The sequence below is a fragment of the Podarcis muralis genome, chromosome Z (genome assembly GCF_964188315.1).
Source record: "Podarcis muralis chromosome Z, rPodMur119.hap1.1, whole genome shotgun sequence".
In the NCBI taxonomy this organism is placed as follows: domain Eukaryota; kingdom Metazoa; phylum Chordata; class Lepidosauria; order Squamata; family Lacertidae; genus Podarcis; species Podarcis muralis.
Window position 1 is genome coordinate 32,389,844 of NC_135673.1, and position 70,339 is coordinate 32,460,182.

General features: G+C 46.4%; 3 protein-coding genes across 5 annotated transcripts; 2 read left to right on the top strand and 1 right to left on the bottom strand.

Moving 5' to 3' along the window:
- The first annotated feature begins 8,173 nt into the window (after positions 1-8,173).
- OCRL (OCRL inositol polyphosphate-5-phosphatase) lies at positions 8,174-35,692 on the top strand. Of its 3 annotated transcripts, XM_028714811.2 has the most exons (24): positions 8,175-8,452; positions 9,676-9,746; positions 11,476-11,552; positions 11,976-12,014; positions 15,788-15,898; positions 15,988-16,080; positions 16,356-16,476; positions 16,559-16,726; positions 18,000-18,101; positions 18,410-18,524; positions 19,231-19,347; positions 19,482-19,669; positions 21,285-21,396; positions 23,788-23,897; positions 25,653-25,788; positions 26,280-26,390; positions 26,929-27,094; positions 27,930-28,165; positions 28,542-28,565; positions 31,412-31,531; positions 32,296-32,380; positions 33,229-33,356; positions 34,504-34,615; positions 34,699-35,692. In XM_028714811.2, exons 1-24 carry the CDS (start codon positions 8,393-8,395, stop codon positions 34,821-34,823), a joined length of 2,727 nt encoding a protein of 908 aa, XP_028570644.2. In that variant the 5' UTR covers positions 8,175-8,392; the 3' UTR covers positions 34,824-35,692. The 3 variants fall into 3 exon arrangements, with proteins under 3 accessions (XP_028570646.2, XP_028570644.2, XP_028570645.2); XM_028714813.2 differs by lacking the exon at positions 15,988-16,080 and having other exon boundaries at positions 8,174-8,452; XM_028714812.2 differs by lacking the exon at positions 28,542-28,565.
- An 11,379-nt stretch (positions 35,693-47,071) lies between these two features.
- Positions 47,072-55,778, top strand: LOC114589343 (uncharacterized). The gene is made up of 10 exons (XM_028715686.2): positions 47,072-47,546; positions 51,212-51,285; positions 51,416-51,453; positions 51,604-51,720; positions 51,941-52,020; positions 52,536-52,632; positions 52,795-52,878; positions 53,219-53,323; positions 53,723-53,768; positions 54,072-55,778. Exons 1-10 carry the CDS (start codon positions 47,527-47,529, stop codon positions 54,122-54,124), a joined length of 714 nt encoding a protein of 237 aa, XP_028571519.1. The 5' UTR covers positions 47,072-47,526; the 3' UTR covers positions 54,125-55,778.
- A 7,293-nt stretch (positions 55,779-63,071) lies between these two features.
- LOC144326122 (uncharacterized) lies at positions 63,072-63,997 on the bottom strand. The gene has a single exon (XM_077922238.1). The coding sequence runs from the start codon at positions 63,867-63,869 to the stop codon at positions 63,072-63,074; it is 798 nt and encodes a 265-aa protein (XP_077778364.1). The 5' UTR covers positions 63,870-63,997.
- Between the last annotated feature and the right edge of the window lie 6,342 nt (positions 63,998-70,339).

Here is a 70,339-nt window from a genome sequence, read left to right on the forward strand (position 1 = left end):
GGGCTGTTTACAAAAGAGCTTTCAAACAGCCCCACACTGATTTTTGAACCTCCAGTTTTCAGAGTTTCAAGGTAGTGAGAGTGTGCCTTGCTTCAGCAAAGCAACCAACAGGAGCTCATTTTAACCTCTAGATTGTTCCTTTGAAGCTGCACCATTTTCTGCCCCACAGTTGACATCATGTATTATGTCAGATGTAGAATAGATGGGTGTGGCTTGCTGAAAATGGCCTTGCGAGCAAAATGCGAGCAAGTTTGGCCCATAGGCCAGTGATTCCCCATCCCTACATGAGTTCAAGTTGGACGAAAGAGTGGTTTCTTGGTTTATACAGATCAACTCTTGTGCACACAGAATGCACACATGTTGAATGTGACGTGTGAATAACTACAAGTGTACATTTCTGTGTACACAGGTACACAGACTGTACACTCACTGAATGCAGTATGTGAAAACCCAATACATTTCTTAAATAGCTGAGAACAAGGTGACCTTTATTCAGTCTCCTGCCTTTCTTTCAACACTGAATTCACATGGGGGGGGGGGAGAAATCCTTACAGTCCTGTAGCATTACGGTGTTAGAATAGAACATATATTTCTAATCAATGTTCCACAAGTGCTGGTCCAAAATATCAGATTGCTTCTTCTCCAAAGAAGCCTCTTGAGGGTGTGTGGGGGTTTTTTGCCACTTGTCAAGTACTATCCTCCCTTTACAGGATGAATTCCTCTCACTCTCTGGAGTACCCAGCAATTCCCAGCATACAGTCTTATGCATAAATATTGGTTTTCCTCTTTCCATTTTCACGATGCTCCAAAGTATTCCACCCAAAGCGCCATATTTACTTATCTGTTCATATCCTAACATGAAAGGCTGTGACCTTGAGTTGTTATTTCGGATATACTGCAGCCTTCAGCTTCTCCACATTGGATGGTGCATCTCATTTCGTAGCAGCCCAAATGAAGCTGTGTGAGGAAAGGGCGGCAGTTTGCTTGTGGCAGGGAAGAGATACTTGGTGTTTCCAAAGTGCTTTTGTTCAACTCTTGCATGGGTGGTTCCATAATGGTATTTTTTTGTGTGCAATCAGCAAATCACACAATGCCCCCCATGTTCCTCTCCATCCCCATCTAATATGGATTTACTATTTCAAGGGAGAATCCAGTAAGGTTTTTTTTATTATTATTATTATTTAAAAAAACCTGCTGCCAACAACCTGTTTGCAATATATCAATAAGCTTTTTTACAGCACCCTATGAGACTCATACTTTACAGGCATGCAACATAAATTCAGGTTCTGGAACAATTAATAGAAGTGGAATACAAAAAGGGAGGTGTGAGGAGGTCGTGGAAATTAGTGAAAGAAGGATAAAAATATTGAAATTGGACTGTGTTTTAAATGGTTTTTGTTTTGTTTTGTTAGTTGTTTTGCAGTGTTTTTTGTTTTTTTTTTAGTATTGTATTGTATTATTGTATGTTTTTTTTCTTTTTTGGCTTTTTGTAGTGTTGTGTTCAATTTGTTGGAAAACTAATAAATATTATTATAAAAAAAAAAATTCAGGTTCTGGATTTATGGCCCCTTCCCAAAAACTGAATTTTGGACTTTGAGTGAATTGTGAAAGTTAAGCCAATTTGGTTCAGGAGGAACCAAACTGAAGCTCTTTCCCCTGAGCACCAAAAGTACTTCTCTTAGTTCCTTTCTGGCCTCTGGCCCATGTATTAACGTATTAAGCTTAATAGTAACTAAAAAGGCTAGAACACTGTTGTTTTTATTTTTGAGGAAATCTAAAACTATTTGGATTTAAAGTCTGCACAGTGGGATTATAAAACTCCCAGCTTTTTGCTGGTGGAGTCCCAGCAGGCATTCTGAGATGCTTCCCATTCCTTAATTCTGTTGACTGTACCGCCATGGGACTACTATAGTGTAACCTCATTTTCTGTATGCTTTAATGACGGGGCATCTGTTCTGGAGCTTCTTGCCAGATGCTTCCACAATACACACTAGCAGAGGTGTTTACGAACAGAGGCCTTGTCTAGACACTTGCCATAAAAGTTCATGAGCCCATCCTCTCACGAGTCAACTCCCCGTCCAGCCTGAGCCATCAACTGACAAATTAAAGAAGAAGAAAAAAGCTGTGTTAAAGCTCCATAAAGTTAATTGGATCCCACCTCTTTTTAAGTACCTGAAGCAGGCGTTTGAGTGAGATTTAATTAATAGACAAAAAGATGCGCTGGATGGGAAAGTAAGAGTAAAGCAGTGAGGAGCCAAATTCTGGAAAGAAGCCTTGATTTCCTGTAGGGAAGGAGCCAGACAGAACTAAGGACAAGGCACATAAAAGTCACTAAGGGATCTTGCAGAAAAAGGGAGAGAAAGCAGCAATCTCCAACATGGGCACAGTGGCACCCACAAAGCTTCCGGTCTTCCCCTCACACCCAGCAACTCATTGCCCCTTTGGTCATAAAGCGCTATGTACGTTTTCCCCTCACAAAGTACATAGAACTAGGAGTTAAATATGTGAAATTATATAATACTATGAATAGAAGTCAAAATGAAAAGAAAGAAAGGTATTAGGACGAAAGAAGGGATGTTAGAAGAAAGAAGGGTGGCGCTGTGGTCTAAACCACTGAGCCTCTTGGGTTTGCCGATCGGAAGGTAGGAGGTTCGAATCCCTGCGACGGGGTGAGCTCCCGTTGTTCGGTCCCTGCTCCTGCCAACCTAGCAGTTCGAAAGCACAAAGTGCAAGTAGATAAATAGGTACCGCTCCAACGGGAAGGTAAACGGCATTTCCGTGCGCTGCTCTGGTTCACCAGAAGCGGCTTAGTCATGCTGGCCACATGACCCGGAAGCTGTACGCTGGCTCCCTCGGCCTGTAAAGCGAGATGAGCGCTGCAACCCCAGAGTTGGCCACGACTGGACCTAATGGTGGGGGGTCCCTTTACCTTTACCTTTATGAATAGAAGTCAAAATGAAAAGAAAGAAAGATGTTAATTGAAACAAGTAAATCTTATATGAAAATAGCATTGGAAAACTGCTACAATGAGCCATATGGAATCTCAGCTAGGGGGATTCAAGGAAGTCATTCAATAATGATAACTAAACGGGGATTATAACAGTTAGAATAAATGTTTGTTTGTTTTTTGATATTGTAATGTTTTTCTTTGTTGTTATGTTTGCTACAAATTTGGAAAATCAATTTAAAAAAGGGGGGGAGAGAAAAGTACATAGAACTGAAGGAGGAAGTTGAAACAGTGGTGCCCTTAACAACTTCCTATTTTACTTATACTGTGTTTTTTTCAAGGTTCAGATGAATTCTACCAGATATGACTTTAACACAGATTCCTTGGAAAGGAGAAATGAATATGAATTCTCTCAGTCTCTCAGGGAGGGGATGGGTGATCCAGAAAAATGACTCTTCCCCATGACATTATCCATTTCCTGGATCACCATGGTCTCATGTTGTTGTTTACCATGCTTGGGAAAGACAAAGGCATGATACAGGGCCCAATATGCTCACAGAACAATCGAATTGCAGAGTTGGAAGGGACCCCGGAGGCCATCTAGCTCAACCCCCTGCAATGCAGGAACCTGAAGGTAACCCGTAAGGGAATCGAACCTGTGCTCTTGCCGTTATCAGCACCATGCTGTAACCAACTGAACTAGCTACAAGGATAATAGAGATTTGGGGTTGTGAAAAAGGCATGAGGGGAATTTCGCCAGCAACTCCCCCCAGTTCTGTTGCCTGGACAAAAGTTGCAGCCCAAGGTGGCTGACATAAAAAATATATTATGACAATTACTGTTAAGTTGTGGGTGAACATATCAGACAACACGACAATTCTTCAAACAGCTCTTGTTTATTCACAGGCCAGAACAGAACTGAACTGAAGGGTCCAGCCAGCCTGCTTATATAGAGCTCCAGTACAACGTAACTGTAACAATTTTCTAAAACTATCCAATCACTGAACATCACTTTCGATCCCTTATTTGCATAACTATCTACAGTATCCCCCTGCTGGCCCAGGGTGAGAACTTCAGTACATAACTATTACGTCTACAGATCTCATCGCAGATTGCTGGCTTCGCATCTGTTTCAGCCCCTGATCGGCATCCTGATGGGCAGGACAGAAAACGGACGAAGCCTTGTGGAATTAAGGGAATCAACTACACTGCCCAAATGCATCCCCCCTCCTTAAGCAGTTGCTGCAGAGTTATGCCTGGCAGTTGGGTTTATACTATGCATTTTGATTTCAATGTGTATGGAAATGTCGCCACCTTCTGCATGCTAACTGTAATGACTGGCAAAATGGGGAAGAGAAAACAGGGCAGGGTGGTAAATGACAGAGCTACAGATGTGCTGGAGAGAGCTTTTTTCCTCCCAGTGGGCCAGATCCTTATCTGCTCTACCCCTCACGTGGCCAAATTCGGCAGGCGGGCAGTGCTGCCCATGACAACAAGTGACAAGCCTCTTTGAAAGTGCATTTCCAGCACACCTTCAAAAAAGCTTGCTCCAGGGTTGTAAAGGTGTTTACATTGAAGCTGCTCTTTAAAACAGTTTTCTTTCCCCTTCAGGGAAAAATGCAGTGGCTGCTCCAGGATCCTTTGTGATCTAGGCTCCCATGGCCCATCAGCTGACAGACAGGGGGAGAAGAACTAACTGCAGCAAATGAACAACTGGGAGCTCACTTTTAAGCTCCTGATAGCTCCTTCAAAGCCACATGAGGCAGGTAGGCTTGCCAGAAATGGCACATGGGCCAATTTGGACAGCTAGTGGGCCCCAGTTGGCCCATGGTCCAGAGGCTCCCCATCTTTTCTATACATGAAAGTGTTGTTGGCATCTGTCTGTCTCAAGACACAATGGAGTGTGCCTCCAGAGGTGAAGCCAAACTGCTGTGCTAGCAGCAGCTAAGTGACTTCCCTGGGGTGCAAGACTGGGCAGTGTGCATGGAGGTGCTGGACTGCCCAGACGACATGACCCCCCCTCTTGGTCTCACTGATGTGGTCCAAAGGAAAGGAAAACAATTCATTTGGCACCAGCTTGGCTGCAGGTGTTGCTGGAAGGAGGTATACAAGGCGCTATCCAACCGCCTTAGGGACTCCACTCCAGATTTGTGTAGCCTTTTCTTCTCCTGAAGATATCCTGCAAGACAGCAGAGGTTTGGGATCAGAGTTCTCCTTCTCCTAGATGGGCTACCTTTCCAGGTTGACGAGCCCCACCTGCCCCTCAATTCTCTCTACGGCATATGTAGAAACTGCCTTCTTGACCACTGAACCCACTATTGGTCTCGTCCTCTCAATTCACCAGAGCCTATCTTTGCATGCAAGGGAAGCCCCTAATTCACCTTACGAGGCTACAGCAATTGGGACTTTTGGTTTACACAAAAGGTGAACAAGAGGCGACATAATAGATGTTTATACAATTCTGCATGGCATGGAGAAAACAGATAGGTAAAAGTTTTTGTCCCTCTCCCATAACACTAGAACAACCAATGAAAACTGAATGCAGGAAGATTCAGGAAAGATAAGTGCAAGTACTTCTTCACGTAGTGCATACTTAAACTATGGAACTCACCCCCACAAGAGGCCGTGATAGCAACCAAGTTGGATTGCTTTAAACAGGCATTGGACAAATTAATGGGGCTACTAGCCACAATGTCTATATTCTACCTCTACTGCCAGAAGCAACACACCACTGAATACAAGCTGCTGAGAATCCGAGTGGAGTAGTGGGCTGTTGTGCTTATGTACTGTTTGCAAGCATCTGGTTGACCACTGTGAGAACAGGATGCTAGACTAGAAGGGCCATCGGTCTGATCTAGCAGGCTCTCCTTACATTCTTGCCTTGGGAAGTGTAGAATGGATTAGGTTAGAGATTGCCTTTAAATGCGAACTGGATCCAATTTCTCCCCATTCCTATTCATAAGGCAATGGTGAAGATTAACTGACTGAATAATGTCCTGTGTGCACGCTCTGCAGAACATTCGAAGTCACCTGCAACATGCAGGAATTCCATAACCAGCCAGCTTATGGGCCAAAGAAGCAATCCCTTACAGCAGCAAGCTGAGAACGCCACACAGTGGATATCGTTTCTGTGCTTGATGAAACACAGAGGAACTTCATTCATATTCATGGAGCCCTAATCTCCAGGGTCGCTCAAGCGAGCAGATGAAACTGAAATTTACAGCACGGGCTGCCACCAGTGATAGAGCGCCTGGGTTAGCCATCACCAGCTCTAATTAAACAGGAAATTAAAAATGTTAACTCTGGCAGTAGCCTCGGGAGGGTTCTTCAGGCATAAATTGTACCTCCTACAAGTTAAAGGATGCAAAAGAGGAAGCCATTAGGTGCAGAATATCAGATGTGTCCCTGCACATAGCCCAGCATGTGGTTCAAGTGGAATTTAACACATTTTAGTGATCCTCTGAGATTTGCTTGCCCTCCCGCCCCCCTTTCCTGGCAACTGTGTATGTGACAGACAGGCAGGCTCAAATGCCACATAGCAGATCTATTATTCGTTTAAAGCCACCCACACCAATACCTCACAATAATTTTAAAAGTAAACCATAAGTATGGGGTGGGCAATCCAGATCAGGGCGCTAGAGGTAGGGTTGTTGTTGTTTAGTCGTTTAGTCGTTTAGTCGTGTCCGACTCTTCGTGACCCCATGGACCAGAGCACGCCAGGCACTCCTGTCTTCCACTGCCTCCCGCAGTTTGGTCAAACTCATGCTGGTAGCTTCAAGAACACTGTCCAACAATCTCGTCCTCTGTCGTCCCCTTCTCCTTGTGCCTTCAACCTTTAAGGCCAGAGGGAGCTTCTCCATAAAGGAGTCATATAGGGAAGTTTTTAATGTTTAATGCTCTATAATGTTTTTGTATATACTGGAAGCCGCCAAGAGCAGCTGAAGCAACTGTCAGATGGGTGGGGTACAAATAATAGAATCATCAACATCAGTGGGGACCCCTGTTAAGATCACTGCTTCTGGTGTCTCTGTGCAGCCTCTTAGTGGTGCAGGATTTGCAAGACCTGTCTTTTATTTCACATAATCATAGAATTGTAGAGTTGAAAGGGACCACAAGGGTCATCTAGTGCAACGTCCTGCAATGCAGGAATCTTTTTGCCCAGAGTGGGGCTCAAACCCACAACCCTAAGATTAAGAATCTCATGCTCTGTCAACTGAACTATTCCAGAAAGGGGGGGGGGGGTTTAAACAGGTGCTTATTGGTTGTGTCTGTTGTAATCTGTTTTAGTGTTTACATTGTGTTTCTAAGGTGCTTTGGGTCACATCTGTGAGAAAAGCAATTAAGAAATAAAACTGATAAAACATCCTAACTGCACCACTGAACTATGTAGCTGTCCATTTGGATAAGTAAAGTGGCTGAAGCTTCTCCCTAGTTCCCACTTCCTTTTTTATTACTTGATTGTTAAAAAAACAAAACAAAACAAAACCTCAAAGCAGTATACAAAAAGATCAAACGATAAAATTGAGAAAACTTCACAACCCTACTTTAAAACATACAAAAGTTGAAATACTGAAACAGATTTACCTCGTCTTTCTAAGCAGCTAGGTAGATTTGTCCAAACAATATTGTTTTTTAGCAGGCACCATAAAGAGTACAGCGAAGGCGCCTGCTTGATCTCAAAAGGCAGGGTCTTCCAAAGTGCCACATTGAGAGCACGTGCTTCCCCCGAAGTTTCCTGGGAGCAGCAATGCGGTTCTCAACCTGTGGGTCCCCAGATGTTGTTGGACTACAACTCCCATCATCCCTGAGCTCTGGCCTTGCTAGCTAGTGATGATGGGAGTTGTAGTTCAACAACATCTGGGGACCCACAGGTTGAGAACCGCTGCGTTAAGGGCAGCTGGGACCTGCACCTCTGCAAGGGGTGAACTACAGTCCCCAGAATTCCTCGGGAAGAGCCAACGAGCTCCTGGCCATTGTAGTTCAGCAAAGTCTGCTTGTGAACAAAACAAGGTGCGGAGAGAGGAAATGCTTTATGAATCGCGTGTACTATTTAGTAACAGGAAAACAATATATCTTTATTCTTTTTTTAAAAAAAAGGCGCGTGGGGAGTGGGCGGGAAGAAAGGGTGGCGCAGCGAACCCCCTCCGGCCACCAGGGGGCAGCGGCGGCGGGATCGGTTGCAGAAGCGAACCGGAAGCGCCGCCACCGCCGCCACTCTTGCCCGCCCTCTGGCGCTGCGCTTGTCTCCTCCTTCTTCTCCGCGGTGCGCGCGGCCGAAGGTCGCCGGGAGTCGGGAGCGCGCGGGCGGGAGCGCGCGGTCGGTCGGTCGGACCCGGTTAGTACGGCCTTGAGGGGACCGAGCGGCCGAGCAAAGGGCCCCTCCCTTTCCTTCTCCCCTGTCCATCTTCCCCTTTAAATCCCCACCACGGGGGCCTAGACGGGAGCATGGAGCCTCCTCCGCTGCCCACGCCTGGCAGGAAGGAGCAGCAGCTGAAGAGCCTTCGCGTATCCTTCTCCAGCTGGGTTGGAGGCGTCGGGCAAGGCCGAATGTCACAAGGGGTGGGGTCGCTTTGGAGGGGGTTGGACTAGATGACCCCCTGGGGTCCCCTTCTAACTCTACTGTGATTCTGTGTGGGGACTTGCAGATTAAGATTTGGGGGCTGGTTCTGGGGGGTTGCAAGGGATGGGGGCCTGGGAGGGGCTTTGAAACGGGGGTGGGTGGGTGGGAGGGATTTGGCACGTAGGGGGAGCCACAATGTTAGAGCCCAGAGCTTCCCGAGACGGCCCCCTCCCCCTTGTTGCCCGGCAGCCTTTTCGCTCCGCTGCGTTTCTCCTTGGAGATAGGAGACCTCCTTCGGTGGGGGCGGGGGGTGTTGTTCCCTCGGACGTTTGTTTTTAGCATGTTAGCCCGAGATGGCTTTAAAGGGCAGCTTCGTGGAGAAGCGAGTCTTAAATTGACCGCCCTCGGCTGAATTAGAGCCTGCACGTTGCAAGGCAGTGTATGGGTAGGATGCTTCCAAAGTGTTTTCTTTTCCTTCTCACCGTCATGGTTGGAAACAGGATGCCAGGCTGGGTTGCTCTGACCCAGAAACACACTTTTTTTTGCACTTGCTGCTTTCTCCATGTCAAACCTTGATTAATCATGGAATTGTAAAGTTGGAAGGGACCACCTAGGGTCATCTAGTCCAACCCCCTGCAATGCAGGAAACTCAGCTAGATCATACATGACAGGCCCAGAGAAGCAGGCCAGACTGGTTTGTTGTTTGTTTTCTGGCTCAGCCCTGGGAGTTGTTTTCAGAATTGGATGATGTTATTAAAGTCATAAATGAGATAAGGGACATGTGTGGAGTGTTTTATCTCAGCCATTGAATGACCATCACCTGCTATCTGCAGTAGGATACAAATTATGGGCATGGCATCCTTTCCAGCCAGCACAGGTTTGGTCTCTGAGACAAGCTTTAGGCTACACTCCTTTCTTGTGCCTCTTTTTCATAGCAATTGAACTTCATTGATGAAGGATGAAACTGGCACAGAGCAGTGCGGAGGGCTACCAACATCACAGCTTCAGAAAGAGGGATTCATTTGGTTGTGTAATGGGGTTGAATATGAATTGAATATGATTATGGGAAAATGTGTGGCTGGCAGCACACTGAATTGTTTGGGACGATAGGATTTTACACGGGCTTTTTTCTGTACCACCTTCCCTCTTTTCCTTAGCTTGTTCTCAGGGTGTGGAGGTAAAAGGAGGCCAGAAAGTGCCATGTGAACTGAGCCTGTCACAGTGCGGTGAAGAATATGTGTAAGTTGCCACTGGAGTTTGAAGATTTCTACCCCACACATTCATTTGTACTCTGTGGACTGGGGCAGGAGGCAACTCCTTCCATGGCTCCCCTGGTAATCTTCTGGGACTGGCCTTGGATATTTTAAGAACAAGGTTCTGAGCAGGGCTTGGACATCTCCCTGTGTGTCCAGATGTACAGTGGTGCCTCGCAAGACTAAATTAATTCGTTCCGCGAGTTTTGTCATCTTGCGATTTTTTTCGTCTTGCGAAGCACGGTGTCGGAAAAGTTTTGGAAAAGCTTCAAAAATCACCAAAGTCTTCAAAAACCTCAAAAAAGGCTACCACACCGCGTGCTATGAGTTGCTCCTCGAAGTCAAGTTGCAACTGTATTAACGGTGTTAAGAAAAAGGAAACAAACTTGCAAGACGTTTCTGTCTTGCGAAGCAAGCCCATAGGGAAAATCGTCTTGCGAAGCAGCTCAAAAAACAAAAAACCCTTTCGTCTAGCGAGTTTTTTGTCTTGCGAGGTACCACTGTACATTGCCCCCTGACCTTTGCTAAAATGCCAGTCAAGTCATATCAACACTATATTTCACTTTGGGAGATGGCAGTTTATGATTATCGGTGCAAAAATGTTTCCTTACGTTGGGCTGTTGGGCTTACCTTGTTTCTTTCCTGCCCTAGTCCTATAATCATAATATACAGTGGTACCTTGGGTTACGTACGCTTCAGGTTACAGATGCTTCAGGTTACAGACTCTGCTAACTCAGAAATAGTACCTCGGGTTAAGAACTTTGCTTCAGGATGGGAACAGCAATCGTGCTCCAGCAGTGCAGCAGCAGCAGGAGGCCCCATTAGTTAAAGTGGTGCTTCAGGTTAAGAATGGTTTCAGGTTAAGAACAGACCTCCAGAATGAATTAAGTACTTAACCCGAGGTACCACTGTATCCTTATTCTGACAATGTAGTGGGCAGAGGGAAAGTTGCAGACATGGCAGACTTTGGCTCACATCCTATTCAGCTATGGGGCTTGCTCAGTGGCTTTTCCTTGCCAAATTACTGTGAAGAGACACAAATTCTCCAATCTTAAAATTACTGGACTCTCAGAACCCTGTTGAGATGAGAGATTTACAGCCCAATCACACACATTTAGTCTGAAATGTTCATTGGCATTTACTCACAGGAAGGTGCGTAGGTTTGCTGTCCTACTCGCTTGCTCAGGGCTACCCTATGGGGTTTCTGGCTGAGCAACAACAACAAAAAACAACTGCCCAAAAAACCCTGACTGTGTACTTGAAGGGATACCCTTTTGGATGCATGTGCTGCTATTTCATGCCTAAATTCAACCCCAACTTAGTCCTTTGTTCTAATAGCTATAACTAGGTGGACCTTTCAGCACAGGAGGGTGGAACTTCAGGCCCAGGGGCTTCTTTGCCTGGCCCTTGGAACTTTCCCTAAGCTACTCCCCTCACTGGCCCTGCTGTCTACTCCAAGTGTTTTGAGTCCTTGCTTGCCTGGATGGAGGATAACAAAGGTTATTTGTGGGAACTATCATGTACAAAGGTGAAATTTACCTTCATTGCTGTGCTTTCTTTTGCCTCTGGTCCTGCCCAGCACTGGCATGTTGCTCTTGGAAGGTTGCCTAGGAAGGAGTATGGCTCTCAGAATGATAAAGAAATAGAGATGTCTCACAGCACCTCCCCATATCCCTTAATTAACACACTGTTACACGCCTTTCATCTTGTTCCAGTTTCACTATCCGTTCCCAGGAAGACCCCAGTGTTCAAGAGAGGATTCCCATCAACAGCCGTTTTAAGTGTGTGCAAGGTATCCAGCCTCTCTTGTCTCTTCTGTTGTGGGAATTTGTTGCTTCCTTGTAGCAAGGTGGTGGGAAAACAATGCCCCACCCCAAAAGCCACAAATGGAAACCATGCCTCTCTAACTATGCTTTCCAGACTGGAGTGCAGGCATGAATGCAGATCCCTGTTGGTGCATAAGAGTAACTGTGCAGCCCCTGGTGGTGTGTTGTTCAGGTGTCTCCAATAATGGAATTGACTTCAGACCAAGCTTTGGATGTTGTTCCATGAAACAGGAGATTTGCTGTGGTATCTGCATTACAGAGGCCCAGATCATGGTGCTCTGCTCCTCTGACAGCACTTGACTTTTCTTTATGGCTAGGAGAGATGTTCCTATTGAGGGCCTTCTTGGATGGTCCTTTCTAATTCTTGATCCGTTCTAATTGTCTTCCAGAGGCTGAAGAAACTCTACTGATTGACATAACAGCAAACAGTGAGTCTCCCTTGACCAGAGTGCTGTCAGGAATAGATATTGCCTGTCACTGACATGTCATCTTTCCCTCTTGACTCATCATTCTTGTTCCTGCTTGTCTCTTCTTCCTGACCCTGATGTCTGGATGTTGTGCTCCTCCCAAAAAAAAGTCAGACTGCTGCTGGGGTGAAAGGCTTTTTTATTTTATCCTCTGCCTTCATGCTGCTTTACAGAGTCAGGACTAGATCAGTGCCCTGAGAAGCTCACAGGGGAGGAAGAGGAAAGCTGGGGGAAAGCATTCAGTCTAGTTACATGTACAGTTTTAGTAAAGGATGGGAATTAAAGATTGTACTAGACACTTCCTGGAACATACAGGATTTGATGAGGGTTTTCAATTAGAAGTTCTCTGGGAGACAGTTGCAGGCATGAGAAGGAACATACAGAGCTGCCTTATGCCAAGTCATAACATTGGACCATCTAGCTTGATAATGTTCATGCTCATCTCCAAAATTTTGAGACAAAAGTCTCTCCCAGCACTTCTTGGAGATGTTGGGGATTGAACCTGGGATCTTCTGCATGCAAAGCACATGCAACCACAGGATTTAATATTGCTGAAAACCTTCTGAAGTTTAAGTGTGGTAGAGCTGGAGGAAGGAATGTCACAGGTAGGGATGTATCAAGATATGAGATCAGAGACAAGAGTTTTGAAGATGGCTGAGAAAGCCACCAGAGAACTGCAACCAGTGTCTTCAGCACTTCCCTTGGGGTCCAGAACTTCTTCTGAGGTCAGTTCTTAAAAACACAGGTGTTCATTCACAAAATGCACCTGTTTCTAAGGATTCCAGCCCATGGAAACTGAGAATTAGAATAGACACTATTCTGTGAGGTGTCCAAGATGTTAAAAGCATTCCTTGATCTCTCTCCAGATAGATACAGATAACATAGTTCTTGCACGGGGGTTGCTTGTACATGACTCACAAGTGTGTGCCCACTTCTCTTAAAAGTAACTAGGAAAATTGGCCCATCACCATATCTCAGTGGTGAATTCTCAAGAGCCTGCCAGCTATGCATGCAATAGCTATTTGCCTCCCTGTTGCTAGTGGCATGTCCTATTGACCATGGGGTTGGGGCAGGGGTTGTGTTGCTTGCTGCCCACTCCATTTTCAGGAAATGTGTGACTCTCTTGCAGATACCTGTTTGCTTAGGATGCTGGGAGACAGTGGAAGATTGAGGGTTTGGCCTTGTCCATCTAAAGCAGGGGAGGGGAACTTCTGGCCTTTCAGTTCTTTCTGAACTACAACTCCCATAATTCCTGGCCATTGCCCATGCTGGCTGGGGCTGATGGGAGTTGGGGTCCCACAACATCAGAGGGGTGCAAGGGTTCCCTATTTTGTTTCAGTGTGTCCCAACTTTTCTCCTTTTTGTTGTCCACTGTATATTGATTTAACTGCCATAAATAGTGGCTTCCAGAGTGTGTAATGTGGTCCCTTCTAACCAACAGACATTCATGTTAGCCTGTAGCAGAGTTGGGCAACCTCCAGCCTGTGGGCCACTTGTAGCCTTGGCCTGATTTTATAAGGGTCACAAGCAGGGTTGGTAAAAATCATTGGGGTTTTTTTTAAAAAAAAACAAACAACAAAAAACGGATTTCTTAAAATTTAAATCAGATTTTTAAAATAAAATGCTTTTGGAGGAAAAATATTTCTAAAGATAGTTTTCTATTTAAGTTACATTATACATTATAATCCAAAGGCTATTCATCAGGAAATAAGGATTTGTTTTAAGTTTTTCATGTGTGCTAAAACTCAGTCTAAGTTTTTTTAAAAAAAAAAATCGTTTAAGCACATCAGTTAACAAACATGGATACATATGCTATAAAGTTACTGTTTTAGTTAAATAAATTGTTTAAATTGTTACTAAGGAAATGATTATTTTTTCCTTCCAATAAAGTACAGCAGAAAAGTTGCCCAAATATAAACAGTTAACTTATTAAACCTCACAATAATTTCATAGTCTATGTATTTCTAATAGTATAACCAAATCAGTAATTTTTTATAGAACTCTAAAAACTACTCTGAAAATTTATTGTTCCAAAAATGAAACCTTCATCTGGTTGTAAATATGCAAGAATGAGTCTTTCTGTAAAAAAAAAAATGATTTAAATCAAGTCTTACTGACTAGTGATTTAAACCAAGTCTTACAGACTAGTGACTTAAATCGTGATTTAAATTGATTTGATTTAAATCAAATCTACCATGGTCACAAGGAAAGGGCAATGAGGTGAAGAATGGCAGAAAGCAGCAGTGACTGGCACCCACTGGGATTGGTGGAGCCAAAGCCAGTAATAGGCTGAGCCAACTAATTCTAGCTTTGCCCCCATCCTCCTCTGTGCTGTGTCTCAGGGAGCACTGAGACTAAGGAGGAAGAATCTAACAGGCAGGGCCACCCACAGGACTGTAAGTTAGAAGGCAGGCAGGTAGGGGCTGGCTGAGCACAGACTGAGGTTGGTGGGGTACAGCCTCACTTGCCCTCGTGGAGCAACTTCCACTGGCAGAGAGGAAAGATGGTGTCCTTTCCAGTTTGGGCACTTGGCTTTCCCACCGTCCACATCAAGATTCCCCCTCCCCACTCCCCCGCTGCCCTGGAAATGCAACAGGGAGTAAAAATATGGTAAATGCAACAGGGAGTAAAAATAGATGGAAAAATATGGTACATTTTTAAATGTACCATATTTTTCCATCTATAAGACGCCCCCATGTATATGTTAAAAGGTAAAGGGACCCCTGACCATTAGGTCCAGTCGTGACCGACTCTGGGGTTGCGGCGCTCATCTCGCTTTATTGGCCGAGGGAGCCAGCGTACAGCGTAATGTGGCCAGCATGACTAAGCCGCTTCTGGCGAACCAGAGCAGCACACAGAAACGCTGCTTAAGTTCCCGCCGGAGAACCTATTTATCTACTTGCACTTTGACGTGCTTTCAAACTGCTAGGTTGGCAGGAGCAGGGACCGAGTAACGGGAGCTCACCCCCTCGCGGGGATTCGAACCGCCGACCTTCTGATCGGCAAGTCCTAGGCTCTGTGATTTAACCCACAGCGCCACCTGCGTCCCCCCCATGTATAAGACACCCCCTATTTGGGGGGACTCAGATTTAAGAAAATGGCGCAAGATGGCCCTGTGTATAAGACTCCCCCTAATTTTTGACATTATTTTTAAGGGGGAAAACCTAGTCATACACGGAAAAATACGGTACCTTATTTCAGAACTTTTATTCTACAAAATGCAATCTTCCTCAGTTCTTTTATAACTACTTCTTAGAGTGTTTGATGCTCTCCATTGTGTTTCATTCAAGGTTTTGCTGCTGTTTTTATTTTCATTTACTGTAGTATAAAAGCAGTAATCTTTGAAGTGTGTCAGGTTCCTGTGAACCTGATCAGTGTCTAGAAGTTCATGTATCTTCAGATGTGGCTGCTTCTCAGCTTCAAGTCCACTCAATTACAGTGCAGTCTCGCTATATCTCTTGTCTTTTGTAATGCACTTCCTGTATGAGCCAAAGCAAGAATATTCTGCTCATTCACTGTGTGTGCCTGAAAGTTCATCCTTCGATTAAGTAATGAATATGACAAGTCAAACTTTACAGCACAATTGTTCCTCAAGCTGTTTCTTCATTTTTGTTGCCTGTTTATTGTCCTCCCTCTTTTAAAACGTTGGGGGCATTTGAGCAATTTTCCATGTTCTGCCTTATCAGTGTTGTGCCCTGTTTCCTGACATGTGCTTTTCCTGTGTGTGCTTCAAGCTGGCTGCAAGATCCGAGTGCAGGGTGATTGGACAGCAGAACATCTCTTTGAGATCCCAGATGAGGAGCAGTGTTTGGGATTCCTCGCTGAGGTTCTGAGAATCCAAGAAGGTGAGCAACTCCCATGCCCTGTCTCTGATGTTTGATGTTGGAGATGGCCTAGTCTCTCACATGAGTGTTGTTGTTGATTTTTGTTGTAGTCCCGCGAAACACCTCTTTCCCTGATCTTGTGGATCATACCTCCTGGCACCAAGTGAAAGGTCTCACAGGGCCAGTAGATCCCCCTTCTGCAGGTACAACCACACCAACATGTAACTTGTGCGATTTCTGCTTGGAATTTTTAAGTACTTGTTGCCTCCTTTAGAGGAAAGGCCTTGAGGGGAGGACCTGTTGCCTCCACAATCCTTCCTAAACATGCATTAGCTGAGAGGCAATTGTCCGACAAATGTAGTGATTTGGGGAGGCAGTAACATTTTCCTGCAGTTAAGTATTTTCTAAGTTCCTTTCCCGAAACTTCCCCAAATGGTTCTGAAGCCTCTCTAACTTCAGAAGTCTTTTCTTCTCTCAGGGATTCTGGGATTCGAGGATAACTTCAGTGTTATGAGTATGGAGAAGAAAAGAAACCTGCAGAATCAGCAAATGAGTGCCCGCCGTGAACCTCCACCACCACCACTGCCACCAAGCAGGCCGTAAGTTGACTTAGAGGTGTACTGTGCCCTCCTGCCTCCTTGGTTTTAAGGACTACTTGAGTTCCGTTCTCATCTCCCTTAGGCGTATCCGTGACAAGGACAGCATGAGCAAGGAGCAACCCAAAGTGACCAACACTATGCGCAAGCTCTTTGTGCCTTCCACACATACGCAGTCCGGACAGAGAGAGGGACTCATCAAGCACGTCCTCGCCAAGAGAGAGAAGGAATATGTCAACATCCAGAATTTCAGGTCAGATCATGCAAAAGTGCAAACACCATGCAAACACCAGTGGAAACTGTATCATAGTTGGGGTTGGAGAAAGTGACATCTACATGACAGCTTTATTGTTGGGTGCCAGGCAAAGTCTGTCCTGTTCATTCAGGCCACATGGGTTGGTAATTTAAAGTATTAGTTGTGGTGGGCAATTTTCCTTGGTGCCACATACTGAACTGTGGCTTCATATTATGAGCAGCCTCTCCTCCAGGTTTGCACACTTCTCCCGCACCCCGAGCCTATTTAGAAGCTTCCACTTGTATTTTAAATTAACCACAGTTTGGTGTGTCCAGATCCTATGGTGGTTAATTTTAGCAGCTTTGTAAACTCATGATTTGAAGTTGGCTTGTTTCAATGAGCCATAGTTAAAATTAAGCGGTTTGTACAGCTTCAGACATTGTGACAAGATGCAGTTAATCCAAAACTGAAGCAAAACCTTTGGAACTCTTCCTAAAAGCTGTGCTGGAGGACAAGGAGGTGTTTGACCCCGACCCTTCAACACTTGGTGTGAATCCTGATAATGCTAAGCTTACTACTTCAAAGAAAGTTTTTGCTTTGGTCATTTCCTTGTACTGTTAATAGTACCCAGCTGCAATTTGTTTTTAATGTCTGCTTTTATCATAGGTTTATCAGTATGTGGTTAGCAGCTTTAGATCCTACTGTTTTACAGAGGCTGTTTTGCTCTTTCCCCCCCCTTTACTAGACAGGCTGTATTTCTGTGCTGTCTTCAGAGTCGGGAATGCCCTTTCCTTCATGGCCAGCATGGAAACACAGGAAACCTCCATTTAGGAGGTTTGCATAGAGGACAAGGGTGTTACAGGGTAATCTTATACCAAACAAGTTTGGCACAGCAGATCTGAGAGGTGGTTTTCTGCTCCCGGAAAGCCAGCCTGCAAACCAGGTTGCCAGGTGAAGGAAGAATGGAGAGATCAATCAACTCACTTGGCTTCAAAGAATTTCTGGTTGCCTGTGGCAACTGGGATAGTGCTTAAATATCAGGCTGGCTGACACATCTTTAAAAATACAAGGAAAAAGCTTTTTTCTTTCATTAGCAAAGCTCCTTTGGGGCCCAGAATAGCTAAGCTGAGGAAGAAGTGGCTGGTATTACTTGTTTGTTCTTGGTCCTGATCTTGCCTGCCCTTGTAATCTTACCTGCCACACACTCCTGTTGTCTTTGCATATTTAACCAGCACGTCTGTTCAGATTGGAGTCCTATTCCTGCAGCTCCACATCCTTCTCTTCCTTGCAGGTTTTTCGTGGGGACATGGAATGTGAATGGGCAGTCTCCAGACAGTGGATTGGAACCTTGGCTGAACTGTGACTCTGAACCCCCAGATATCTACTGCATTGGGTGAGCAGACATAATAGCTTTTCAGAGACCCCCTCTCTCAGTCTTTGTTTCCCCACAGTTGCTTTCTAAACTGTGGTCCTGTTGTGTGAAGACTTTCGCTTTAAACTTGGAACAAAATAGGAGAATCCTGAGGATTTGTATCTTTTAGCCAGGAAACAACGTTCTGCCATAATGAACGTGGCAGTGCCATCCTTTCACCCTGTGGGCAGTGGATTACAGCAGCATCAAAGATAGCCAGAGGTGGCTCTGGGGGAAGGATGGCCTAGTGCTAGGGATGTGTGTTGTGTCTGATGGCACTTTGGCATTAGGTTCCAGGAGCTGGACCTGAGCACGGAGGCTTTCTTCTACTTTGACTCAACAAAGGAGCAAGAGTGGCTGACAGCTGTGGAAAAGGCTCTGCATTCCAAATCCAAGTACAAGAAAGTAAGTCCAACCCCACCCATTTCTTCAGCAGCCAGACAGCTGTCAGGAGCTGGAGTGAGGAGGAGGAAGAGGAAGAGGAATAAAAAACACCTGGTGTCAGTGGTGTTTTATTCAAAAGAAGCCAAAATTCTTTATTCAAAGAAACTAAAACCATGCAGGCCTAGTGATCACAGAAACCTTTCCCAACAGGTCTTGCCCCAGTGAGGTAGTTGTGAAGGCTGAAGGTTGCTGCCCTCCCACCACTCTCTTAAGTCTCCTCCTCCCCCTGGTCCTTCCCAACACCTTGCCTGTCTTTGCTTCCTCCTCTTAATTTCTCTGTGTTCTGGGAGACCAGCAGGGAGGGGAGCTGATCGCAGCAGGATGGGGAGACCCCCTGGCTTCTTCAGCAGCCTGCCCGATCTCTGCCTCTTGACCCCCGCCTCCAGCCTCCACTTCTGCCTCGGATTCTGGGCTGCTGTTTGCCACAGAATCTTCCTGCCCTCCTGCCTCTTCAGTTTCCAACACCTCCTCTTGCTCACAGTCTGCTCCCTCTTCTCCCTCGGACGACTCAGCCTCGTCGTCCCCCCACCGGTTCCTTGGCTCTGAGCCTTCTTCCCTTGGGGGATCCCCAGTTGGTGCCCCCTGCCACTCCTATCTGCATCAGCCGGCCCAGGACAGCAAGCAATGAACAGAGCTGGTAGACATCCCAGTACCTTGCATCTTCTAGGTGCAGCTGGTGCGTCTAGTCGGAATGATGTTGCTCATCTTTGTCAGGAAGGACCAGCTCAGCCACATCAAGGAAGTGATGACGGAGACAGTGGGCACAGGCATCATGGGGAAGATGGTGAGTAGACCCTGGCAGCGGAATTCCCTACGTCTATCTTTCTATCTGTCTATATGTTTTTATAATCTCTGCCAACCAGTTTCCCCCTCTTTGCTGCTTGCTCGCTAACAGCCATCTTTGCTCCGCCCCTGCAGGGTAACAAGGGGGGTGTGGCCGTGAGGTTTGTCTTCCACAATACCAGCTTCTGCATTGTCAATTCCCACCTTGCTGCCCACGTGGAAGACTTTGAGCGCCGAAACCAGGATTACAAGGATATCTGTGCCCGGATGAGCTTCCTGCCCCCTGACCAGGGTCTGCCGCAGCTGACAATCATGAAACACGAGTGCGTTTCGAGGGCTTGGAGGGAGAGAGCCTTGGCTGACGTAACTTGTTGGTCTCCGCTATCTGGAGAAGCAAATTGAGTCACGTTTCTGTAACTTTCCTGCATGTGTGTAGCTCAAGGGTAGGCAGCATAGTGCTCTCCAAATGTTGATGGACTACAACTCCCATAATCGCTAAGAATTGGCCTTGCTGACTGGGGCTCATGAGAGTTCCACTTCAGCAACACCAGGAGGGTGCAGTGTCGGTGATCCCTGCTGCTGCTGCACCACTAAGGTTTCTACTAGAGCAGACAGAAGTGCCCAGAATTGTAGGCTTTTGCTTCATTCAGGGCAGGCAGATACTAAACATCTGTGGAAGCAAGTGCTGGGCTTCATTCATTAATTTCTGTTTATTGTGGGGTTTCTTCCCCAGAGTGGCTTATTTAAAATAATAATCAGAAATGCACCTCAAGATAATTTAAAGCATATAAACAGTACCTTAATAGCAGCAGATCTAAAGAGAGCAACATAAACCTAGTGGCAGAGATGTACAGTGGTACCTCGCAAGACGGAAAACTCGCAAGACGAAAGGGTTTTTGGTTTTTTGAGTTGCTTCACAAGACGATTTTCCCTATGGGCTTGCTTCGCAAGACGGAAACGTCTTGCAAGTTTGTTTCCTTTTTCTTAGCACCGTTAATACAGTTGCGACTTGACTTCGAGGAGCAACTCATAGCACGCGGTGTGGTAGCCTTTTTTGAGGTTTTTGAAGACTTTGGTGATTTTTGAAGCTTTTCCAAAACTTTTCCAACACCGTGCTTTGCAAGATGAAAAAAATCGCAAGACGAAAAAACTCGCGGAACGAATTAATTTCGTCTTGCGAGGCACCACTGTATTAGATTAGATTATAGCAAATGTGGGCAACTTCTCCAGTGATTGGGATGGGGCAGGGGGGTGGGAGTTGCAGTTTGTTAAGGGCAGTAACGCAAAAGCAGAGTTCTCATTTTGCATGGAGAAGGTTCCAGGCTCAATCACCAGTGTGTGCAGATAGGGCTGGGAATGATCTCTGCCTGAAAGCTGCTGCCAGTCCATGTAGTCAGTCCTGAGCTTGATGGGTCAGTGGTCTGCCTCAATATAAGGTAGTTTCCTATGTTCCTGTGTACTACAGCAGTGTTTGGAGGGCCACAAGCACCCTACCCATGAATTAAAGAACCAGGGGAAATTTTAAAAGTCTTTGCTGAAAGGACATCAAAGCAGGGGCCAGGCGAGCCTCTTTGGGAAGATTATTCTAAAAGGCAGGGTGCCATTACTGAAAAGGCCCTGTCCTACTTGAAAGAGCAGGAGTTCCCTGGGAAAAATTCTAGTCAGTGGAGAAGCAGTGCAAAAATAAGTGGGCTTTCTTCTGGTACCCTTTTCCCAAACCTTGAAACGCTTTAAAGGCCAAAAGGGATACTCTGAATTGGGCCTGGAACCAGTTCAAGAGCCAGTGTAGTTCAAAGAGCACTAGCCTAATATGATCATTCTGCCCAATCCTAGTTATCAGTCTTACTTCATATTGCAGGAATTGGCAGCAGGCTGCCCCCTCTCCCCTCCCCCCTTCGTGAGCTTGCCTGTAGCTGTGGTTTCTTCGCTTTTTTCCAGCATTGTCATCTGGTTGGGTGATCTGAACTACAGGCTTTGCCTTCCTGATGCCAACGAAGTGAAAACTCTGATCACTAAAAATGAGCTTCAGAGACTTCTGACCTATGACCAGGTGAGAGACATCTTTGTGTTATATGTGGTGGTTTAGGATATTGCCCTGTTTATTTCCTATGTCTGGGATACCCCAGCCTAGACTAGAGAAACCACTTTCAGACAGTTAGGAGCAAAGTGTAGCTATAACATAGAATGACTGCGACTTCTACAAATGCTTTGTAAGCTTGCAGTTTTGTGCAACCTTAATTAGAAGCAAGTCCCAATTAAGTTGGATGGTTGCCTTGGAATTTGCGTAAGTAGGACTTATTACCCAGTTATAGGGCTTTCCTAGGTCAGCGCACTCTCCAGATGTTGTTGGACTCCCATCAGCTCCAGCATGTCCGTGGCCAATGGTCAGGGACAGCGATAGCTGCCGTCCAGCAATAGCTAAAGGTCTAAGGTTTCCTGCTCTAGGTTTTGCATCTATCTGGAAAATCTGCATTACTCACATCTTATCAGCAGTTACTTCCATTAAATCAAATTAAATTGCTGATGCTTTTCGTTTTTAATTTTCCCCTCCAAGGTTTGTGTGTTCGTAACGCTTACGACCTTTCTCCCACTTGGCATAAAGACCATTGCTATTTTGTGTTGAAACAGAGGCCTGATTGCTGCATCTTATGGTGGATTTAAGTTCTGTGAGCGTAGTAATGCCTTAGCCCTTTTAGAAGGATGCTGCACTGCTACAAGGCAAGGGTGGGCAGCCTCAGACTTCCAACATATGCAAAACCATAATAAAACATTAATACCTTCCCTAAAGATTGTATAGTTACTTATCTCCTTGACATTTGTCGGGAGGGCGTCCCACAGGGCAGGTGCCACTACTCAGAAGGCTCTCTGCCTAGTTCCCTGTAACCTCACTTCTCGCAGTGAGGGAACCGCCAGAAGGACCTCGGTGCTGGACCTTAGTGTCTGGGCTGAACAATGGGGGTGGAGATGCTCTTTCAGGTACATACTGGGCTGAGGCTGTTTAGGACTTTTTTTTTTTCATTTTTTTTTTTTAATTGGTTTTCACAACATTATAAACAAACAAACACATAAGACAAACAAACATAAATCATATCCTTATTGAAAATTACACTTATTAACATTGATAAGTGACTTCCTCGCTTCCCCTTGGTTGAATTTCATTCCATATCCTTTTAATGGTTTTCCAAATCACAGTTCTTATAAAATTTGACTTAAACATTAACAACCTTAGATCTTCGCATTATGAAATTAAACATATTAATTCATCACTTAACATAAATAAAATCCTAAGCCAATTAAGTATCTGCAAGCTGTTTTCAGTTAATTTAACTTAACATATTTAACTAAGTAATCATTAAATTTAATCCACTCTTCCTGATACTCCTCCTCCTTCTGGTCGCGGACTCTTCCGGTTAGGTCAACTAGCTCCGAAAAATCCATCATCTTCATCTGCCATTCTTCTATCGTTGGTAATTCTTGGGTTTTCCACTTTTTAGCTAACAAAATATGAGCAGCAGTTGTGGCATACAAAAATAATTTAACATCTTTCTTGGGCAATTCCAAACCTGTTATTCCAAGAAGAAAGGCCTCTGGTTTCTTTATAAATGTATATTTCAACATTTTTTTCAATTCATTATAAATCTTTTCCCAGAAGTCTTTCACCTTGGGACAGGTCCACCACATATGATAAAAGGTTCCTTACTTTTCTTTACATTTCCAACATAGATTGTCACAGTTATGATATATCTTTGCTAATTTTACAGGAGTCAAATACCATCTGTACATCATTTTCATTATATTTTCCTTTAACACAGTACATGCAGAGAACTTGACCCCTTTCTTCCACAATCTTTCCCAGTCCTCAAACAAAGCTGTTTAGGACTTTAAAGGTTGGCACTAACACTTTGAATTGTGCTTGGAAACGTACTGGGTGCCAACATAGGATGCAAAAGGATGGTTTTGCAGTTGTTCATAGTGTCAGGGGTGTATTCTGTTGGTTGTTAACATTTTGTATGGATTATTGGTACATATAACATTGTCTATTGTAGGTATGGCTAACCTGTGGTCTGCCAGGTGTTATTGAGCTGCAGTTCCTGTTGGCCCCAACCATCATGGCCAGTAATCAGGGATGATGGGAATTGTAGTTCTGCATCATTGTGAGGGCCACACATCTGCTACTCCTGAGTTAGAGGATTTTCCTGTCGTGTGATGCAGCAAAGTAACGTAAGATGACCAGGGGCAAAAATTCACAAGCATCCTGTACCTTTAATAATTGTGTATAAGATAGGATTACAACAGGTATACCCCTTTTTTTGCACCTGGCTACCCTACTAGTACTTTGCCTTGGTCTTCCAGCACAATAGTGGCTGTTAATAGACTCCATTGTCAGGCAACAGGGGGTCTTCTGCTTCTCTGCTGATAAGCGATTTCTTTTTGGCTTTAGCTGAACATTCAGCGTACCCAAAAGACAGCTTTTGCTGATTTCACAGAGGGAGAGATCAAGTTCATCCCGACGTACAAATTCGACTCTAAAACAGATCGCTGGGATTCTAGGTAAGCTCCTGCTTGATAGTTGAGCCTTTGTAAATAAGTCCTCAAAATCATAAGTCTGCAAGGCTTGTTTGTTTTTCCTAGTCTACTGGGATGCTAGTAGTGTCCTGCATTCCCATCCTCTTGAGCAAGCTAGTAAAAAAATATATTTTAAAAATTGCTTTCTGCTAAGCAAGCTGGTGGAGGAGGGATAGAGTTAAGGGCAGGATGGACTTCCATTCCTCTGCAGCCAGAATGGACATCAAGCAAAGGAGGAAGAGAGAGCTCAATCTCTCCTTCACCTGCTCACTTTGCTTGCATGGAATTCCTGGTCGCCAAAGGCTGCTAGGCGAGTTGTTAAATGCAAGGCTGTGATACGTTGTCTTGCTCAACCCATCCCTGCTCAAAGTCTCTGGAAATGTTTTGGCTCCTTTTCCACAAGTAGCCTTTTTTCCACATTTGTCCTGATAACCAGCATCCTCTGTTTCATGGTGTGTATAACCGGTGTTGTGGTTCATTGAAAGGTGCAGCAGGAAGTGTGAACTGGGGCTGAATGAGAATCCTGTTTGTGTCAAGGAAGTCTGGGAATTAGACTTGGTGCTCTCTCATGAGCCAGGGCATAAGAACATGAGAGCAGCCCTGCTGGATCAGGCCATTGGTCCAGCATCCTGTTCTCACATTGGCCAATGAGATGCCTCTTGGAGCCAGTGTGGTGTAGTGGTTAAGAGCAGTGGACTCGTAATCTGGTGAACCTGGTTCGCTTCCCCGCTCCTCCACATGCAGCTGCTGGGTGACCTTGGGCTAGTCACACTTCTCTGAAGTCTCTCAGCCCCACTCACCTCACAGAGTGTTTGTTGTGGGGGAGGAAGGGAAAGGAGAATGTTAGCCACTTTGAGACTCCTTCGGGTAGTGATAAAGTGGGATATCAAATCCAAACTCTTCTTCTTCTTCTTCTTGGGGAGCCCACAAACAGGACCTGAGTGCAACAGCACTCTCCCCTCCTCCAAGCCATACTGCTGCTGGTGGTGGAGTATGTTCTGTGGCCATTATGGCTACTAGCCACTGAGCCTCATCATCCATGAATTTGCAAATTACTGTGGTTATTGACAACTGTAAGAAGCCACCTAGGACTGCTAGTTTAATTTCTCTTGCTTGGTTATGGGGGAATCAAAAGGACAGACGGAACATGTAGTGATGAAGCCGGAAAATGGCAGGCTCCTTTTGGCAGCATTTCAGGTGCCAGAAAGGGGTATTTTTACATTTCCTGAAGCTTGGATCACTGAATAGAAAGTGTCTGAACAAAAATAACGGGGACCATTGTTTTTGGGAGGGATCATAATTCAGTGGTGTGCCACATGCTTTGTATGCAGAGTCTCAAGTTGAAACTCTATGGCACCTCCTCCTGAAAAAGGATTGGGCCACAGAGAGCTGCTGCCAGCCAGAGTAGACTTACTTAATTGTGGAGTTGGAAGGGATCGTGAGGATCATCTAGTCCAACCCCCTGCAATGCAGGAATCAAAACTGGGGTAGGTCAGAAATTCATTCTGACCTGGTAGAAGGCAGCTTTTGATTTCCTAACAACTCTCTCCATGAGGCAAAATACCTGCACACCTGCAAGGTCTGCCCCTTCTGAAGCTGGGCTCCCAAGTCCCATCATCTCCAGCTGTTGACCATGGTCAAGATCACAGACAGTGTATGGAGCCAAAGTTTGACTGAGTGAGCCTTGTGTGTTGCCTCAGCCAGTCCAGTAGTCCCGATGTTTCTCCTGTCTCCTTGCAGTGGGAAGTGCCGTGTGCCAGCATGGTGTGACCGAATCCTCTGGAGAGGAGGCAGCGTGAATCAGCTCAGCTACCGAAGCCACATGGAATTGAAAACGAGCGACCACAAGCCCGTCAGCTCCCTCTTCCTCATAGGGGTAACACCTGCCCTGGCCAGGGCTATCGTCTATTAAGGTTTTTTAGTTGCCTGCTATGTGGCACCTCCTTAGATATGGGCAGGCCCTGACCACAGAGCTCCTCCTTGACAAATGCCTTCTGGTGCAAGGAGTGGGCAGGTCTTGGCTCTGTTAAATCCCTATGCTTCCATTCTCCACTGTTCTGAGTACACACTGCTCCTGCAGGCATGGCAGACCACATGGGCTGAACTGTACACCTTAACAGTTGGCTCCATTCATGCAATGCAGCTTCTGTGGTACTTGGCTTGGAGCATTTGGCTTCAACCCATTGGGTCTGGAAGTTACAGCTGCTGCCATCCTTGGGGAAGTTCTCAGAGTTACTTGCCTCTTTCAGGGCTGGGAACAGGGTGGTGCATCAGGCATTTCTGCTCTTAACACATACCCCCCCTTTTTTTGAGTCCACAGCCCCAACAAGTGTGCTCTGTTCCCCCCCCCCACTCCCACCCTTATAGGTAAAGGTTGTGGATGACCGACGGTACCGGAAAGTGTTTGAGGATATTGTTCGGTTGATGGACAGGATGGAGAACGAATTCCTTCCCTCACTGGAGCTCAGCAGGAGGGAGGTAAAGACGAATAAGATCCTCTCCAACCCCTTAAAGAGGGTTTGCTGCAAAAAGACCAGGGGAAAAGAAGCCTGCTTTATATCATGCCAGGCCCTTGGCCCATCTAGCTCAGTCTTGTTTACACTGTCAGGGAGCGGTTCCCCAGGATTTCCGGGGGATCTCTCCCAGCCCTAGCTGTGGATAGAACCTGGGACCTTTGCATGCAAGGCAGATGTCCTTCCACTGAGCTGCAGCCTCTTCCTGTTCCTCGCAGGGGTATCCAGTGTGCTGCCCTCCAGATGTTGGACTACAACTCCTATCATCCCCAGCCAACATGGCCTGTGGCGATGGGAAGTTGCAAGTGCAGCAATATCTGGAGAGCCCCAGGTGGACACTCTAGAGCAAACGTAGCCACTGTGAGGTGGCATTTGGACCTATTGCATGTGCAGTCCCTTAAATGAGAACCCGGGGCCAAGGACAAACTTCCCCCTGGAGCACGTTTCCTTGCCGTCTGCTGAAGGCAAGCACTCTCTTTCCTCCCCCCCATTTTGCTATGCAGTTTTCGTTTGAGAATGTGAAGTTCCGGCAGCTGCAGAAGGAGAAGTTCCAGATCACAAACAACGGGCAGGTCACCCTCCATTTCTCCTTCATCCCCAAACTCAATGACAGCCAGTATTGTAAGCCATGGCTTCGCGCTGAGCCCTGCGAGGGATACTTGGAGCCCAGTGAGTCTGCCTCTGGAATCATAGAATTGTAGGGTTGGAAAGGGACACCTAGGGAAGGCCTTTGTTTCCTTTTCATCCCCCCTTTTCTCCTCCTCTTCCCAACCCTCCTCCATCAAACCTTGGGAGTTTTGTAGAGCAGGGGAGGCTTAACATTTGTGGGCTGCATTGCCCCATGCTCAAGTCTCCAAGGGCCACACGTCAAAGCAGCTGAGCCCAAAGTGTGAAAGTGGGTGTGACCAGCTTTACACACGCGCACAAATGAATTGGAGCAAAGAAATGCTGGAGGGTCCCAAAAAAACCTTTTGGCATCGCAGGGAACCAGTGAGAGGAGTCCGTCAATTTTTTTAAAAATTGCGTATTTTTACATTGTGGAAGCACAAAAATATCTTGGGGAACAAATAGAACTTTTAAAAACTTGATGAAATGTAAACTAAAAAAGAAAGTTACATTGGGGGCACAAAAATCCTTTAGGAGACAAATAAATGCTTTCCCTTTTTATATTCTTTTTTTTAGGATCACTTTCTCTTACCCCCCCAGTGTCCTGTCACCATATTCTGTGCAGCTGCTGCTTTGGAGGAATAGAGAGGAAAGTGGGGTGGGGGTGGGAACTGAGTAGCTTCTGTTCCTAATTCTTGAAGTTAAGGTTTCCCACATAAACCTGTGATAACAGGATGCTGTACTAGATGGGCCATCGGCCTGATCCAGCAGGCTCGTCTTGTGTCCTTCTGTTAAATTATTCACTATCTTAACATCTAATTTACAAACAAACAAACAAACAAACAAACAACCCTGGCTGTTCCAAAGATTGTATCTACCTGACCTCTTCCCATTTTAGATGAGACGCTGGACATTTCCCTGGATGTGTACGTCAGCAAGGACTCTGTGACGCTTCTCAATTCAGGAGAGGATAAGATTGAGGATATCCTTGTCCTTCACCTTGACCGTGGCAAGGACTATTTCCTCACCATCAGTGGGAGCTACCTACCAAGCTGCTTCGGGACCTCCTTGGAAGCCTTGTGCCGGATGAGGCAGCCGATTCGCGAAGTCCCCGTCACCAAACTTATTGATCTGGTAGGGAAAGGGGTTGATTTACCTGGCAGGTTCATTTGCTAAATATCTAACCTTCCCACTCTGCTTGCCTGCTTGAAAAACAGCTGCTCCTCCACTCAGAAATGTGTGTGGTGGGGGTCCTTCGCTTCATTCATGTAGCTGGTCACTCACTTCCTGTGTGCTGTTCACGTTTGCTGTTGACTGAGTCACCCCAAGTTCTTGTCCTCCCACCTGCCCTTTCGCAGGGCCACTAAACCGTGTGCATTTCCCTGCCATCTGCCCAGCGATGTTCAGCGAATAGGCTGTTTCTTTCTCTTCTCAGGGCTTGTGCCATTAACATACTTTGTTGTCTTTTTTCCACTTTTCTTTTGCTCATGCCTTCCTCCTCTGATCTCAGGGAGAAGACAGCTTCCTAGAAAAGGTAACAGTTGGTTTGATATCTCTCTTGATGTTCTTGTAGCGGGCTCAAATCAGGTACAGGCAACGCCCCATTTACACGGGGGTTGCGTTCCGAGGTACCGTGCATTTAAATGAAATCGCGTATATTGGGGACAGCATTGGAAAAGCCTGCAAACACCCAGAAACCCCTTTTAAAAGCCTTTTAAAAGCTAGCAGCACTTGCCAGACTCCCTGCAAAACTCCTTGCTCAAACTCCAACTCTCCACAGGCCTCAGAGGTCAGTGCAAAGGCTCCTGGGAGGGAGTCTAGATGCTGTTTCCATGCCGCTTTGCCGCTTTTGTGCTCTTTGGGGGTACATTTTTGCCCCTTCAAGTGCCACTTCCAGGTTTGCAGCAGTGTGCATGTGCCTCAAACGCACGTAAATGGAGTTGCCTGTACTGGAAGGCGCTTGTCAACGATCAGCAGCTGCTCCATGCAGTGGCAGCTGGTCCATTAGGGCAAACCAGCCGCTACCCCACCAACCTCACTTTCCTCTCAGGCAACCCGCACCTGCCTGCCTTCTTACTCAAATCCAGTCCAGGTGGTGGCTCTAGCTATCTGCTTCCTCCTCTTCCCTAGTCTCAGTGTGGCCCTTATAGAACTCGGCAGAGGAGAACGGAGACAAAACCAGAATTTGCCATCACTGCTTGTAACTGATTTTGCCCTGCTTGACTCTGGGTCCACTTACGATTGGCAGCATGGGAGGCAGAAAGCCCAGTCTCATTGTGCAGGCACCAGCTCCCTCTGGCCCAAGAGCCAGTTTTCTCATTGTCTCTGTGCTCAGCGACTGCTGCACAGGCCATGCCACTCTTGCTTACTCTTACCACCTGAGCACTGGCATTTGGGAAGCAGTAGTGGCTGCTTTGGGGTGGCTCAGGGAAATGTCACTCCTCTCGAAATCAGATATACTATTATCATAACCACTTTGGAGACAGTGGTGACTGCCAATTTGGACAGCTGTAGACATTTAGAATCATGGAGGATATGTTTATCAGTGGCTACCAGTCAGGGCTATTTATTGCCACTATTATCATAAACCACATGCTTTTGATTACCAGTTTCTGGGGAACATGATGGACAGAGTGTTATTGTCCCCGTGTCCCTATGGACGTCCCAAGGGCATGTGGTTGGCCACTGTGGGAACAAAATGCTGATCTAACCCAGCAAGGCTCCTGTGTTCTTCAGCATGTATCTGCTACTCTTGCACTAAGACTCTGATACAGTATGTGTCATTCCCCACACTAATACACACTCTCTCTCTCTCTAGAGACGGGGGCGGAGAGTATTGGTAGGGAGGATGAATTGGGTCCTAATCAACAGCTTCCCTGGGGATGAGAGGAAGTGGAGTTGGGATCAAATTCTCCATCCTTGCCAACTCCTTTTAGGGATGGGCTGCTTGCCATTGCTGTGCTCCTAATGTTCTCTTGCTCCCCCCTCCTCTCTTTCTCTTTCTCTTGAATGTGGTAGCTTGAATTTTATTATTACGGTCACAGACCAGTTCCGGCTCACTTACAATATCAGGAAAATCATAAAACACAACAGGAATACATTGAATTGCAATTGGGTATAACAGAGACAATTCAGATATAGCGGCAGTTAAAAATATATATTAAATCTTGATCACTAAAATATTAACTAAAATTGTCATTTAAAACCTTAATCATTTTGGTAGTACAGCTTGTTCCCTAAATTTTATGGCACTCACACAGAATTTGGCCACCCCTAGCGTGATCTCTAGATCCTTGCGGTAGCTTGAGATAAAACTAACCACCCTGAACATCTCTGGAAAGGAAGGAGGCAGGAGGTATTTTTCAGCAGCTGCTGTGTGCTGCATTGCCCATACAAAGTAGTGAGCTCAGGCTCCAGCTGTTCTTCAGTCTCCACCACTGCCTCTGCAACGTGCTCTAGATAAGGGGCGGTGAACATGTGACCCCATCATCTCATCATGCTGGCTGGGGCTGCAGCCCATCAACCTATGAAGGCCCATCCATGTTCTGCTGCTGTTTTTGTTACTTATTTCCTGCCCTTCACCCTAAGGTCCCAGGAACAGGTTACAAAAATTAAAATAAAATGTTAGCCAAACCGCATGTCCACAGCTGCTTTTTCCCTAAGCTTCTGGGTGAACTGCACATCCGGAGTGGGAAGATTACTAGCTGCATATTAATAGGGGGAGGGGGAGCTTGGATTTGGGGTGCGAGAAATTTGTTTTTTGTTTCCCCACTTGAGATGCTTTTTGTGGCTAGGGCCGGGTGATATGTCAATATATATATATTTTCAAATCGGCTTGAAGTCTATATGGTGATACTGGTTTCATAATTTCTGACATGGCAATATATTGCGAATCATGATGTGTGTGTGTACTATGCAAAAAAAAATATGTGGGGGGAAACTGTGAAGCCAGACAATGCTTCTCTCGATTCCTGCAGCCCCTGTTAACTCTGCTGGCTCTGCTTTCCCCTGCCCTCCTGCAGGGGGCAGCAAATCACCAAGAGAGCAGGCGCCAGCAAAAATAACAATTCGGGGGAGACCGTGAAGCCTGCAGGGGGCAGCAAATCACCAAGAGAGCAGGCGCCAGCAAAAATCACAAAACCGTGAAGCCAGCCAATGCCTCTATATAGCCCCATCCTTATTTCAGACATCCTGATACATTGGTATATTGCAATGTTTAGCTAGTGATATATTACAACATTGAAAGCCAGATATCACCCAGCCCTAGTTGTGGCCTCAGAGGGCAAGACTTGTCCACCCAGCTGGAGCAAGGAAAGAATGCATACAGGCACACATTCTGTCATTCTCTCATGCCAGTCCCGCTTGTCATTGGACCTCCAGGAGAAGCAGTTTCTGGATATAGTACCCCAGGATGGTGATGACTCCACTGAGCGGCCTTTGCACATACCCAAGGAGATATGGCTCTTGGTGGACCACCTCTTCAAGAATGCCTGCCACCAGGTGAGCTGAGGGGGACTGTACCAGGGTGTTGGCTGGAACCAGTACCAGTTTTGGGGTGTGCAGTTTTGGGGTGTCACAATTTATTTATACCTTAGCTACCGACTCGCTCTTACAAACTCCTGCTGTGAGTATAGTGGCACCTTGGTGGAGTGGCAGCGGGTGGGACATCCAGCATACGCTATTCCTTAGAGCGGCTCAGAAGAACCCAAGTGTTCACAACCATTGTCTATCTAGCCCTAGTAAAGTGGCTCTCTGAGACTCGCCACTAGAAGAAGCGGGGAATGATTTCACTCTCCCACTGCCCAAAATCATGAGAAGGGTAGTAGGAGTGCTACTGTGAAAATCAGGCGGGATAAAATTATCAGCCCTTGTGCAAGTTCTCTTGGTGATGGGAGAGCCAGTGTGGTGTAGTGGTTAAGAGTGGTAGTCTCGTAATCCCGGGAACCGGGTTCGCGTCTCTGCTCCTCCACATGCAGCTGCTGGGTGACCTTGGGCTACTCACACTTCTTTGAAGTCTCTCAGCCCCAATTACCTCACAGAGTGTTTGTTGTGGGAAAGGAAGGGAAAGGAGAATGTTTGCCGCTTTGAGACTCCTTCCGGTAGTGATAAAGCAGGATATCAAATCCAAACTCCTCTTCTTCTCTCCATTGTTGCATTCCTTGACTTCACATTATGCACCTCAGGGCTGGATTGTTCTGCATGCTACCCAGGATGTACCCCATCCTTTCCTAACTCATGTGTGATACTCTACTTCTGTCTGGCAGGAGGACCTCTTCCAGACCCCGGGCATGCAGGATGAGCTGCAGGAGATAATTGAGTGCCTGGACACCAGCATTCCCGAGACAATCCGTATCCTTGTTTAGCTCTTGGCTGGAGTGGACCTCACTTTTATATACAGTGGTACCTCGGGTTAAGTACTTAATTCGTTCCAGAGGTCCGTTCTTAACCTGAAATTGTTCTTAACCTGAAGCACCACTTTAGCTAATGGGGCCTCCTACTGCTGCTGCCGCGCTGCCAGAGCCCGATTTCTGTTCTCATCCTGAAGCAAAGTTCTTAACGTGAAGCACTCTTTCTGGGTTAGCAAAGTCTGTAACCTGAAGCGTCTGTAACCCAAGGGTACCACTGTAAAAACAATCAAAATGAAATGCCCACAGTAAAGTCCAGTCATGCATCCAAACAGCTTAACAGCTTTAACCCCCATTTGAAAACATCAGCCTGGCTAGATAGAGCAGAGGTGGGGAATCTTGAGAGGCCTGCAGGCCCCACGTCTAGCATCATACGTGGTATCAGGTGTGGAGACAGGTAAAGACATGGCTGCAAAGGAGCTTCAAGGGGGCGTTCAATTGTTCTTTGGCAAGCAGGGTTTGTTGACCACACTTTTGAAGTTGACCACTATTATTCGCTGTTTGGATTGAGACCATGCCTGCAGATGGGCATTTCCTCTGCAGATCAACTTTGCAGGCAGCTTCGTCAAGAGGGGATGTGTGGGAAAATTACAGTGGAATGGCTCAGTTGGTAGAGTGTGACACTCTTAATCTCAGGGCTATGGGTTCAAGGTCCACCTTGCGCAAAAAGGGGGGGGCTCTCAAGGTGGGCCCAGATGTATAAGGACAAAACTTCTTGCTTTGGACCAGCCTAGGAAGGAGGCAGGGTGCAGGTAACAGGATAGAACCCTTTCCTTGACAGGCTGTCAATAGCTGGCAGTAACCACTCGGTGGCCGAAGCTCTGCTCATCTTCCTGGAGGCACTGCCAGAACCGGTCATTTGCTATGAACTGTATCAGCGCTGCCTTGAGTGCTCACATGACAGCCGCCTCTGTCGCCAGGTAGGTCCCAGAGCCCCATCTCTTCCTGGCTGGTCTGCGGTGTGTACAGAAGTATAGAATCAGAAGGGATTTCAAAGGTCAGCTAGTCCAAATGCCGCAGCAAGTAACAGGAAATCCACTAAAGCATCCCTGAAAGCCAGTAAACCGGCACGCTGGCAGGAGGATTAGTCTGGTCTGGGAAGCCATGTTAACTGCAGAGGCTGCTGAGTGTTGACAGTGGATGCTCTTGGATTAACATGGTAGCACAGGGGTTGATGTCTCCTTTGATAACCATCCCTCTTGGTTGGGGGGGGGTGCGCACATGTTGCCTTTTTGCTTTCTGACAAGTTGTTGTAACAATAACCCACCTGTTTCAGTGAACCTCGCATGAATTTCCAACACAGGAAGCAGCCATATACCACTGGGCCGTCTAGCTCAGTATTGTCTAAATTGACAATAATAATAATAATGATAATAAATTTTATTTATACCCCGCCCTCCCCGGCCAAGGCCGGGCTCAGGGCAGCCAACAACCAATAATAAAAACGAGTTGAATGAATGCAACTTAAAAACAAGATTAAAATACAACATTAAAACAATTAAAATGCAGCCTCATCACAGGAGAAGAAAAGAAAAAGAAGGAGGGGGAGGGAATCAAATTGGCTCCAAGCCAAAGGCCAGGCAGAACAACTCTGTCTTACAGGCTCTGCGGAAAGAAATCGGATACCGCAGGGCCCTGGTCTCATGAGACAGAGCGTTCCACCAGGCCGGAGCCAGTGTTGAAAAGGCCCTGGCTCTGGTTGAGGCTAATCTAACTTCCTTAGGGCCTGGGACCTCTAGGCAGTGGCTCTCCAGGATTTCAGACAAGGGATGTTCCCTACCCTACCTGGAGTTAATCTCAGCATCATGCGCTCGAGCCCCACGTTAGGCATTGCAGGGGGGTCGATTAGTTAACCCCCGTGGTCCCTTCCGACTCTACAATTGTATTATTCCCCAAAGTTCCCAGCAGAGTTCTAGTCCGGTTACCATTTAAAAAACTCCTTTTTTTTTTTTTTAATGCCAGGTCTAAACCTGCAAACATAAAAAGTACACTGTGCTAGTGATCCATGCCCCTCCTCCACCCAAAGCTCTGCATGGAAGCTCCGAGTTGACTTCCCCTGTCTTGCAGGTGATCTGCCAGTTGCCACGGTCGCACCGGAACGTCTTCCGCTACGTGATGGCCTTCCTGCGGGAGCTGCTGAAATACTCCGAGAGCAACAACGTCAGTGCCAATATGCTAGGTAAGGCCTGCCTGTCCTGGATGGGAGCTGGTCTTCCTCCTGCTTCCGCCTCCTCTCACGCTAATGTTTTCGCTTCCCTGCAGCCACCCTCTTCGCCAGCCTCCTGCTACGGCCTCCGCCCAACATTCTGTCGAAGCAGAGCCCACAGGAGCGCCAGCGTGCCATCGGCTTCCTCCTGGGCTTCCTGCTGGGGGCGGATGACTACTAAAGGTGCCAAGCGTTGGCTCCACGCCAGCCGCAAGGCAGCCTGGAGATGAAATTGGGAGGGAAGAGGCAAGCCCAGCCTCTGTTCTGTGGTGCCATGGAGGTGAAACGATTTCCTGCCCTTCCCATTGTGCCATCTTGCCATGTGCCAGCTCCCTTCCCTGTGCTTCGCCCTTTCCACCTTTTCCTCTTGACTCCTGACACAGTTGAACACTTGGTTTTCCACATGGTTCCAGGGCATTGGCAGGTTCAGGGTGCTTTGGGAGGGACCTTGTTGGAGGACAGTCATTCCCCTGCCCATCCTACCACCACTGCTGCTCTCAGTCCCTGTGCAGTCTTCCACTCTCTCCCCTTCTGCTGCAGCTGAGCATGTGATACTCTTGGTGGGTACAAGGCATAGGAATTCCTAGTCTGTCCTGGAGTTGCAGGGCATCTTTCTCTGTCCTCCTCCCCCCAGCGTTGATGCTGGTCGAGAAGGGGCAGGGCACCCACTGTGGCCCACGTACTACTTAGCCTGCTCTGTGTAGTTCAGATATCTGTCCCCATTCTGCCAAGTAGAGTGTGTGACGCATATTCATAGTCCTGCCAGTCGTCCCCGTCCCCCAGTTCTAGGGTGTTAATTCTTCACGAAACACTAAGCACTGCCTAAAGGGATCAGGGAGGAGGAGGGGGCGCAAGCTGGGCAGCAGGAGGGGAGCTGAGGCAGTGGGTGCAGCTGGGTTGGGTTGGGCTCCCCACCTGACCCAAGTTCTGCAACTTTGTCTTTTTGGTTTTCTGTCCTGGATACCTGTACTTCGTGCACACTCTCTCTTTTTTAAATTGTATAATTTATTGGAAAACTGTTGTTTCAAAATAAAATATCCATTGTGCAAAGATTGTTCTGGTGTTTGGAGGGGAGCTACACTTGCCTTTGCTGGTTTCTCCACTGCTCTGAAGCTCAGCCAGACCTTCCAAATGTAGCCGCCTTGGGCTCTTGCAGCACACATGAGAGAGAGGCTGTGGGAAGGGGGCGCTGCATGGGGCATCAGGACGTGCAGGTACCATGGAATCTGATTTAGCTTGAGAACAACTTTTTAACAAACAATATATATATATATATATATATATATATATATATATATATATATATATATATAAAATATAAAGACGACTCTGCTTGCAGCTTGCAAGTTTCAGCCCACCAGCAGCAGCAGCTGGCTTCGACTTATTGCATAGACTCTTGAGGGGAGGTCTGCCCTCCCCTCTCCCCATTAACCTTTGTCTCCAGGGCTCAGTGGTAGAAGGGAGAGCAGAGGAAGAAAAAGAACTGGGCTTGGCTTAATTGGGGGGGTTATGAGAGCATATGTGCACCTGGTGCTAAAGGATAAGGCTGCAGAACTGAGCAGAGCACATATAAGAGCAGGAGGAGCTGAGCCCTGCTCCCGCCGCCACCAACAGCAACTCCTAGATGTCCAGCTGTTCTTCTCAAGGGAGTCCAAAAAATGGCCAAAGGAGACTGGAGCTCTCAGAGCAGGTATGGAGACTGCAGAGTCTGGATAGGAGATCTTGTTATTTATTTTCATTTGAAGCAGAGTGGAGTGGAGACTAGATGGATCACTTTGAGGGGAAGCAGGTGGAGAGCAGTGGAATAGGATTGGGAACTTCCCCCTTCCGCACTGATATAATCCAACTGGGCACCTTAGGAATTGGCAGGGCCAACCTGCGCATGAGGCGTTGCAAGGCCATTGCCTCAAGCGGCAGAACCAGGTCCATAGAGCACCAGGCTTGCAGCCATGTCACTATTGTAACCACCATGACCACGGTCATGCCCTTGTGAGTGTTTCACCAACACAACCTGCTCCTCTCCAGCCTCCTTTCCTGAAGGGGAAGCCAAGGACTGGAGGAGGAAGCAGAGGCAGGGCTCAGGGTGTTTCTGCCTCAAGCAAAAACATCCTCAGCTGGTCCTGGGAGTGGACATTAGAAATTGCTTTTGATATGGAAAAGAGTGGAATGAAGGAAAGTGGGGGGAGGGCACTGTGTTAAAGCAAAATGGATGAGTTTTCCAAACTAAAATTGGGATTGAAGCAGAGTTCTATTGATTCACAAAAAGGGCTTCTTCCAGCCCAGTGGAATTTTTTGCTCCCCTCACCCCAGCGTCTTAAAACACAGGAAGAGCTTGGGGAATAAATTTTGTCTGTAAGGTAGATGTTTGGAATGGTCTGTCCTTGGTGTGAAAAGCGGATTCTTTCAATATTTACTTTGGTGAACTACATCTCCCACAACAACAGCTCTGAAGATGGCACAGATGTTCAGAGCGGGTTGCTGATAATGCCAAGGTCATAAGTTTGATCCCTGTCTAGGCCAACTGCCTTATTCCTGCATTGTAGGGGATTGAACTAGATCAGTGGTTCCCAGTTAGCTAATTACTGAGGACCTCTTATTTTTCAAAAGCCAAGCCCCCTACTTTTGAAAATTTTGATAACTCTATGGTAGTTACCTCTGCAAAGCATTTTTTTGAACAAAATGTGGGGTAATAAGCAAAGGATTTTGGGTATACTAAAAAAAAAATGCCCATAAAATTTATGACATTGCCATGCAAAAATGACAAAAAATTAGTTGGAGGGAGGCAAGGGATGGGGCCACAGACGCCTGATTCGGAATAACTGAACTAGATGGTCCTCTGTGTGCCTTCCAACTCTACAAATCCTATGATCCTGTGTCTTAAACACAAATCTTGAGGAATAAAGCCTTTGCTTTATTCTGATTTGCACTTGTGTCCCTACTTCCCACGTGTAGAATTGCTATACGTTTGGCTTTTCCTGGACATTAAAGCGTTTCCCTCAAGGACACTTGTTTCCAACGGCCAAATCCTGGCAATTCCAGGCTGATGGCAACCCTACCCACTTGTGCCAGATTGCCTGGCATACATTGCAAGCATTGAGACACATAGATTATCCAGAACCCCAAGCAGCGACATTGTGAAACTTTAATAGGAATAAAAGGTAGGGGGAAAGGAGGCACAATGTCAAGCAGGCTATAGAATAAACCAGAGCACTGTGGGTCTAATGAATGTCTTGCTCCCCACTCTGCCCTTCTAACAATAACATTTTTTGCTTGCTGGATGACTGTGCATTGAGACCTCAGTCACTGAGGATGGGTGCTAGCCCAGTCATAGAAATATGTGCTTGGCATGCAGGCAATCCAAAAATCAATTCAAGACCAAAATTCCAGTTCTCATGTTTTCTGTATGAATGGCTAATTAAAAGGGGAATAACATGGTGCCTTCCACAGAGTCAGACCACTGATCCACCTAACTCCTAAAGGGAGGACCATAGCTCGCTGGTGGTGCAGGTCCCAGAACAGTCTCCAGCATCTCCAGGTGAAACTGAAAACATCACCTGCCTGGAACCTTGTAGAGCCACTGCCAATCAGTACAGACAGTGCTAAGTTAGGTAGCTATGATCCATCCACCATCGTCATTTGCCCGAAGCAAAGGCACAATGCTGGTCCAAATCTTTGAAAGAAGTTCCCTGTTCACCAAGCCACCTGCCCTGCTTTATACATTGCCGATGGCTTATCAAAGGTATCCTCACTGAAAGTATCATCAAGGCAGATGGCTTTATGAAATCTTGGTGGCCTTTCTTACAAAATGCTAACAGGGACAATGGCACCAGTTGCCATCTGGACTCGCAGGGTGCAGCTTATTTTGGAGCCATCAATTGGGATGGCCCTTGAGAAATTATAGTCTGCCTATATTCAGCAGCTTACCACTTTGTTTGTTAAAAAGTAATAAAAAGCATGCTTAAAATAAAACAGGAAAAATGATTTTTTTTTCTGGCTTCTTGAGAAAAGAATAATGTCTAATTATTTGTATCTGCTTTTAAATGTTGTGTCTCTTTGTAATGAGTTTTACAGGGTCTGTGGTCTTTTTAAGTTGCTTGCCTTCACTAAAATATATAAATATACTCAACTGGAAACTTTTATTATACAAATTCAAACCCACTTTTCTTTCTTAGAATGTCCTCCAAGGAAATTAGATGATGAAATGGATAGCAAAATTCTTTGGGTGGGGTGGAGGGTTCTATGTTATAATAGATTAGATATGGACAGTCCTTCAGTACAGCAAAACTTGACACTTTGAGACCTTTTAGTCCTTCCCAAAAGGACTTCACCCACTATTTAGGGGGGAAGTATGTGGTAACTGACCTTCTGCAGTACTTATTTCACATTCTTGGACTCCTAATCTTATACGTAAATTAGAGCTGGAACCATCTCAGGCCCTATGGCTCTTGAGATGACCATGACCTATTGAGCAAAACCACAGAATAGACCTCCCTGGTGACTAAACCCCACTTGCTTTTACAAAATAAATTAACAACAGAGGAAAATCATGGAAGAAATAAAATGGCTTTTGAAATTAATGAAGGAGATTCCTATTATCCACATGTATTACGGGACATGTTAAAAGGGTCCCCCAAGGGGAAATTCTGTAAGCAAAGGTAGCAGGCTTTGAAATGCTTACGCAGATACACAAGGACACATTGCTAAAGGAAACAAAGGGATTTGGAGTGACCATGAATGAACAGGTAGTACAATTCTGTACGGAACGTACAGAATTGTACCTAGAAGAAGGTTACAACTGGATTACCTTTTTGTAAACAAAACAAAAAACAATCCCAAAAATAAAACCGGAAGCAGCAGGACTCCTTATGAACTCTTAAAAAAAACAAAACTACATATCCCTACCTAGTCACCAAATGTGAGGGAAAATGTAAACAAGCATCTTACACTGCTTTAAATGATAACCAGATTCTACAATTTTTAACCACACCAGAAGTAAAAGCAAGGGGCATTAATAAGTTTTTGAAAAATCATGCAATTCATTTGTAGGCAAGGGAAAGCTTTCTGAAATGTACAAAATCTTACTAAGACACACAACGGGTTGAAATGACTAAGCAGCGGACAATTTTCGGGGGGGACAGTGGTTTGCTGCATGGGGAAATGTTCCTTTCTATTCATCTTAAGCAAAGATGCGGTGACCTTGTACATCCATAAATAACTTTCAGAAATGTATTTCATTACTTCCCGAACCTTACCAATGGGCTACCAAATGGCATTTCTTTCTATTTTTGATGAAACTGGGGAAGCAGCTTTAGAAGAAGGGGTTCTTGACATTCACTGGCCTGGAAAACACCTGATGCCCATAGTGATGTCCGCAAATTGTGGGTGTTGCATTGATGGAGAAACTAAGGCAACCAATGGGGACATGACGCAACCTGTGTTCTAAAGATACAATTCGTGCAATGTGGGTTTTCTTTAATAAACATCTAAAGATTATACCGGGCTTCTTCAAACGCACATAGCCTCTTACAAGCAGAGGTTTTAGATTAATTTTTTTGTAAACGTCTGTAATAAATAGTGGCTACTGAAAATACGACCAAGCATTGCAGTGCTGGGCTCATCCCTCCTGACAACGTGCCTGGGGAAGCACGGGTCCAAGTAGTTTCTGCCTTACTCTGCTCTTTTCTTTGTGAAAGCCTGCTCTTTAGCTTTTAGATCGTGAGTTTCCCCCAAGATAGTGTCGAGATAAGCCGTGTTTGTGTGGCTTCACATTGCACCAGTCAAGCTGCACCTTGGCTTTCAAACATTTTCAAACATTTTGGAAGTCAAATGGATTTCGAGAGCAGATTAAGTTTGGCGCTTTTGTTTTTGCTCTGTATTTTGCATTTTTGGTTTTTGATGCTTTTTCGGTTAGTTTGCTTTTGTGACTGTGCGGAACCCAGTGCTTGATTGATTGTGTGGCTGCAGAAATGGATAAAAGCCCCCATCCTAACAATGACTATCATCGGTGCAGGTAAGGAAATAATAGTAATTTTATTATCATCTACAATACTTTCTTATTTATTTTATAGGCATAGTACATTGATGATTGCTTTCATTTTATGGATCAATGGTCTTGTTAGATAGTAAAATTCATGTTAAATTGCTGTTTTAGGGGTTGTTTTTAAAAGTCTGGAATGGATTAATCCGTTTTGCATTACTTTCTATGGGAAACTGCGACTTGGTTTTGGAACGCTTTGGTTTTGGAACAGACTTCCGGAATGGATTAAGTTTGAGAACCAAGGTACCACTGTAGTCCTATTCGGAGATGTTGGAAGATTAGACAGCTCAGTCAGTAGAGCATGAGACTCTTAAATCTTAGGGTTGTGGTTTCAATGGGCAAAAGATTCCTGTATTGCAGGGGGCTGGACTAGATGACCCTCGTTCCTTCCAGTCCTAAAATTCTATGATTCTACAAACATGGGACCCTGAGTCCCATACAAACCTACAAAGATCCTACAAACATGGGACCTTCTAGCACTCTAATTAGAGGGGAGTTTTGTGGTTACCATAGTTCCACTTTGGGACAAGGAGGAAGTACTCAGAAGTCTGATTCACTTTTACAAATATTTTTCAGATCATGGAATCACAGAATTGTAGAGTTGGAAGGGACCCCCCAAGGTCATCCATTCCACCCCCCTGCGATGCAGGAATTGCAACTCAAAATAATCCCTGACAAATAACCTGACAGATGTTTTTAACTGTTTTTAGAATATTTTGGTTGTTTTGGAATTACTTAAGAAAAAGTGTGTGTGTTTGCCACTTTGGGCTCCTTCAGGAGGAAGGTTGGGATATATAAATCCTTTTTTTTTTTTAAAGAAAATCTTTATTAATTTTCACATAGACAAATATACATGGGTTACATAACATAAAACAGAAAATGATACAAATGAATAGAAACAATGAAATAAGAAAAGATAAAGGAACAAATGTAAACAAATACAATATATTACACTTACATGACAGATTAAAATATATAACTTCCAATAGTTCTCATTATACTACTTTTATTATCTGTATTCCTTGCACAGATTCCTATTATTTTGTCTTGTGTATGTATATATAATCCACTATCATATTTTATGTAATTCTTGGTCACCAGTGTCACTCTATTTCTGCAAGTATCTTATTGCTTGTACAATACATTTTAAAATATTCCTTAAATATTTTCCATTCCCTATATATCTTCTGGATTGACACTCCTTTAATTTTTTCCAGTCAGTTTTGCTAGTTGCAGGTATTCTATCATAAGAGTTTGCCACTCTGTAATCGTTGGTAAGATTTCATTCTTCCAATTTCTTGCCACTCTTATTCTGGCTGCTGTGATTGCATACATAAACAATGGTCCTATATTATTTTTTTTATTTCCATTGGTAATATACCTAATAGAAAAATTTCTGGTCTTTTTTGAAATGTAAGTTTGAATAGTTTTTTTTAATTCACTATAAATGTTACTCCAAAATTCACGGATAGCTTCGCAGTTCCACCACATATAGAAATATGATCCTGTATCTTTTTTACATCTCCAACATTTGGTGATCTGCCTTTATACATTTTTGCAAGTTTTAGAGGAGTGTGATGCCATCTGTATAACATCTTCATGGTATTTTCTCTGAGGTTATAGCATGCTGTGAATTTTATATCTGTCCTCCATAATCTTTCCCACTGTTCCATGTAAATATTGTATCCCAAATCCTGCTCCCATCTTACCATTACAACTTTTATCTTGTTCTTCTTTTACTTCCCATTCTAATAAATAGTCATAAATTCGTGATATGTGTTTTCCTTTATTATGGGTTAACGCTTTTTCAAATTTAGATGTTTCTTTTGCGATACCTTCTTTCTTATCTATGCACAGTCTTTGGTTTAACTGGGGATATATAAATTCTATCATCATCATCATCACCATCATCTTAACCTTTGAGTGCACATCCCTTGCTGCTTCTCGGAATAAAACAAAGTGGCTTGAAAACAAGACAGTCTCACAGGTTTACTTAAAAAGCACACACAGAGAGGGGGGATACTAATGCTTTTTGTTTGATATCAGGATGCAAGGCACTTAGGAGAGACAAAGGTGTCTGTAAGACACGACTTCGATAGCAGATAATATACTAAAGACCCAAAAGCAGAAATCCAGCCTCTACAGCCAAAGTCTTGTCCGATGCCATGTCAGAAGAACATTAAGCATAGCCTCCTGAATCCTGGCTGGTATTGTTTTCAACAGAGCTCTTTGGTCCAAGCTTGATCCCACTTGCGCAAATCGATTTGCAGTTGCAGGTCCGTTTCCGAAATCTGCTACAAACCATGATAATCTCCAGTACCCTTGCTAATTAGCTGCTTGTATTTCGCCAAGGCTGCATTGTTGAGTGCTGTTTTAGGATGAACGAGCACCGTCAGAACCTCAGTATTAAAGTGCGTACCCCAAGAAGGAGTCTCTTGCTACCTCTTGAAATAAGATCAATAAGCGAATTGGTATTTATATATTTTATTTTCTTATTTGGAGCATTTGTACCCTCCTTGTCAGCCAAAGAAGGCTCCTAGACTGGCTTGCATACAGTCAAGTAAAACAAGACAGTACCTGTTGGAATCTTACAGTGTTAACAACACAACACACAAAAATGAAAAAGGACAGGGAAGGGGAAGTGGGGGGGGGAGCAGATTTTAAGACAATATGCCTCTTCACACACAAACTGAGCACTAAAAACATTTGTTCACTTCAGAAACCAACTATTTACAAAAACCTAGAGGTCCAGGAGAGATTTGATTCTGTCGGTCTTTAAAAGAAAACTTGCCTAATCTGTGCTACCCCAAACAAGAAGCAATGGAATTCTGCCGTGCAGCAAAAATTGTATGAGAAGGGAGTGTGAATGAAAAGCACATATTAGTCAAAATAAATGTCCAATCTAGAGGGTCACATTCTCCCCTGTCTTTCAGGGTTATTCAGTTAAGCACACTGTCTGGGGAAAGGTTTGACATCTGAGACTAGATCTGCAGTACTCATAAACATTTCACTCTTTGGAGATGAGTAGTCTCCAAGTATAGGAGGGGGGGGTGGAAGACAGGGTTGAGGAAATAGAAGAATGCATTCAATCTCCTACAACGAAGCCAGAACCAATTATGAAGCTTTACCAGTTGGTTATAGATCAAATGCATGGATCATGCAGCTGCAAAGAGGTCTACGCAGCCGCTCCCACAGGCAACATGGAATTCTTCTGTGCAATTTACAGTGGTACCTCGGGTCAAGAACTTAATTCGTTCTGGAGGTCCGTTCTTAACCTGAAACTGTTCTTAACCTGAAGCACCACTTTACCTAATGGGGCATCCTTCTGCCGCTGCGCCGCCACCGCGTGATTTCTGTTCTCATCCTGAAGGAAAGTTCTTAACCTGAGGTACTACAACGGACGCTCGGGTTGTGAACATGATCTGTGCGGGATGCACGTTCGCAACCCGCAGCGTCCGCAACCCACAGCAGCACGTCTGCGCACGTGCGGGTTGCGGTCCGGCGCTTCTGCGCATCCACAAAGCACGATTTAGCACTTCTGCACTTGCGCGACCACTGAAACACAGAAGTAACCCGTTCTTGTACTTCCGGGTTTCGGCGGTCCGCAACCCAAAAAACGCAACCTGAAGCGTCTGTAACCCGAGGTATGACTGTATTTCTGGGTTAGCGGAGTCTGTAACCTGAAGCGTCTGTAACCTGAAGGGTCTGTAACCGAAGGTACCACTGTATTATTATTGTTATTATTGTTATTATTAATAATAACAATAATAAAGATGTAAGACGAGCCTATATTGCACTTCATTAAAAATGCCAGGTCACAACAATATACAGTGGTACCTCAGGTTAAGTACTTAATTCGTTCCGGAGGTCTGTACTTAACCTGAAACTGTTCTTAACCTGAAACACCACTTTAGCTCCACAGGTATGAAATTCATGGCATGTAATGCCCTAAGAGAAAATTTAATGAAAATGATTTATAGGTGGTACATGACACCAGTCAAGCTTGAAAAAATTTACCATTTGCCTGACAATAAATGTTGGAAATGTAAGGAGACTGAAGGTACATTCTTTCACCTTTGGTGGACATGCCCAAGGATTAAGACATTCTGGGAGATGATTTATAATGAGATGAAAAAGGTATTCAAATATACCTTCCTGAAGAAACCAGAGGCCTTTCTCCTGGGCATGGTCGGCCAATTGGTATTAAAGAAGGATAGAACTTTTTTTTATGTATGCAACAGCAGCAGCAAGAATACTCATCGCGAAATATTGGAAGACGCAAGATTTACCCACCCGGGAAGAATGGCAGATGAAGTTGATGGACTATATGGAACTGGCAGAAATGACTGGCAGAATCCGAGACCAGGGAGAAGAGTCGGTGGAAGAAGACTGGAAAAAGTTTAAAGACTATTTACAGAAATACTGTAAAATTAAAGAATGTTAGAAGAATGTTGGAATATGGCTTTAGTAGAAATGTTATAAGGAATTAAGTATAAATAGATTAATAGAATATTAAAGGAAAAAATAAGGTTAGAATGTGTTAAGATAATTATAGGATAGAAAACAGAGGAATATGGAAAGGAATTGCTGAAACAATTAACAGAAGTGGAATACAAAAAGGGAGGTGTGAGGAGGTCGTTGAAATAAGCGAATGAAAGATAAGATATTGAAATTGTTTGATGTGTTTCAAACTGTTTTTGTTTTGTTTTGTTAGTTTAATGTGTTAGTGTTATGTATTGTTTTTGTATTGTATTGTTCTTTTTTTTGTAGTGTTTAAACTGTTGGAAAAGTAATAAATATTTTCCAAAAAAAGAAAGAAAGAAAGAAAGAAAGAAACACCACTTTTCTTTCTCCTCCTGCTGCTGCCACACCGCCAGAGCACAATTTCTGTTCTCATCCTGAAGCAAAGTTCTTAACCTGAAGCACTATTTCTGGGTTAGCGGAGTCTGTAACCTGAAGCGTATGTAACCTGAAGCGTATGTAACCCGAGGTACCACTGTACTGATGGACTCAATAGAATCAGCAATAAATATTGGGGCACGGGCCTTGGCCGGTACCCTGAAATGCACAGCCCCTGCACCAGTCCTGAAGACTGAGGAGGCTCAAGGCCAGGAGCCAGCAACCTTTTTTCAGCCGCTGGGGGGGGGGGACTATATTTTTTTGGGGGGGGGGAATTCCTATGCCCCACAAATGCCCCCCAAAGGGGCAGGGCATGGGTATTGGGGCGGGGCACGTCGCCTGCGGAGGCGGAGCGCCCAGCGCAGACGGGGGGTGGGTCAGCCGTGATGGAACCCCACCGGGATCGCAATGCCGGGGGCGGTGCGCTCCCCCCCACTCCTCTTCCTCTGCCAGTGAGTCAATGTAGTCAGTGCTAAGTTGGATTTTCACAATGGTCTGATGCAGCGTAAGGCATGTTCCTATGTCTAAACCTTGTGCATAAGTTGAACTCATTAAGCTTAGTATGTAAGTCAGGGGTCAGCAAACTTTTTCAGCAGGGGGCCAGTCCACTGTCCCTCAGACCTTGTGCGGGGATGGACTATATTTTGAAGGGGGGAAAATGAACGAATTCCTATGCCCCACAAATAATCCAGAGATGCATTTTAAATAAAAGGACACGTTCTACTCATGTAAAAACACACCGATTCCTGGACCATCCGCGGACTGGATCCGGCCCCCGGGCCTTAGGTTGCCTACCCCTGCTCAAGGCAATAACTCTCTGCACTTCACGTTAACTCCGAAGAGAGCCCAGTTGTGCTCAGATGCTCAAAAATCCCTTTTCGCCTTTGAAACGGGAAGTCCGATGCCTGGTCCTGCAACTTTCTGCACATGTTAATGCAGAAGACGGCCCAAGTGTGCTCAGATGCTCAAAATTCCCTTTTCACCTTTGAAACTTTGGAGGGTCTGTTTCAATTGACAGCTCAACTGGCAGTGCAGCAGCTTTTATTGCAGAGGCAGAAAGTTTCCTTCCTTTCATATTCAGGATTTCTGTACTTACATAAAAATTATAAAATTGTTTCTGCTGTTTGTTAAAAGTCATGAATGAACTCTCACAACTTGTTGATAAGGTAGCTTGCTTGTGTTTCGATAAATAGTGTAAGAGGAGCATTCATAGGAAGTTGCACTTTACAATCTAGCTTAGCACTGCCTACACTGACTGGCAGCAGCTCTGCAGGGTTTTCAAACCCGGGGCATTTCCAGCCCTATCTGGTGGAGATCCTGGACTGAACCTGGGATCTCCTGCATGCAAAGCAAACCCTCCCTAGGCTCAGGAGGCGTGAGTTCTCTACTGTATTTTAAAAAATGTTTGGATGGGCTCTCTTTAGAAAAGTTGCAAGAAAATGTATGAGCTGGTTTGTGATAAAAAGGGATCTGTAAAGCTGCAAACAGCAAGTGTCCCAAAGTGAGGGAGAAAACATCGGAACTAAAGAGGGGGGAGATTTGTTCAGGGTCAAGGTGGGTGGGTTGCCATGGAAACAGTGTCCTGCCCATCTCTGTGACATCTATTGCTGCTTGCATAAAAGACAGCAGTTCCACATCTCCTTCGCGAGTTAGTTGGGAGGAGTTGGCTGAGATAGAAGTGGGACGGAGGAGCAAGCAATCTAGCTAGCTACGGAGCGAGCGAGCGAGCGGCCAACAGGGGAGATAGGTGTAGACTTTTCTTTTATTTGCTTCAACTTTTATTTTATTTGCTTCAACTTTATCATTTCATTTTTCATTTGGATATTTTGTGCACACATTTTAGACGGAGAGGAGTAGCAGTAGGGTTAGAGGCAAAGTTCGGAGTTACTGTTGCGTGAGGATTTTTAAGGAGTTTATTTTAAAACCGGAGCGGATTTCACCTGGAGAGATGGCCAGCATCGTCAATCTGTAAGTAGGATTTCTTCTGCCTCTTCTTTTTAGTCTTCTGGAGCGAGGGCTTGGGGTCCCCCACACGGCCAGCATCCCCATGGAATTTAACATTTTCCCGAAGAGCTTAACTTCTCTTCGCGCGCCCCCCCTTTCCCTGCCGTCCCATCCTCCCTCAAATCTCATTGTAGCTCCTCTGCTTAGAGTGAGCTGCCGTTAGCGCCAAGGATGCAGGTTCGATACCCATAAGGTACAGCTGCATATTCCGGCATTGAAGGGGGTTGAACTAGATGATCCCCAGGGTACCTTCCATAATTATTATTATTTTGGATGCTTTTTATTACATTCGTAGCCCACTTTGCATCCAAGCAGTTTAAGGTGGCCTTTATGGCTTGCCTTTCCCCCCCTGTTTTCCCCCTCACAACAAACCTGTTCGGCAGGCTAGGATGGGAGTGACTGGACCCAATATCAAACAGAGCGCTTCGTGACTGAGTGGGGATTTGCACTCGGGTCTCCTAGTCCAGAATTCTAAGCACTATACACCCCCCGCCCTCGCTCTACCCCTTCTCCGTTTCTCAACTCTTCGGACGCTCTGTCAGTCTTCCTGTCAGTCACTCTGGCACTAAGAGAGTTTTAATCGCATCCTTCGGCTCGTCTATGCCTTGATGCTTTGACGACCCTCCTAGAAGCCCCCTTCGTTCTCCCGGCTGGGCAGGGTTGTCCTAAAAGCATTACGCTGAGGGTTCTTTTAAACGCGGGAAATGCTTCCCTTCTCTTTGCTTTGCCGGGGGTGGTGGGGTGGTGGTGGGGAGTGTTGGAATCCCCCCCAAAACATGAGGTGCACTACTGTGTACCTGTGGAGAGCCGTTTCGGCTCTGTGGGTGTATAAAAAAACACGGAAAGAGCCCTGTTGCTGGATCAGAGGGAAAGCCCATCTAGTCCAAACAGATGTGTCCTGTAAAACTCACAAGCAGTAGCCCGCTCCTGCGGCTTGTCCTCTAGCAGTTGGCTCCAGAGGTAGAGTGCCTCTGTTCATGGAAGCTCTATATAGCGATGTTCGGTAATGGTAAAAGATGCTGTTTTTCTCCTCCAACAATTGGTGTAATCTGCTTCCCAGCCCGGCAGGCTAACTTGTCCTTTGAGCATCAGGTGCCTGCAAATTTCAGAAACTGATTAAGTTCCCACCAGCGTTCTGAAATCAGATGGTTCAAAGCTCTCCCTCTATCTCCTTTCTCTCCAAGTCCACGATCATCTTAGATAACTCCTTCTTGCTCCTTTCCTTGTTGGTTTTTTAAAATAATAATAAATAAATTGTTAAAGATTTCTTGGTTTACAAAAAAACTGTGGTTGTCTCTTTTTTCAAGTTGTGTTTTCTACGGATCAGTTTCATTTGTTGTGAGACATTAGTGTTGAATGCAGTGTTAGGTTAGGGAGAAAAGAGGGGGTCGGGGGGGGAGAGGGGGGGTCGGGTGGCAATGCTTCTCTTCTACTTAGTGTATTTGTGGGTTCACTTGTTGCATTTCCTTGGTTGCGAGTAGTTTACAAAAAAAGGATTTTCTCTTTTTTCAAGTTGTGTTTTTTACGGATCAGTTTCATTTGTTGTGAGACATTAGTGTTACCTGCAGTGTTAGGTTTGGAAGAATATGGGGTCGGGGGGAAGAGGGGGGGTCGGGTGGCAATGCTTCTCATCTACTTAGTGTATTTGTGGGTTCACTCGTTGCATTTCCTTGGTTGTGAGTATTTTACAAAAAAAAGAGGATTTTCTCTTTTTTCAAGTTGTGTTTTTTACGGATCAGTTTCATTTGTTGTGAGACGTTAGTGTTGCCTGCAGTGTTAGGTTAGGAAGAAAAGAGGGGGGGGAAGAGGGGGGGTCGGGTGGCAATGCTTCTCTTCTACTTTGTGTATTTGTGGGTTCACTTATTGTTCACTTGTTGCATTTCCTTGGTGGTGAGAGAGGTTGGGGGGGGGGTGACCTAGGGTGTTTGGTTGGCTGCAGTGAGATTTGTTTTTGTGCGTGAGTGGGCACCTAGGGTACAAATAACCAGAAACCTCGTCAAACTATACCTCCACAACAACAACAACTCCTCGTGGTAACAAATCAACAAATACCCGAGGAGATGCAACAACACCAAATTTCCTTGTTGATACGATGTCCTGCAGCCGAAGTAGCGTGTTTGTGTTATTGCTACGCTGCAAAGACTCCGTCTTCTCTTACACACACACACACACACACACACACACACACACACACACACACCATTTTGGTTGTAGGCTTCTGTCTCAGCTTTTGAAATGTGTTGGGAGGGGGGGTTTACTGGGTTGTTTTTAATCTTTATTATGCATTTTGTGTTTTTATATTGTGATTTTTATGTTGCAACCAGCGCTTTTTTTCTTTAAAAAAATGTTTAGGGGTAATCTCATTTTGACTCAAGAAAATCACCATTTTATAGTTCAAATCGGGGGAAATAAATGCAGTACAGTAAATGCAAAGATTCAAAAAATGTTTAGGGGTATGTGTACCCCTGCATCCCCAAGAAAAAAAGCACTGGTTGTAACTGAGACCTGCTGGTATAGGGTGGTATAACAAAGCGGGTTCTCCTTCATGGAGAGCACATGTTGCGGTGGGAGCAACATCCCCTGTTGCTGGGCGGGTTAGTTTGGATGGCCACAAATTTGATTGGGCACCCCAGTGTTGCTTGGGAAAATTGATGGTTGCAATTTTATTTGATTGATGGGGGTGCTATATAGGTCCCTGTGCACAGCGCTGAACTTCCTCTTTTTGCTGCGCACATCGGATTACCCGCCCACCGTCCCTTTAATTAGGGTTTGTTTGCGTTGACCTTTCTATGCCTGTCATGGGGCCTGGTAGGAATTTTACTATTTGGCTGATTGGCTGGGGCCATTTGGGTTTGCCTACTGCGTAGCAAATCGTCACAACTTGTAAGGTTGCAGTTAGGCATTGGGTTTTTTTTGTTTTTTGTTTTTTTATTAAAGATTTTCTTGTTTTACAGAAGTATGTGTAATGTCTCTTGTATTTTTTCCATGTAACATTTTTGCAAATCAGTTTCATTTGTTGAGACATTGGGGGGGGGGAAGATGGGGGTGGGGTCAGGTGGCAATGTTTCTATTTTGCTTAATGTATGTAGGGTTTGGTGTCAGCGTTGCTCGTGCTGTTCATTTGTGTTTCTTTGGTGGTGAGAGAGGTTGGGGTTGGCCTAGGGTGTGGCTGTTCATTTGTTAATTTTTTGGTTGGTGGAGGGGATGAGGTTGGCTGTGCCTGCCCCTCCAATGCTGCTGCTGCAAGGGTATTCCATTAAAGGAATCCAGGGGCTCGCCATGCTTTCGTCCGTATCCCTGACAAAGGTCTAGGGCCCCTGGGAGCATTTGGGGAGAGGTGTGAGCCTGGCTCCCAGCTTTATTCTTTCCCCAAAATTGTTTACCATTACTGACTTCCGTACAGGTGTGGTTGTCAGTTCTGTTCCTACCTCCAAGTGGGAACAGATAGTCGCTAACCAATGCCTAAGCAACCACTCACTTACTGTAATTCAATAACATTGTGGCCAAAATTATGCCAAAAACCAAAACAAAAATGATGTGTGAACCGTGTTTTTATTCAGGGGTGTCTTGGGGGCCCTTGACACGCAACAACAACAACAACAACATCTGCTCCTCTCCTTCTCTTCTAGGTTCAGGAGACTGAGGGACATGGTATTCGGCGAGAGGCCTGAGCCCAAGAAGTCCAGGGCTGCTGTGCGCCCAGGTGAACAAATGCTTCATTTTCATTTTGGAGCATAAGGAGGAGTGCCTTAATGCTTTAATACTCAACTGTGGAAAATAAGTAGAAATGAACTAACGTGCTCCCATGTCCTTTCCTTCTTCTCTTGTTGCAGATGATTCGGTGACTGTCAGGCCTGTGGTATCACGTGCGGTTAGTATTTGAGAAAACAGCACAGTACATACTAAATCCCTCACCCACCCACCCCCATCCACCAATGCTGTTTATACCCCCATTTAGGCAGTCTCAGATGCAGAGAAGCCCTCCTGCCATGAATTGACAGTCTTACTTTTGCCTTTTCAGCAACAGGAGAAGGATGAGTCGTTCCTCTCCTGCGTGCTGGCCACTTGCTCGGAGGCCCGCATGAGAGAAAAGGACACGTTGAGGTACTCCAAAAATCTGGCCGTCAAGGCAATTGCGGTGAGTGACAGGTTGCATAAGGTATCCAGGGGTGAGGTGGGCAGGAGAGCTGGGGTGGGATTTGGGGGATGTTGGGCAGAAGGAAGGCTTGGCGGCGTCTGGCCAAGAGAAGGGTTGGCATTAAATTGCCAATTTCTGCCCTGAGTTTGGGGTTGGAAGAATCCGCCTGATGTCCATAGGGAACTGACTTCCCCCCGCTCTGCCCTCTGTTCTCTATCAGGAAATCATGGGACGGATTCCGTGCTTTACGCACCCTGAATTGGTTCTTGCTATGGCGCTGGAGGCTCTTTACCAACTGAGGTATGCTGGGTTCTTTGAGCTTGACAACGAGCTGGGGGGGGGGGGCAGAATGTGGAAAGGTGTTACCAGACCTTGCCACTTAGATTGGAATTAGATTGGAATTATTTCTTACAATTTCTTGATTTTTTTTGCGTTCAAAAAGCTTTATTTATGCAGCAACTATTTACAGGATGAGTGGAGATGTGAGAGAGAAAATAGAAGATATATTGCCTAGAGATAACTTCGAAACAGCTCAGCTTTTAGGGGTGGGATTAACTAAGACCTAGAGGCTTGCATACAAAGTGCCAGGTAGACTGCCACATAAACAGTGCCCTCGTATGTTTATTTTAATTTTACCTTTATTCATTTTATCCTGTAAAATTTATACAGTGCTTGATTGTAAAAAGTGGTTTAAGCTAACACATGCATTCACTAGAAGTTCAAGAGAATGAAATGTATTTGATGCCCCCCCCACCTCAATACGAGGAAGACTCCAAGGAGACAGAGTCTAAAAACTTTTCCCTCCATCTCTCCAGCCTCATGAAGCCCAAATTGCCACTGAAGCTCCACAGCCTGATTGTGCATGCAGCCTTTGCGGCTGTCGTTGAGGTGAAAACTGAGCCCGACAGACATGTAAGTTGTTAGTTTTGAAATTTGACTTCTATGGTTATTTCTTCTTCACACACTTTAAGCATTGCACCCATTGCTCAACATCTGATCTCTCTTTCCTCTGCTTGGCGCATCCTCTCCCTCCCTCAACGGACCCACGTGGATGAAAATTGCCATTGTCTACAGGAGCTGGACGAACGTTATACTCTGATGCTGGGAGGCCTCCTCTGGGAAGCCCCAAGCACTAAGCTCCTGAACTTGCTGATGAATGTAAGTATATTGATGGCATCAGTGGCTGTTTTACCTAGAAAGCTTTCATGAAGAAGCTGCCACCTAGCATACACTTTCTCAGCATTGCACCTCTTGGCCCTTCCCCTCTTGGAAGGCAAGCTGGCCACATGGAATAGCCAGCAAAGGCCCACTTGCCCAAACAGCTAAAGGAGGGCCTTTAACGCAGAGCTACAATTTGGGGCTGGACGACATTGCCATTTTAGAACAGTTGAGGACAGTGAGAAACGGATCTCTCTCTGAGCGTGTAAGGGGCTTCACAGTGGTCTGTCTCTTTCACCCAGACCAGCCCCTGATTCTGAGGTCTTCTTTCCTTCCACAGGAACTGAGAGGTTACACCAAAAGTCCGGTTGCGGCGGAGAGGCAGCTGGCAGCCAGTGGCATTGGCTCGCTGATGTCCTATGCCAAGGCGCTCCGTCGCCTGAAGGTAAGGATCTCACCTTTATTTATTAATTCCTTTGGCACACTTACATCTCACCTTAACAGCCCCAAGAGGCTCCCAGAGTGACTTATGAAAGGATTCCCACAGTCTGGTATCAGGCATACAACACAAGGTGTGTCCCTGGGATGCCAGACAATTCTGGAGACATTTCCTGCCTTCTTCCTTGGTGTTACACTTCCACCTCTGCCTAGTAGGCTGCAGGACCCATTGAAGTCACCTGGGGCAAGGGATTGGGGCCAGGCAATAGAACTCACTCATCCCATGATGGAAGCAAGTTTTCCCTGGCTTGGGTCTGCTTCCATGTTCTCTTGTACCCTTTATTTGTGGAGCGTTTAGTATCAGACCGGTCATCTGATCCAGTACTGTATTTTCTTTTCTCTACAGAATGTTCTCATCCCTCTGGAGCTGGCTCACTTCTGCCCCAAAGAAGGTAAGACCCACAGCCTGGGGATGTGGGACTCACTTTCCAGACTAAGGAGGACGCACTCAGTAGCTGCAGCATCCTTGCTTGATGCAGACCTCCTGGGTCATGTGGCTATGAGATTCTGCCACCGGACAAACGTGGCTATTTCCCTCCAGGGCCAAACTGCAGGCTTGGAAGGAGTCATTGCCAACAAAGACAGCATCCATAAATAGAACCCCAGCCCTGTATGGTTGAATGGGTACCAGGTAAATTTGGTGAATCAGTAAATGTGACATAAATTAATCTCTCTTCTCCTTCATTCTCTTCCAGATGACATAATGCTTAGTGTCGATTTCAATTACGGGGAGAAGACCGAAGTCTAAGTTTTGAGGCTCAGCAATTATGGAGTGGCAATTTTTGCTTACTGTTTCATTGTGTGTGTTGTTGCTAATTGTGATCATTGCTGTTGTTTTCGAATTATTTCCTATGCAATAGTACAGTGGTACCTCAGGTTAAGAATTTAATTCTCAATCTCAGTCAGTTTTATTGCACATGGCCAAAGGCTGCCACAATGTACACAAAATTATTTGACAATTAAAAGAAAATATACTGAATTGATAAAAAAAAGACTTAAAACATTTATATTATTAAAACATTACGTACTCTAAACAAAGCTATAAAAGTACCCCAATGTACAAATAAAAACATTAAACAATAAAATTCATAAGCTAAAATCATCACATGGTCACTAATGTTAAAAACAATATCAATTAATACAGTGTGCAATTTATACTCAGAGTTTGGTGACAAAGATAGAGCATAGCCTGAGGTAGATAGATAGGATCAAATAAATTCATCTCCTTTACAGTTAATGGCTACCTCGGCTATATAATTTGCTCTAATTTTCCTAGCAGCAGTTGCAAAAAGTGCTACCCGCCAGGTCACATACTTATCTGTGTCTGCAAGGAGATATAAAATCATGTCAAGGGGGTTCTGGCCAAGGGACCCTGTCATTATAGGTACCAAAAATCTTTTTCTTGCATCATTATATAACGGACAGTGCAAGATATAATGCATAAGGTAAGAATTTAATTCGATCTGGAGGTCCGTTCTTAACCTGAATCTGTTCTTAACCAGAAGCATCACTTTAGCTAATGGGGCCTCCTGCTGCTGCCGCAGCACGATTGCAGTTCTCATCCAGAGATAAAGTTCTTAACCCAAGGGTACTATTTCTGGGTTAGCGGAGTCTGTAACCTGAAGCGTCTGTAACCTAAAGCTTCTGTAACATGAGGTACCACTGCACTTTTTAATTGCTTTTAAATTGTTGCTTTTTAAATTGTCCTTGTAAAGGAAAGTGTTCTGCTAATGTTGATTGTATTCTGAATTGCTTCAAGAAGCCTCATAGCAATGAATAATATTAAGAGTAATAAGTATTTTACCTGCCTTAATTATAATAAAGCATTGATATGCATATTTTAAATTAGTGGTTAAGGTCTTAAACTACATGTTTTAATTGTTTTACATTTGTATTATTTACTGTGTTCTAGCTTATAGATCAGGACGCGGGTAGCGCTGTGGGTTAAACCACAGAGCCTAGGACTTGCCGATCAGAAGGTCGGCAGTTCGCTTCCCCGCGACGGGGTGAGCTCCCGTTGTTCGGTCCCTGCTCCTGCCAACCTAGCAGTTCGAAAGCACGTCAAAGTGCAAGTAGATAAATAGGTACCGCTCCAGCGGGAAGGTAAACGGTGTTTCTGTGTGCTGCTCTGGTTCGTCAGAAGCGGCTTAGTCATGCTGGCAACATAACCCGGAAGCTGTACGCTGGCTCCCTCGGCCAATAAAGCAAGATGAGCACCACAACCCCAGAGTCGGTCACCACTGGACCTAATGGTCAGGGGTCCCTTTACCTTTACCTTATAGATTTCAATATTAACCTACATATATATCTACATGTTCTCTATCTCTGTATAAGTCCATACTGTATTCTGGTTTGTGACTGTAATAAATCAATTCATTCAATAAAGCTTTGGTGATTTTGCAATTCAGTAAATTGACTCTGCCTCCATTTTTTGGTATCGAGGGAAACGCTTTATAAAATACCGTATTTGTCGCCCTATAGGACGCACTTTTTCCCCTCCAAAAATGAAGGGGAAATGTGTGTGCGTCCTATGGGGCGAATGCAGGCTTTCGCTGAAGCCTGGAGAGCGAGAGGGGTCGATGTGCACCGACCCCTCTCCCTCTCCAGGCTTCAGGAAGCTATCCGCAAGCCTTGCAAGCCTGGGGGGAGTTCCCGCCGGGCTCGCAAGGCTTGCGGGCAGCAGCCTGCAGCCCGAAGCATGGGGCGCGCTCCGGAGCACGCACTGGGCTTCGGGCAGATGTCCGCAAGCCTTGCGAGCCCGGCGGGAGTTCCCGCCGGGCTCGCAAGGCTTGCGGATAGCACCCTGTTCTGGGGGCTGGGGTCGAAAATAATTTTTTAAAAATTTATTTCACCCCAAAAAAACTAGATGCGCCCTGTGAGCCAGGGCGCCCTATAGGGCGAAAAATATGGTAATCAGAAAACATCAGGGTTGTATTAGTCAACATTAGTCCTTTCCACAGCAGACCTATTTAAATTGATGGGCACAAATTACATGGATGTGTTGATTTTGATGCATCTGTTCTGTGTAAAACTCAGTTCACTACTAATCACAGGATATCATGGAATTGTAGAGTTGGAAGGGACCACAAGGGTCATCTAGTCCAACCCCCTGCAATGCAGGAATATTTTGCCCAACGTGGGACTCGAACCCACGACCCTGAGATTAAGAGTCTCACACTCTACTGACTATATGGGCAGATATATATTTTGATAAATTGTCCCTTTAAAACATTTTGGTCTCTGCAGGAGTTGCTATGCCTAATCATTCCATCTAGTTCTGTCGAATGGGAGGTGGGGGTTGTTTTCTGATTTCTTAATTGTGAATATTTGGGGGGGAGGGGAGGCTTAGGTGGAAAGGAGACACTCAGATGGACCAGAGTGAAATTGGGCCGAGCCTTTGGGGCTTCTGGATGGCTTGGGGAATTTTAAAAGTATCACATCCAAACCAAAACTCTTGGTTGCTGAATGCCCCTGCCTTCTGTCATCATTTGAGTTTTCCTCTGTTTCCCTTTCAAGCTGCTGTCTGGAAGGAGGCCAAAGCCCACTTAAACTTAATAATGATTATAACAAAACATTCATTCAACAGCCATAGTTGTATGAAGATGATGTGCTAGGATGAGAATGAGATAATTAAACCATTCTGCAACAACACCACACACACACACACACACACACACACACACACACACACACACACTGCAATCCGAACCCCAGTACTGTTATGAGGACAGTGGTCACAACCACATATTTAAAGAACCGTTGCACTAAGAGTCACAGATTCACCCAACACATCCTGGGAACCTCTGTTTGTTAAAGATCTAACATCTCTCAGCACCCTTAGCAAACTACAGTTCCCAGGATTCTTCTGGGAAAGCCTGGACTCTTTAAAGTGGTGTAAGAGCTTTAAATGTGTGGAGTGGAATTCCTCCAAAATAATTGGGGAACTGTGCAACCCTCTCCCTCTCAGGCTACAGTCCTGGCCTCAGGCTCAGGAGAAGAGGGTCCTTTATTAGATGTATCCTGCCTTTCTATTTTCATGGGAGCTAAACCGTCAGAACTACATAAATCAATTATAATAATCAATACAGTAAGAACAGCAATAAGAATGATTTACCAAATCTAAATAATCTGATAGAAAGTTGAGGGATGGGTGATCTCTCCATCGGCTGCAGTCTTTGGACACAACATTTCAATGAACATTATTGTTGTTGTTGTTGTTGTTATTTATTTTATTTCTATACCACTTTATATTTTCAAGGAAAATCTCGAAGCAGTTTACAGCATATTAAAACATAAAACAATCTGAAGAAAGTCAAATATAGAGTATACAGTTAAAGCAACACAGTTAACAAAAAACTAAAATATTAAAGATTTCAAAATAAAACATTACAAAGGAAGTCAACTACAGAATACATATTTAACACAAAGTTAACAAAAACAAAACACGAAACTTAAGCACACACACACCCCCGCAAGAAACCAACATTGCTAAGTAAAGTCAAATATAAAATGCACATTTAAAACAAGAGAATAAAATATTATCATAAGCATGACACGGCTGTTTAGCAGGCACAAAAAGATGGGGCAAAAGAATCCAATAGTTAGGGTTTGTTGTCAGGCCTAGCGATGTCCCTCTGGTCTCACCAGTAGCCTCTTTAGTAGAGCTGGTGAGTCTAAGCCCTGCCCCCTAAGCCAGGTGGAAAGGGCCTTGTAGGAAGCGGCCTTCACAACTCACAACCAGTCGACGCCATCAGTATGACTCACAGTTCAAGAGGAATTGAATTACGATTCCAATCATAAACAGGCAACGATGTTGTTAGGTGAAGTCAAATGCCCTGTTCTTCTTCTTTGCAGACTTCAGAAAGGCTTTCAGATTTTCAGTCTTGAGTTCGAGTGATACAGAGAGTCAGTTCCAGCATTGCAGTCTGCAGGCCACACACTTGGTTTAGGTCTCCTATTTTTGCAAGAGGACTTAGCTTCCTTTTGCTTGTAAGAGCTTTTCCTCAGTCAGCCACTTGGCTCTTAAAAAGTTAAGAAATGAGGTCCTTTCAGAGACAGGGGTGCACGCTGAGTAGAGTCCCGAGGAGATGACACCACAGGTGTGGGGTGGGGAGATGCAGGAGGTACATTCCTTCGTTGTGTGCACTCAAATGCAAACACACAGAGGAAGAGAATAACCGCTCCCCACATCACGGTCGCGCGCAGCCCCCCCCCCCCATCCCATGCAGCTTCTGGCACTACACCCTGGATTTGCCCCCCGGCTAGACACCTGGAGGTAGCCACCTACCTCTGCCAGTTACCCAATCCCAGCTGGGGAGGTGTTGGCAGGAGAGAGTTGGCCAGGTAAGTGGAGGGATCGCCCAGCTCACACAATAGTGGGCAGAACTTACCTGGGAGTTCTCAGTTGGCTTCAGAGCTTCTCCCACCCTGCCCTCCCTCAGTTAAGCCTTCTTTTGCAGGTTAACCTCTTCTTTGCAGGTGCGCGGGCGCAGCTACGTTACAGTTGCTGTTGAAGGGCCGTAAATGAATTTTCCTGCATTGGCAGGTTTTTCCTTCCCCGTAGCAAAACGTCACAACTTAGGCAGTTTCAGGCCTCTGCCAGTTACCCAATCCCAGCTGGGGAGGTGTTGGCAGGAGAGAGTTGGCCAGGTAAGTGGAGGGATCGCCCAGCTCACACAATAGTGGGCAGAACTTACCTGGGAGTTCTCAGTTGGCTTCAGAGCTTCTCCCACCCTGCCCTCCCTCAGTTAAGCCTTCTTTTGCAGGTTAACCTCTTCTTTGCAGGTGCGCGGGCACAGCTACGTTACAGTTGCTGTTGAAGGGCCGTAAATGAATTTTCCTGCATTGGCAGGTTTTTCCTTCCCCGTAGCAAAACGTCACAACTTAGGCAGTTTCAGGCCTTGGGCCGAATCCTTTAGTCTATCTTCCCTAAATGGGGGGGGGGGGCTGAAGTGGTGACCCATGCCCCCCCCCCAGCAGTGGCGATCCCAGGGTTGTTAAAGGGGTTGTTTTGAGGGGAGGCATTGGCCATACGCCATTAGGTTGTCATTGGCAAAATGTGGGGCGGGCTCTCTGCTTGAACAGACGTTCTCCAGAGCCAGCCCAATCCCCACACATTCTGGATAACCCTGATGTTCCCCAGATCCCCGGCCGGGGACTGGGAGGGAGAAACGCCCAATGCCTAAGCCAAGGTCTCCCTACATCTGAAGTTTTAATAAAGTTGTTTCCAAATTTTAATCCCATAACACGTTGTCTTGAGTCATTATTCCACGCTGAAATATACTCGGAGTCGAGAGTGGATTTCATGCTCTTTATTCAGCTCACAGTGGTGAGGAGGAATGAATGTTCCCCTAAAATATCTGCTTTATATACATTATTTACACAACAGGTCGCATGTGATTGGCTAATTCCAGGATTCTCTTGTAGGCCAATCAGGTTGTGGATTCACTTCCACCTGGAGCTAGATTGGGTGGCTCCTGCGGACCAATCATACTGCTGCATTGTTCTAGGACCAATGAGACTGCTGCATTCTGAATCCTTTTGTTCTAGGACCAATGAGACTGCTGCATTTTGGATCCTATTGTTCTGGGCCCAATCAGACTGCTGCATTTTGGATCCTATTCAACTCCGTACATAACACCCCTCCCCTCTAAGTTCCAGTCCTGCCCGGGAGGTCGCATTCATAGTCCTCAAGGTTTGCCAGCTGCCTACATGTGTGTTGCGGCCTGGGGTGTTCCCTGGTCTAGGGTTCGGGTTCTGGCTTGTGTTCCAAGGATGCTGGCTGTGATGGGGCCCTTTGGTCTGGCTCAACTGGCTTGCTCAGTCATGGCTCTGGTTCCAGTGTCCTTTCAGCCTCGCAGGTCATCTCTATATTTACTGATTCTGCCTCCCCTGCTGGCCCCACCTGCTCTACGGGCCTCACTGCCCCACTGTTCCCTTGGGACTCCTCTGACCTGTCCTCCTCCTGGTTTTCTCCCAGGAATCATCGCCGTATCTGGTTGCAGTGGTGGCACCAGGATTGCCCCCCCCATCCGTTAGCACCTTGTACGACATGGGGCCAGGGACCCTGGTGACTGTGGCGGGTAGCTATGCCGGGCCTGCCCCAAAATTCTTTGCGTACACTGGGTACTGGGCCACAAAGGTCCAGGGGTTCCTGCCTCTCCCCTCCCCCACTACCTCATCCTGAGCTCTGTTGGGGTGAAGACGGTCCAATCTGATTGCGAGGCTCCGGCCCATTAGTAGGTTAGAGGATGGATGGTGGCTAACAGATTGAGGTTGAATCCTGACAAGACAGAAGTACTGTTTTGGGGGGACAGGCAGGTGTGGAGGACTCCCTGGTCCTGAATGGGGTAACTGTGCCCCTGAAGGACCAGGAGCACAGCCTGGGAGTCATTTTGGACTCACAGCTGTCCATGGAGGCACAGGTTACGGTAACTCTGTGTCCAGGGCAGCTGTTTACCAGCTCCATCTGGTATGTAGGCTGAGACCCTATCTGCCTGCGGACTGCCTCGCCAGAGTGGTGCATGCTCTGGTTATCTCCCGCTTGGACTACTGCAATGCGCTCTACGTGGGGCTACCTTTGAAGGTGACCCGGAAACTACAACTAATCCAGAATGCGGCAGCTAGACTGGTGACTGGGAGCGGCCGCCGAGACCATATAACACCGGTCTTGAATGACCTACATTGGCTCCCAGTATGTCTCCGAGCACAATTCAAAGTGTTGGTGCTGACCTTTAAAGCCCTAAACAGCCTTGGTCCAGTATATCTGAAGGATCGTCTCCACCCCCATTATTCTACCCGGACACTGAGGTCCAGCACCAAGGCCCTTCTGGCGGTTCCCTCACTGTGAGAAGCCAAGTTAGAGGGAACCAGGCAGAGGGCCTTCTTGGTAGTGGCACACTCCCTGTGGAACGCCCTCCCACCAGATGTCAAAGAGAACAACAACTACCAGACTTTTAGTAGACATCTGAAGGCAGCCCTGTTTAGGGAAGCTTTTAATGTTTGATGTATTACAGTATTTTAATATTTTTTGGGAAGCCGCCCAGAGTGGCTGGGGAGGCCCAGCCAGATGGGTGGGGTATAAATAATAAATTATTATTATTATTATTATTATTATTATTATTATTATTATTATTATTATAGTTCAGCGGGGCTCCAGCCAGCCGTTGAGCTGGGGGTGCTGTGCTAGAAGGATTGTGGCAAGGCGGTACTCCCACTCCCCTTGCGTCATGCGGCGAAGGGTGTCCTTGGTGGTCCGCTCCATGCGCTCTGCTTGGCCATTGGTGGCAGGGTGGAATGGCACCGAGCGGATGTGGCGGATGGCGTCTGTGCTGTGAAGGTCTGGAATTCTCCTGACATAAATGTGGTTCCATTGTCTGAGACGAGAGTGTCAGGGAGCCCGTGGGTTGCAAACAGCCTGCATAATACCCGGATGGCTGCAGACCTGAAAGTGGACAGTACCAGTGTGACTTCCAGCCATTTGGTGTAGGAGTCCACCACTATGAAGAATGTTTTCCCCTGAAAGGGGCCAGCGAAGTCCACGTGCAGGTGTGACCATGGTGCTCGGGCGGACTACCAGGACTGGACTGGGGCCCTTGGGGGATCTGGGCGGGATTCTTGGCAGGCCTGGCAGTGTTTGACCCAGGCCTCTATCTCTCCGTCGATCCCCGGCCACCACACATAACTCCTGGCAAGGGCCTTCATTCTTACTACCCCTGGGTGTGTCTCGTGTAGGGCTGTGAGGACCCTTTTGCGGAGGGGCTGGGGAACAATGACCCTGCTTCCCCATAACAGGCACCCCTTGTGGGCCGACAGTTCATGTCTGCGGGTTGTGTAGCCGGCGAATTCTGGCCCGGGGCTGCTGCTGGGCCACCCCCTCCACACCCAGTCCAGGACCCGGGAGATGACCCTATCTTTCTTGGAATGGTGTGCAACTTCTTGTGCCTGAATGGGGCGGTCGGGAAGCAGCTCCAGGCTCATAACCTCTTGTGCAGGTGCTGGGTCGGGGCCTGTTTCCGGTAGTGGTAGCCTGCTCAGGGTGTCCGCGTGGCCCATCGCCTTCCCAGGGCGGTGAATCAGTGCATACTGGTAGCTGGCAAGGAAAACTGACCACCTGAGGACGCGAGGAGACAGCACTTGGGGGGTTTGCTTTTCAGGGGCAAACAAGCCAAGCAACGGCTTGTGGTCACTCACCACGGTAAAGGGCCGCCCGTACAAGAAATCATGGATTTTTTTTACTCCCTTCACGATTGCCAGACCCTCCTTGTCGATTTGCGAGTAGTTCCGCTCAGTTGCGTTGAGTGTCTGGGAAAAGTATGCCACCGGCACCTCTCTTCCATCCGGGAGTGATGTCCCAGGACAGTGCCGATGCTGTAGGGCGAGGCGTCGCATGCTAGCACCACCATCAGTCTCTCATCAAAGTGTGCCAAGACTGAGTTTGAGACATCCCCATTGTGGGGACCTTACGTTTCTGGAAGTCCCGGAGGGTGAATGGGGCCGGCCTGAGTTTGAGACCCCCACTAGGGCACAGTTTCCTTAAGGTCCTTGCTGAGATTATGGATAGAGGGGGCCCCCTCTATCTGTACCTCTACAAAAAAATTCTCTATGTTGAGGTGGGGCAACTGGTATACCTGGCAATCTGTGATCTCCATCGAGTTGCCTTGGTGCGTTGGGCCCCAGGACCTGGGGCTCTTGGATCAGTCATCTGATGCCCGGTGTCGGGTGGGCTGAGCCTGACACACCCGGGCGATGTGCCCCAATTTTCTGCTCTGCCTGCACTCTGCATTGTGGAAACGGCAGGTCCTCCTCTCGTGACTCTCCCAGCAGCTTGCGCAGTTCCCTGCTTCTCGTCGAGGCAGCTGTGGTCTGTGCGCTGCTTGAGTGCGCCGCTGAACTCGGTGCACCTCCTCCCTGTCAGATCCTGAGTCATCGGCAAGGTCTTTGTGGTGGACCCTTGGTTGGGACGGCAGGCTCGGCCATGCCTCTTGCATCGACCTCTCGGCAGCTTCCGTTGCCAGGGCCTCCTCTAGAGCGACCTGGAATGTTAGGTCCTTCTTGGCACAGAGGCATCGTTGCAGCTTCTCATCCTTCAGGCCACCGACGAGGCGGTCACGAAGCATGATCTCCAACTCTGAGAAGTTGCAGAACCGGGCAGCTTGGCGGAGAGAGGTCACAAACCCAGTTACGGTTTCCCCAGAGGCTTGCCGCTTTGCGTAGAAGGCATTTCGACGAGCCACCACTGAGGGCTGCGGCAAGAAGTGCCCCTTCAGCCGTTCCATTATTGTTTTGTAAGGAATAGTAGCGACGTCTTCAGGCGCAAGGAGAGCCCGGGCGATTTCGAATGTCTCCTCTCCGCAGACGCTGAAGAATATCACCCTCTTCTTGGCGTCGTTGGTGACCCCTTTGGCTTCTAGGAGGAAGGTGAAACGGGAGGCGCATGCTTCCCAGTCTCCGGATGCTGGGTTGAACGGCAAGAAGCTGCTGTCGGTTGCCATTCTGAGTTCCTTGGGTCCCGGAGCTGAAGCCTGGATACACGGTGCGAGGCAGCGGTGCGGCAGGTGGCGGTGCTGCAGTGCTGTGTGTGGCGGTCAGCTCAGCGGGATCCCACCTTCGTCACCAGTAAAATATACTCGGAGTTGAGAGTGGATTTCATGCTATTTATTCAGGTTATTGTGGTCAGGAGGAATGAATGTTCCCCCAAAATATTTGCTTTATATACATTATTTACACAATGGACTGCACGTGATTGGCTAATTCCAGGATTCTCCTGTAGGCCAATCAGGTTATGGACTCACTTCCACCTGGAGCTGGATTCACTTCCACCTGGAGCTGGATTGGCAACTGCGGACCAATCATACTGCTGTATTGTTTTAGGACCAATCAGACTGCTGTATTTTGGATCCTATTCAACTCCATACATAACACACGCGGGTGTCGCCCAGCATTGGGGGGGGGGGGTCTCCGCCTGTCCGAGCAAAAGTTTTTTTGCAGTAGGAGCTGCTAACGCAGCCATTTACTTCACCCCCAGAGGCACACTCAATTGTCCCTCGAGACAGACAGATGGCAGCAACTGTAACATCTCCTGCAAAGTAAATGGGGCATTGAATCATGAAAGAACAGCAGCAAAATTGAGCAACAAACACACACTTTCTCAGGCTGCATTCCTGACCGCACTTTGTGCTGATAACACTTATGAGAAAACAGAAGTGTTGAATAACTAACTCTCTCTCTCTCTCTCTCTCTCTCTCTCTCTCTCTCTCTCTCTGGCTGCAATCCTGAACTAAGTGTAAAGGTAAAGGGACCCCTGACCATTAGGTCCAGTAGTGGTTGACTCTGGGGTTGCGGCGCTCATCTCGCTTTATTGGCTGAGGGAGCCGGCGTACAGCTTCCGGGTCATGTGGCCAGCATGACTAAGCCGCTTCTGGCGAACCAGAGCAGCGCACGGAAATGCCGTTTACCTTCCCGCCGGAGCGGTACCTATTTATCTACTTGCACTTTGACGTGCTTATGAACTGCTAGGTTGGCAGGAGCAGGGACCAAGCAATGGGAGCTCGCCCCATCGCAGGGATTCAAACCGCCAACCTTCTGATCGGCAAGCCCTAGCCTCTGTGGTTTAACCCACAGCAGTGGCGTAGTGTGGGTTGTCAGCACCCGGGGCAAGGCAAGTAATTTGCGCCCCCTAACCCGGGGCAAGGCAAGTAATTTGCGCCCCCTAACCCCTAACCTGCCGCCGCTGCCAGCTTCTTCTTGCTGCTGCCTGGGCTGGGGTATTTACGGTAAGGTAGCCACGGCGGCGGGTCCGTGTCAGGTGATCTGAGGCGAGTTGCTGCTGGCGCTGCCGCCCAAACGACGCCGCTTGCCCGGAGGAGGAGGAGGGCAGAGAGGCGAGGAAAATGCAACATGGCCCAGCAGCTGCTGCAGCAGTAGCGGCGGCAGCGGGGCTGTGAGGAGGGGCTGCCTGGCGCGCCCTCCGCGGCCCTGACACGCGGGGACCGCGTCGAGTGCTGAGAGCCGCTGCCAGCTCGTCGGTTCCGCGAGACATGGGGCTCTGCTACAGCCTGCGCCCGAGGCTCTTCGGCGACTCCGGAGGCGGCGAGCGCGCCCCCCCCCCCGATGTTGCGCCCGGTGCGGCCGGCCCCCCCTGCACCCCCACGCTACACCACTGACCCACAGTGCCACCTGCATCCTTACAATCCTGACCTATTCCTCACTAATAATAGCAACACCTCTTTCCTCCTCCAAAATAAAACACACACTGAGGGTAGCCAAACAGGCAGGAGACACCTTAACGCCAAACCAGGCACAAGCAGGCGGGTAACAGGCAAACTGCAGCTGCCATTTGTGCACTTGTCATGTCTCCCCTACTGTTTGTTTTTTAAAAAATCAAATCAAATCAATAAAAGGAGACAATATGGAGGATGGGACGCAAACAGCACAGACAGAGGCTAGGCCAGGCAGGAGCAGGTAACAGGTGAGTCGTGGCAGTCATTTTTGCAAACCATTTTTATCCTCCTCCAATAGATGTTTTTTTAAAAACAAAATTGAGGGAGAATGTACCAGCCAGGCCTGGGCTTCATGGGACAGGTTAGAGGCCTGCCATCTTCACTCCTGACTGCTGTCTGAAGAATAAACAGACTAAGGGGGGGTTTGAACCTCCAAAGGTTGTGGACAGAAACAAATATTTTGTAGGTTTGAGGGGGTCAGTCTGGATGAGCCCATTCCAGTTCTTTGCATCTGATGAGGCTGAAATCTGACAAAAGGAAGTTGCTGAACTAGGCATACTTGGAAGACAAAATATCTTAAGTGTCCTCATCAACATCCTCAAAGAACGATCAAGGTTATTAGGGTTGCCCTATTTCAAAAAGTGAAATCCAGACACAACTTGGTTTTGTTTTGCCAAAGTTGTTGAGCTTTTTTGCGTCAGTCAAAGGAAACTGAACCCTGGGAAAGTGCCTAGTACGCCTCACCACTCAGAGACTGGGGTAGCCTGCAACAATACACAGATGTCCTTGAACAGGATAATCTATGTAGGTTGTAGAATCTGGCATTTCAGGTCACATACAAAAATCATTCTTAGCACCCTGTTGTCTCTTGCAGGCTGGAGGATGACGTGGGCAGAGCTCAAGGTCCAAGAGAAGGACCTGTTTGGCGGTGGCCTTCAGTTGATGAGATCTGTGAATGGATAAAAGCGGTGTCTTTCCACCCACCTTGTAAATAACAGGTGGGCGAGGGGATTAAGACAGGAAAGAAGGGGGTTATCCCCCCTCCCATAGCCCAAATGAAAACTGAACCTACACATACACCACTTGCAAAGCAGCTTTGTGGCAAGCGGTGGGGAAAACAGAAGACAGCTTTTAGTCATGCCTAGCAAGCACAGGAGAGCTTTCTAAGTGCAGTGGTACCTCGGGTTACATACGCTTCAGGTTACAGACTCCGCTAACCCAGAAATAGTACCTCGGGTTAAGAACTTTGCTTCAGGATGAGAACAGAAATCACGCAGCGGCAGCGCAACAGCAGCGGGAGGCCCCATTAGCTAAAGTGGTGTTTCAGGTTAAGAACAGTTTCAGGTTAAGAACAGACCTCCAGAACGAATTAAGTTCTTAACCTGAGGTACCACTGTAATGGCAACGGCACCCACCTGAGAAGTGGTGGAGCTGAGTTTCAGCAAGTTCCGGTTGAAACCCCCCCCCCCCCTGCTTCCAACAGCTCTTTTAAAGAAAATAATTATAATGCCACGTATTCCCTCCAAGGATAGCTTTTGCATGGTCCAAGGTTGCATCTCTTTATACCATCAGAACTATTAAGCCAATGGATCAAGAAAAGGCGTTGTGACACTCCTTGAAGAAAACTCTGGGTTATTTTGACATCATAACAGATCTGATAACAGAATTAACAGATGTGGTATTTTCCATTAAGGAGGCTGTCATTGTAGGCTTATCAACTGAAATCAAATCCAGAAAACACGGGGGTGGTTCAGAGATATGGTGTTTTTCCTGCTGTGGAGAGAGATTTGTCCTTAAAGCATCAGGTTTGCAGCTTCGGGTGCTTATTATTTTTATTGTTTTGAAACCAAATATGGGCAAGCAGGCGGAAGCTAGGATCGAAAGGTCTTTTGTCAGTTTACATTGATGTTGCTAGCTGTGGCCAATCTTGAAAAGAGAGAGTCTGGACTCTGATGACACCCAGACTGCATTATTTTGTAATGTGTTAAAGTTCATTTTAAATAAGAACTAATTCTAATTCAACACGTCCAAAGAGAAACTAATTCCAGTTCACATTTGTCCCTTTGCAGAATGAATTAATTCAGTTTACAGTTCAGGTTCATCCAAATGATCCTCAGCCATTCCCCCCCCCCCCCACAAGCTGCCGTGCTGAAGTATAAAATATACTTAAGAAAGCTAAGAAAACATCAACACACACATAGCAGGATGTGAATTGCTTATTATTTTTTTTGAAAAGCTTAAAGACCCAAAGAGTCTAAGGAGTAAACAACCACAACCAACAAAGAATGAACTTGATGAGGAACTCGAGATTGTTAAAAGTTCCCTTCACAAAATGAACTTAATCCGCCTTCAGTTTACAGTCATACCTTGGGTTGAATACGCTTCGAGTTGAGTGCGTTCGAGTCACGCTCCGCGGCAACCTGGAAGTAATGGAGCGCGTTACTTCCAGGTTTCGCCGCTTGCACATGCACAGACGCTCAAAATGACGTCACTCGCATGCGCAGAAGCGGCGAAAAGCGCCGCGTGCATGCGCAGACGTGCCGTCGCTAGTTACGTTTACTTCTAGATGCGAACGGGGCTCCGGAACGGATCCCGTTCGTATCTAGAGGTACCACTGTACTCAGAAATTCTGTTAACAATTTTTGGGTGTAGCTCAAATAATTCATTAAACTAAGCTAGTTCGCTACCTTTTGAAGAACATACCAAAACTTGAACTGTTTCAGAATATGGCAGCTCCATAGGACCAATATTACAGCATCTCCACTAGCACCTATTCTGCTTTCAAGAACAATCTGGAGTGCTGGTTTTCATCTATAAAGCCCTAAACAGTGTGATACAATGGTTAGAGTGTTGAACTAGGAGTAATGAGGCCCATGTTAAAAATCCCCATTCAGCCGTAAAGCTTGCTGGATGACCATTGGAACCAGTCCCTGTCTCTTAGCCTCAGCTACCTTAAGAGCAGTGTTGGAGGAAGGGGGGGGGGGTGCGGGGAGTGCGGTCTGCCCCGGGTGTCATCACTGTGTGTGTGTGTGTGTGTGTGTGTGTGTGTGTGTGTGTGTGACAAAATGAGTTTTTAAAAAAATGGTCTCACGAAACTTTTTAGAAGTGACGTGGTGGCTTAGGCGCCTGCAGGTTCCACACTGTGTGGGTCTTGCCTCTGCCCACCGCCTCTCCCTCAGCCGCCCTACAGCTGAGGGGGAGGCAGCCGAGAGCCTCCAAGTATCGGAGAGGCTCGCCCTGCTCCCATGGACAGATTGCCCCACCCCCAGCTGCAGGACACGCCCCCACACCAGGCACTAGCTACATTGCTGCTTAAGAGCTGGTGCTATCTCAGCTGACCAGCTTGGCTGTGAGTGTGGAAGACCTGTTTCCTACCTTGCAAGCCTTTTCCACCTGGCTTGGGGAGGGTGGGGCCCTCACGGATTCAAGCTACAAAAGCTAAGGCTGCTGATCACAGACTACTGGGCTGGGGTATTGTTGTGTGGGGGGGGTGTTGTTGCTGTTATCAGCAGCGGAGCAAGCCGATCAGGCGCCTGGGGCGGCATGCGTGCCTGCGTCCAGGGGCGGGGCCAGCCGCCTGTGGGGGTGGGGCCAGCCGGGGCAGGACGCCCTGCGGGGCCTCTGAGGAGTCTCCCTGCCTCCTCCCACTTAGCTGCCCTACAACTGAAGGGGAGGTGATAGAGCCAGTGTGGTGTAGTGGTTAAGAGCAGTAGACTCGTAATCTGGTGAACCGGGTTGGCTTCCCCGCTCCTCCACATGCAGCTGCTGGGTGACCTTGGGCTGGTCACACTTCTCTGAAGTCTCTCAGTCCCACTCACCTCACAGAGTGTTTGTTGTGGGGGAGGAAGGGAAAGGAGATTGTTAGAAGGGAAAGCCGCTTTGAGACTCCTTCAGGTAGTGATAAAGCGGGATATCAAATCCAAACTCTTCAGGCGGACTGTTTGGGGCAGTGCAGAGCCTGTGTGCACCCAAGTCCCTGCGTCTCTCCCAGGAGAGATGCGTGGCTTGGGCGCACTGCAGGCCCTGTGGTGAGTGCCACCCGGCATTTTGTCACCCCCCTCAGTGGTGATACCTGGGACGGACTGCCCCCACTGCACCCCCTTCCTCTGACCCTGGCTGTTATTGGTATTCAAATTTTTTTGCATATTTATTTTAGATGTTATGATTTATGTGGAAATTGTTTTAATTGGTTGTGTGCTTGTTAATGTTTTATTTATTGTTGCACACCAGCCAAATCTCTGAGCTGTGTGAGACTCCAGGGGTTCATGTTTCGTTTTGGAAATGAGGCACAGCAGAGACCGTGGTGTCTTTAGAACATATGGTGTATTTACACACATATATGCAATCTGAGCCTACAATGGAGGGGTTCACGGTATTATCACCACAAAGGGTCTTGTATCTCCCATAGCTACAGCCTTCGATTCAAGCAGAAATCTACCATTGCGCTGACTCCCTCCAGCTTGCTGCTTTACTTCGAGGTCTCATCCCTGGCTTTTTCTGCTGAGGGAGGGGCCCCCACCCAGTTGCCATCTTGCACTGAGCCCTTAAATCCCCCATCACCTCACAAGGAAGCTAGTTTGGCTATTTCACAGAATTAGAAGGCCTGATTAGCTTTTAACACTTGCTGGATCCAGGGTTTAGCGGGGACTGACCCACACAAACTGTGCCACCCAAACTCTTAGCACTATTGTTTATGCCTACTTATGTTTGTAAGTAGGGACGCCACCGGGACGCGGGTGGCG

Coding starts and splice junctions, on each gene's coding strand:
- OCRL (XM_028714811.2), top strand. CDS start 8,393: ATGGAGCCTCCTCCGCTGCCCACGCCTGGCAGGAAGGAGCAGCAGCTG. Junction 16,081..16,355: donor AGTAGATCCCCCTTCTGCAG/GTACAACCACAC, acceptor TTCTTCTCTCAG/GGATTCTGGGATTCGAGGAT. Junction 19,348..19,481: donor CAGGCATCATGGGGAAGATG/GTGAGTAGACCC, acceptor CCGCCCCTGCAG/GGTAACAAGGGGGGTGTGGC.
- LOC114589343 (XM_028715686.2), top strand. CDS start 47,527: ATGGCCAGCATCGTCAATCT. Junction 53,324..53,722: donor AGGCGCTCCGTCGCCTGAAG/GTAAGGATCTCA, acceptor TTTTCTCTACAG/AATGTTCTCATCCCTCTGGA. Junction 53,769..54,071: donor TCACTTCTGCCCCAAAGAAG/GTAAGACCCACA, acceptor ATTCTCTTCCAG/ATGACATAATGCTTAGTGTC.
- LOC144326122 (XM_077922238.1), bottom strand. CDS start 63,869: ATGGCAACCGACAGCAGCTTCTTGCCGTTCAACCCAGCATCCGGAGAC.